The 71,790-nt window shown below is 41.2% G+C and overlaps 2 protein-coding genes across 3 annotated transcripts; both read left to right on the top strand.

Moving 5' to 3' along the window:
* The first annotated feature begins 24,043 nt into the window (after positions 1 to 24,043).
* LOC131252875 (oxysterol-binding protein-related protein 3A-like) lies at positions 24,044 to 38,735 on the top strand. 2 transcript variants are annotated; one of them, XM_058253634.1, is made up of 10 exons: positions 24,045 to 24,241; positions 27,618 to 27,711; positions 29,316 to 29,432; positions 29,541 to 29,613; positions 29,706 to 29,824; positions 30,355 to 30,476; positions 31,325 to 31,501; positions 32,187 to 32,331; positions 36,596 to 36,774; positions 38,355 to 38,735. In XM_058253634.1, the coding sequence occupies exons 1-10, from the start codon at positions 24,126 to 24,128 to the stop codon at positions 38,599 to 38,601; spliced, it is 1,389 nt and encodes a 462-aa protein (XP_058109617.1). In that variant the 5' UTR covers positions 24,045 to 24,125; the 3' UTR covers positions 38,602 to 38,735. The 2 variants fall into 2 exon arrangements, with proteins under 2 accessions (XP_058109618.1, XP_058109617.1); XM_058253635.1 differs by lacking the exon at positions 29,316 to 29,432 and having other exon boundaries at positions 24,044 to 24,241.
* A 3,995-nt stretch (positions 38,736 to 42,730) lies between these two features.
* On the top strand, positions 42,731 to 53,965 carry LOC131254130 (uncharacterized). Its single transcript, XM_058255136.1, has 15 exons — positions 42,731 to 42,848; positions 43,407 to 43,953; positions 44,110 to 44,173; positions 44,261 to 44,410; positions 44,585 to 44,998; positions 45,816 to 45,946; positions 46,037 to 46,145; positions 46,783 to 46,928; positions 47,033 to 47,106; positions 47,215 to 47,332; positions 47,438 to 47,618; positions 47,758 to 47,824; positions 49,570 to 50,678; positions 51,664 to 51,993; positions 53,411 to 53,965. The coding sequence occupies exons 2-15, from the start codon at positions 43,439 to 43,441 to the stop codon at positions 53,681 to 53,683; spliced, it is 3,681 nt and encodes a 1,226-aa protein (XP_058111119.1). The 5' UTR covers positions 42,731 to 42,848; positions 43,407 to 43,438; the 3' UTR covers positions 53,684 to 53,965.
* The last annotated feature ends 17,825 nt before the right edge of the window (positions 53,966 to 71,790 follow it).

The raw sequence follows: 71,790 nt of genomic DNA, 5'->3' as shown, positions 1-71,790 counted from the left end.
CTACTCCCCTTCCCACCAGTCACGAGGTTGGTGCTCTGTGGGCCCACATGATGTATGTATTTCATCTATTCTGTTCATCCATTTTTACCTATCATTTTAAGGCTTTATCCCAAAAATGAGAGGGATATAAATCTCAGGTGGACCACACCACAGGAAAACAATAGTGATTGGATATCCACCATTAAAATCCTCCTAAGGCCCAGTGTATTGTTTATTTGACATCCAATCTTTTGATTAGGTCATACCGACCCAGATGAAGATGAAGGGAAAAAAACAAAGATCAACTTGATCCAAAACTTTAATGGTCCAAATTTTTTTTAATGATCAACGTTTATTGAACACTGTTTCCTCTAATGTAGTCCACGTTAGATTGGGACATAACTCATTTTTGATCTCGTACCATGAAATTTTCATGATCTAGAAAAATAGATAACTGGCATGGACGAAACACATACATCATAGTGGAGCCCACAGGGCACTGACCACCAGCCACCAAGTGGAGGGGGAGTAGCAAATCCATTTATCACACAAGGAGGTTTGAGGGGAGGTATTTGCCTACTTACTTTTTCCCACCATATAAGTCTTCCGATTCTCGGGGCTCATATATTAACATGAGATGGTAAAACATTTGGAGTGAGTGAATTTTTCATAGATATCGTGGTAACCACCATTTAGCTTTTGTGGTAGGAACTCCCGAATAGTAAGTTAGCTAAGCTGGGAGTATGGACCACCTTAATTATGTATGTGTTTTATATTATGCCGTTAATTAGTTTTAACAGCTCATTTTACGGCATACTCCCAACAATGGAGTATATCCAACTTTAAAGGAATGAGGGTGATTAAATGCTCACGGTAAAAAACCTTATAGCCCTTTGCAATGTATTTGCCATCTAACTTATTGATAAATCTCAATGAAGGGAAAACACAAATATTAACTTAGTCCAGAATCTCTCTAGTTGTTGAGAGTTAAGTATTACATATTTTCTCCCATTTATATCTTAGTTTTATGAACATGATAATGCTCAATGTTATATTTTATACGTGTTTGTGTTGCAAGGTGAATATAAGAGCTTAGATTGAAAAGAATGCTAAAAGCGTGGATTTAATGCTCAAGAATCACCATGGCAATGGATGGATATTAAGAGACCAGGATTGAAGAATTCACATGCCAAAGATCCAAGAAAACCAACTGATGAGGGAAGAGAATCGAATATTTGAAATGAAGCAAAGGAATCCTGAAAATTGTCCTGAAAACAAATTCTGGGATCAGAAAAGTATAGTTATGAAAAACTGTCAAAATCACTTTCGATCATATCGAGGTACTTAGATGCATCGAAGATCATATCAAAGGTACTTGGATATATCGAAAGTGAAATGAAAATTTGCAGGATTTTTAAGCCAAACTCATTGGACAGTTTTGGACCAGTTCCGATGATATCGAAAGACTTTCGATGCATCGAAGCTTATATCGAAAGACCTTCGATGCATCAAAGCTGTTACGCGGAGACTAAGCGGAGTGAGAAAATTTGAAGTGGTTTTCGGATTTTTCAAGCTGGTTTGAAGGAAGGAGTTTTCCACTTATAAATAAGGCTTTTCAGGGCATTCATAAGCATTCAAGAGCAAGATATAGGGTTTTTAGATCTTTATAAGTTCTTTTTTCTTTATTAATTTATTTTCTTACTTTCTTCTTGCTTTTCTATTTTGTGATTTAATTATATTTTTCTAGTTCCCTTTAGCCCAAGTTATAAGGGAAGCACATTGGTTTAATGATTTTATAAATTATGATGATTAACTATTTTTAATAATAAGATAAATGGTGTATGTATGTTATCAATTATATAGGTTTAGGTTTTTTTATCCTCATGTGAGATTTATATTGATGGATAGACTTAACCTAGATCAATTAGATTTCTTATATGGGAGATATTCTCAAACTGCTACATTTCTTTGATTCATTATCTCATGGATATTGAATGCTTAAAATCACATACGCTTGAGAATATATGCTAATGATGATAATCCATGATTCTCTAATTTTTCATATCATTTATTTAAAATATTTAAACTGTTTTATTTTCCGATTAGGTCGACTATAGTGTTCGGATCTTAATCGTGTAATCAAAGTCATCATAATTTATTTATCATTAACATATGTGCGGAACTTTGAAGCTTGGGTGTTGTTTTAATTCAATTGAATTTCATACCTTCAAAACTTTGAAAATCATTTCATCTGTTTAGTTTTCATTACTTAGTTAGTTTTGCATTTGATTTTCTCATTCTCATAAATCATCTTCCCGTGGGATCGATCCTATATTCATAGGATATTGCTTACGAACTTCTGCACTTGGAGGCAAGCAAGCACTAGCTCACAGGAAGTTTTTAATAATCAATCATCATTTCTCCTCTGTGTGTAGTCCACTTGAGATTTGGATCTGTTTCACTATTTAGTTAGCAGAGTAATGGATTGCATGGATATACAACACATACATCAAGGTGGAACCAAACATCATGGCTTAACTGGACTCGGTATTAGCCTCACTTGTTCGTGTTGAAATCGGTCTCCAATCTATGTTGGAATAGGGGATTTCGATTAATCGACAGCTGGTTTGATTAATCGATAATATCTGGAATATATTAGCTTACCCGCTGGACAGTTTTTTTGTGGTTTCGATCGATCGACCATCTGGGTTAAATCAATCAGGAAAATTCAAAATTTTCAAATTAACTTTCTTGACACTTTTGAGCATGTTCAGTTGATTGAACATGGAAGCTTAATTGATTGAGGGTTGCTCAATCGATATCGATCGATGCTTAGATCAACGGTGCGTGGTTTTGAGTAATTGTGTGATATGTTTCCTGTTCCGGGTGTAACACTATATATATGGGTGTAATGTGGGATTAGGGTAATCTTAAGTGATCGAGAAATTGTTCTGAGGGAGTGTTAGGGTTTTGAGAAGGGTTTTCGCATCTGTAAGTCAATTATATCTCTTGTAATTCGTTTCCATAGTGGATTGCTTGTCACTTTGTGCAGTGATTTTTTTCCCCGTGAGGGTTTTTTCCACGTAAATTCGTGTGTTTTATATGATTACTTTATTTGTGTTTATCTTTCGTTTGTTTAATTTTACTTAGGGTTTACTTATGTGGCTCCCAACAAGTGGTGTTAGAGATATGCGTTGGGATTCAAATTTGAGTCTGAAACATGACGATGAAGGGATTGAACATAAAGTATGAGAGAGAAAAGTTGACCAGAAAAAATAACTTTGAATTATGGAAGGTGAAGATGAGAGGCCTTCTAGTTCAACAAAGATTACAACATACACTCCTTAGTAAAATGAAGCGTCCTGCGACTATGAACAATGAAGAGTGTAACAACCCGTCTGTTTTTTTAACAGTGGGAACTATATTCCATTTTTTTTTCTTTTGGTGTGGTCCACTCGAGCATTGGATTACCCTCATTTTTGGGCCCTCGCCCTAACTTGACCCGACAAGACTGATGAACGGTGTGGATTTGTCACATCATTCTTGTGAGGGCCATTCTTAAAAAAAAAAAAAGAGGAAAAGCTTTTTTTGCAGTGACGTGCAAAAGCACGTCACCTCTCCCCACTCCCTGTTGGACTCTCTCTCTTCCTTCTCCTTCGGCAAAAGTGGTAGGTCCTACACCCACCTTGATCAAATTGTCCGCTTCTTTCTCTATCATTCTCACATTACAACATCCAGGCTATTCAAAATTCATTAGGATTATCCTCAACACCATAAAATACTCCAAGAAGATCATGACGACAGCTTGTGACATGTGAAATGTAAGACCCGTATCCCAACCCGTACCGTTCCGTAGACTTCTGTGATTTTTCCGGTCGAATTTCAGCAACCTTCGACCCTTAACCGGTCTTTGCACGCGACTCTGCGTCACATGCCGTCAACCCGAGTCGACTCAACCCAAGACTTGTACCCCTGCGACCGCGTCGTCGCCGCGGTTCTGATGCAGCATCTCTCGCGCCGAGACGATACCCGAGCCAGGAGATGTGGACCCGTGTTCATTTCGAGAGAAACGCCGCGTGTTGTAATCCCAAGAGAATGTCCCATCAATCGCATCAAGTGTCAAGTACTCCATCCCATCATGTCAAGTACATACACCCATCCCCAAGCAACCTCTAAAGTCAACACACACTCTCTCTCCACTCATCAAGTACACCTATCCATCACTCACATCTCTCACCTATCACCTCTCTCTCTCTTCCTCATTTCTCTCTCATTCTCCCAAGCTCCATGAGAGCAACTCACGTCTAAGCTTTCTTCCATTTTTTCACCCACCATGAAGCTTTATACTCCATCATCTAACCTCTAAAATCCAATCTCAACCATTGATTCTTTCCCCTTGGAGCTAGATTGCCCTAGTGCAGAAGGAGTAGTAATTTTGAAGGTGGGTACTTCTTTCTCCCACTCTCTCTTTCCTTATTTCTTTGTGATGGTGTGGTCATGTGGCCCACTCGGATGGACCCCACATTGATGTATGTCTTATCCACATTATCCAACCTTGTGGTGGCCCACCTAGGCAACACATTTGTAGGTGGGACCCACCTTAAATAATGTGCTATATTCAAACGTCCAGCGTCCAGAGACGTTGGACGTGGTTTGTGAAGTGTGAGCAGCCGGTGAGTGTATCAAAAAAAAAAGATATATATGTATTTTATTTTTTTTAAAAGCTTTTAGGTGGACCGACCATACAGGCCCCACCTTGATGCATTGAGCCCATCCAAGCCGTCCATTCCATTCCTTAGATCATTTTAGGCGTTGAGCCAAAAAATGGGGCCAATCCAACCTTCTGGTAGGCCATCCCTTGGAAAACTGTGGTTTTCACCGTTGAAAACCCACCCTGATGGTTCTATACACTGAAGTATGTCCAATATGGGACTCGTTCGGTCCATCTTGATCAGTAGAAACCAATGGATGGAGTGGATTCATCAGATGCGGGCCCCACATGTGAAGTACTGCAAAAAAATAAAATAAAAATTAAAAAAATGCAACGGCAACTGGCGCTGCCGCTGTCAGAAGGTGGCAGCGCTGCCTGCACTCTAGCGGACGGACTAATAGCAGCAGCACCCACGGCTCTAGCCGTGGGCCCCACCATGATGTGTGTATGACATCTAAACCGTTCATGAGGTAGGTCCCTGCTTGACGTTGGCCCCCTCCAAAACTCAGGCCCATCCAAAACTCAGATGGCCCACATCACAGGAAACAATGTGAATTGAACCCTCTGCCATTGAAACCTTTGTTGGGTCCACAGGAGTTTTGGATCAAAATGAAATTTGTTTTTCCCTTTCCTCCAGGTACGGGTGACCTTATGAATGGGTTGGATGGAAGATAAACATTATGGTGGGCCCCACGTGGGACCCACAGTGATGTATGTGTTTCTTTTGCACCGTCCATTGACGGTGGACGGTGGCAACCCACCATGATTTATGTGTTCTATTCGCACCGTCCATTGCATTGGACGGTGGGACCCACCCTAGGTGTGTGGCTGCACCATTATGTGTGTACGTGCAATATATATATATATATATATATATATATATATATATATATATATACATATATCATATATTAAATATATATATTATATTGTATATTATATAGATGTATATTATATATTATATTATATAATATATATCTGATGGTGGGCCTTTTGTTGAACCCACTTGTTTCACCCTTACTATCTATCTATGAGGTCCACCTTGATATATCTATTTTATTTCTGCACCGTCCATTTGGACGATGCCGTGTGGAACGCCACCATGATATATGTGTTTTTCTCCACGTCGCCTGTCCCTTTTTGGGTGTGGGACCCACCCCACATGTGCTGCACGTGTGGGGGTGGGGCCCACCTTGAGATATGCCTTGTATATCCAGCTGTCCATCTGAATGGGAGATAGAAGCAGATGGGCTGATGTACCTCACAACCAGCTAATAGCTTTTGTATTGACGTTAGTAGTGGTTTGACCATGAGGTATTTGTTGTATTCAAAATGTCCATCCACTTGGCAGGTGGGGCCCACCATGATCTAGTGTTGTAACCACACCGTCCGTGCATTGGAACAGTGGGCCCTGCTCGTGTGGCTTTCACACCGTCCATCAGGTTGGACGTGTGGCCCACCTTGATGTTTTGTACATTCACACTGTCCATGCATTGGGACGACGCTGGCTGCATCATGACGCCAGTGTTATATCTGAACAGCCCATTCATTTAACGAGCTCGTCTTAGGCTTGTAGCCACGTGCGTGGACCCCACCACCACCATTGATGTATTTATTCTATATCCATGCTTTCCATCAGGTGGACCACGCTGCAAACAATAGAAGGTTGAACGCCTATCATTGAAACCCTTTTAGGAATGCAGAAGTGTTGGATTTATATGAAATTTGTTTTTTTTCTTAGTTCAGACCCTTGTGACCTTATGAACAGATTGGATAGAAAATAATCTCCATGGTGGGCCCTGAAAGTTTTAAGCCGCGGAAAACATTATCACCACTGCTATTTGTGGTATGGTCCAGATGATTTTTCAATCATCATCTCCACCCCTATTTAGGGTGTGGTTTAGATGATCTTTCGATATGATTCATTTTTGGAAAGTATTAGGCCCATTGATGCGGCCACTTGGCGTATATGAGGCCCATATGATGAGGCCCGACTTGAAGTACACGAGGCCCATTATGTGTGTATTAGGCCCTTATCGTGCGACCCATTGTGACGTGCATTAGGTTCATGACGCGTGGCCTACGTGATATATTTGAGGCCCAGGTGTAGGGCCCACCTGTTGTATATTTGAGGGCTAAGTGATGCAGCCCATTGATGCGGCCCACTTGATGTGTTTGGGGCCCATGAAATATGGCCCAATGTGATGTACATATGGACCCAATATGATGTACATGTTTTATCTGCACCGTCCATGGGACGTGGGCCCGACATGATGTATGTGTAATATCTATTTCGTCCGGCCACGAGAGACGTGGGGCTACCGCTATGAATGTGTTGTATAATTCTGCACCATCTAGCTTGTTGAACGATGGGCCCTTCTGCTGTGCAATCGTAGGACCCACCATGTTGTATGTGTTTCATCTATGCTGTCCACTCATGCGGCCCACCTTAATGTGTGAACAACAACTACACTGTCCATCCGTTGGGGCCCATTTGATATGTGCAGGGTCCGCCTCGATGTGATGTATGTAAGGCCCATTATGATGTATTTGAGGCCCAGATATGAGGTCCATTGTGATATATGAGACCCTTGTGTAAGGCCCATCTTGATGTATTTGTGGCCCGTCCATTGAGGCCCACCTGTTGTATATATTTGAAGCCCATGTGTAGGGCCCACCTATTGTGTATTTAAAGCCCATGAGTCGTGGCCCATGAATGATGCCCAATGTGATGTATGTGTGGCCATTACGTTATTTATGAATTCCTTATGTAGGCCACTCCTTGGAAGCAATGTTGGTTAGATGGCCACATTGATGGGTAATGACGGTTAGATGTCCTCATTGTGACATTCCCTTAGGCCTTGTTAAGCCCATTCGTGTCGAACTCGATTGTCGTGACCGATTTACCGATTCTGATTATCGATCGATCCCGATTGTCATGACCGATTTGTCGATTGACGTGACCGATTTACCGACTCTAATTATCGATCGATCCCGATTGTCGTGACCGATTTACCGATTCTGATTATCGATCGATCCCGATTGTCATGGCTGATTTTTCGATTAACGTGACCGATTTGCCGACTCTGATTATCGATCGACCCGATTGTCGTGACCAATTTATCGATTCTGATTATTGATCGATCCCGATTGTCGTGGCCGATTTGTCGATTGACGTGACCGATTTGCTGACTTTGATTATCGATTGATCCCGATTGTCGAGACCTATATGGTGTATATGCGACTTGTAGTTAAGGGCCATTGCGATGTATATTCGACTGTGTTTTAAGCCTAATATAATGTATATGAGGTCTATGTGATAGGGCTCATTGTGATGCATTTGAGGGTCAGGCGATGGAGCCCATTATGATGTATGATAGGCCCATGCGAAAGGCTCATCGTGATGTGTATTAAGCTCTTGAGTGAGGCCCATGGTGTTGTATATTTGGCCCTCGTGTGAGGTCATGAGTCCACTATATGTTAGGATCTATAAGCATCATTCATCGGGGGCAATGTTGGTTAAATGTCCACATTGTCGAGGTCGATTGTTGATGTCGGTTATTGATACCAATTATGAATATGTAACAGCATAACATCATGATATGTACTCATACGCATCATCTGCATGTTTGTTATGAGGTGTGGTTGATCTTTGTATATGTCATTGAGCATGTTGTTATGAGAGTCCCTGATAGGCGGAGGGTATCTCACATGAGCGCACGGTATGCGCAAGATTGATGCATAACTGGATTGTATGATTCATGCATCTTGCATTATGATTACTATACGCCCTATCGACATCAGGGTCATAGCCTCCACAGGCATATCATGGATGGTCAGATGGAATACCGAAAATTTGTTCTACATGGGGTGCTATAGATATCTCTGGGTGAAAGTCCCTAAACCCTCTTGGTTCCAGAGGTTGCTCCAACATCTAGACCGAGTGGATGCATGAGCACATGAGGGCCGTATACCATTAGGCCGCGTCTCCCACTGTATCGTGGTCGGTTGGAAGGGGGTGCGGCCTTACCTGCCCGAGAGGAGGGGGCAATGTTAGGCTGAGTCTGACTAGCTCGAGGAATGGGTCCGCTATCGACGAGCGGGGCCCGATATTGGTAGGCAGATAGTGAGGTCTCTTCCACTCACCTTATTGCGCGCGATGGGGCGACAATCTGGTTTGGAGTGTAATAGACCCCGGTGATGATCCCAGAGAGTAACCGTACTGATATGTAGACTTATTGAGCAAGAATTGCATATTCATTCATTCATTCCTTCACTATCCACTCGGGCTGGTGGTGCGTAACTATTTGTTACGTGTACCTTCGCATGATCAAGATTTCGGTTGGGCGCGCGACTAACCTGAGATTAGGAGTTTACCACATTGAGTCTGACTATCCAAATTTAGGTATGGGACTGGTTTGGATAGAAGTCCTTTGTAGTGGACCCCGTAGTCTGCGATACTACGTACTATCATCCCGACTTCACACTCCAGCATGGTCATTACATCGCACTGTATATTACATTGCATCCGCAGTACTTAGCATTTTGTGTTACTATGTTTTTGCATTTATATGGCCTAGACGGACTTAGCAGGATTTACATCTTGCTTTGTACCCTTGGTATCTGATATTTGGCTCTCTTTGACTCCTCATTTATATGGTTAATCTAAATTGCGTACTCTGATATCGTATGACTCATGGGCATACCAGTATAATTCTGTTTACTTTGATTTCGTATGATTTATGATCTTACTAGTGTTTCTGATATTGTATCATTATGAGTTTATCAGTATTTCCGCTTACTCTAATTACTCTGATATTGCTTACTTGACATTTACCTTATGCACACACTTTCACCATCCTCTAAGCTTTTTATAAGCTTATGCACGATAGATGCGTGCAGGTGTTATTAAGTTACAGCAACGTTGAGCTTGGAGCGTGCAGTTGTCTTCTGGAGCTTTGATATCGATTTATGTATTTCCCTTTCAGCATTGTACTCAAATGATTATATTAGTGGATATATGATGATGATGTTGCCTTTGTGAATTGGGTAATCTTATAGTTATGTTTATTATGAGTTAAATGTTAAAAAAAAAATCCTCCTTGTAGGATCCCAAGATCGAAATCTGGCGTATGGACGTTAGGAGCCGAGAATGGGGTACTATGGAGGCTGTCGGCACCGGACTCGGCGATCGTGATTCCTGTGAATCCGATTTCCGGGTTTGGGGCGTGACATGGAACTTTTAAACCAAGAACTCACTGGCAAAAATCCACTGGACCTCCATTGTCATGTACTTACAAGATTTCATACACCAATCTACATCATCCATCAACCTTGGAACGAAAGAAAACTCACTGGTTGCAAATCTGCTATTGATGACCCTTGTCTTCTTTACGGTGCCAAAAATCAATCATTCCATCAATAAGAGAAAGAGGATTGAGATAGTAACATTGAGAGAGATCAGAGAAGAGAAGAAAAGAGTTATAAAAGGAAGAAAAGAGAAAGATAAAAGGAAGAAAGAGAAACATGCAGTTTCATCAAGTTAACTGAGCAAGTCAACCCGATGACCCGCTGGTCCGATCATCCGAACTGATTCGAGATTCTGACTTAGAGCCATTTATGAGTTAAGTTTCTATTCTTCATCCTTTACGTTAGAGTAGCCTTGATTTGAGTCGACTCACTGAGTAAACTCAATGATTTAACGTGTTATTTTCTTATATTTTAATATTAAAGAATTAGAAACTTTAGTGTAGGTCTTAATAAATCAGCATGTATGATTTGTGTAGGGATGACATCGTTTACATTAAAAATATTTACCGAGTGCTACTAGTCCAAGTGGCGTTATGTTGAATTGAGTTGAACTTGATCTAACTGGGCCGAATGGACCGCATTTGTATCGATCTTAGATCTTCTCGCCTAATTTAGCCATATATGGGATATGTCATACAAAATTAGGTAGGTGATCTTCCCTGTTGAAAATTTTAGGTTAACATATAGATTGATTTGATTATTTGTTAGTTATTAAATTTATCTGATCATTGTCATTAATTGAATAGTATAAAGGTAATTTATTTAAGTTATTACTTGATTTCAATTAATTATTGTTATGTGCTCAAATTGCAATTAATTCCTTAGTATTACATGATGAATAATGTATTTGAATTTATGGGTGCTCTATCCTAAAAGGATCATTATATTTTCATGGGTGCTCTGCCCAGGATTATTCCCGAAAGGATCGGCACGATACGGTGCTCTGCCCAGGGTCATTTCCGAAAGGATTGGCACGAGTGCTTTGCCTGGGTGATTCCCTAAAAGGATCAACACACACGGGTGTTCTGCCCTGGATATTTATCCTAAAAGTCTATTCACCGGGTGCTTTGCCGAGGGTCATTCCCAAAAAGGATCAACGCCAGTGCTCTGCTGAGGGTCATTTCCTAAAAGGATCAACATACACAGGTGCTCTACCCTGGATTAAACCAAAAAGGATTTTAGATGACTGTATTATCTTATTTTGTTATTATGAAATAAAAATTATTATTATTACATGTAAAATGCCGATTTAATACTCATAATTGATCATATTTATTTTATTGAGTTGCATTGGTGTTAACATAGAGTTTTCAATTTTGGGAAGGATGTGACCCTACGAGCCGTCGTGCTCACACCCGTATAGATTATTTTGTAGGATTTGTATATGAAGAATTAATCGGGCAACATTGAAGACTTTTATCCTTATTAATTAATAAAATTCAATGTATGTTGTTATTATTTTTTTATTTTTTTTGTTAATATAATTAAAGATTCAAGAATTAATTAGTGGACAATATTTAATGACAATGATTAGTACCATTTTAGTTGCTCTGATTGCCTTGAAAATGCATGAATAATGTGAGTTGTGATGTATATTTCTTTAGATACAACTCACAGTCCTGAAATTCAGTTTCAAGCCTGGCCAACTCGGGTTCCGATTTTCGGGGGTGACAAAGAGTGGGAAGAACTTGATCAGAGGGCAACTATCTCGATTCAATTATAAGTGTCCGACGATGTCCTCTATAATATCCTTGACGACCATCGCTGGGCTTTAGATGAAGTTATAGAGTTTGTACATGACAATATTTCTCTTAAACTGTCTATATCTGAAGTGCTTAATTTCTTATTTATCATTACTTGTACTGATTGTGTAACTTATAAATAATGAAACCACTTAGCTAATTACTCCTACTTTAGATGATGTTTTAAAAATACTAGCTTGACGATATTATCGATGCAGATACTATCGACATATCAGATGGGTAAGCTTATATCAGTTTGCACCGCAACCGTTATGTTTTGAATGATTGGGCAGAAATTAAAAACTTATACTTTAATCATTTTGGGTATGTATATTGTGCTTTATATAATCTCTATTTGGGCAGATACCACTTTTGGAATTATACATTTTAAATATTAGACATATTTCTGAGTTTAGTTACCTCTGCTTAATTTTTAATATTACTGATTTAAAGCTACTATGATTTCGATCATACGCGGGCACATGAGAACTCGTACACGTGCATTTTCGCTAGGTTCATACCCAAGAACTCATGATCGAAGTGTCTGTACTCAAGTATCGATTTTCAAGGCATAACAATACAACAATCTCTTCTATTTGTATATATTCAAGATAATTGTTTCTTAATAGTATCCAAGTGGCTACCTTTGAAACAATTAATGATGATGCATAATCCTGTCAACATGGTTCAAATTATCATGCATAGTATCTGTATCGATGACTACTGATATAATAAATATCACCAATCAATGTAAAATTTGTAGCGGTAAACAAAAAAAATAAATTGTAATCTTGTATATATATTCATTTTTTATTGTAAAAATCCTTTTGTGATAAATAATATTAATATTTTATTTAAGGATTAAGTACATGACAAAATATGTAAATTTTTTCTTTGATCCACAATAAGTATATCATATGGGTCATGACATAATATGTATTGGCCGATATTTAAAACCATGCTTGTGAAGGCTATATTTGAGAACATACTAGGATGATTATCGGTTAACACCATCCATACAAAATCCACAATGTGAAAAATATTCTCAGAAGGCAAAAATTTAAAAAAAGGGTTCAAAACACGACCACTGTCTTCAAGCATGTTGGAAGAATTTGGCAAGGGAAGAAAAAAAACTTACAAAATTTTTTTAAAATATGAAAAATAAAAACAAAAACTCCTAACACTTCTAAAAAAGAAGAAAAAAGGTTTTAGGATCTGAACATGAAAAAGTCCTGAAAAAACAAAGAGAATTTGAAAATTTTTAAATATCTAAGGGATTCTATTTTTATTTTTTTGAAAAATAGGTTTTCTAAATCCACGTTTAAAGAATAACATTATGTATCTACTACCTAAATTGCCAATCCATACCGCTAAGCTTAGATTTATGAGATTTCGATTCAAGATCCCCATGCAAAGGATTTGGATGCCCAACAAAATTTGATTCTTTAAGACTGGCGTTGATGTAATTTGGATTCAAAATCTGAATTCTAGTGGATTCCACATATTTTGATCCCATAAACTAGGATTTCATAGAAATTATATTCAAAATCCTTATTTCAATAGAATCCAGATATTTTAGAACTTCAAGCTTGGATTTTAGTGGATTTGGACTCAAATTCCCCAACCTAGTGCTAACCTTGGTCTATTCCTTCAACGACCCATATATACCAACCGAAATATTATCCATTTGTAGATGGAACTTCAACGGTAGCTATGTTCAGAGGGAAGTTGTGAACATTAATACATTTATGCACAACTTCCATACCAAGGTTAGCACACCTGATGATATTAGCCCAAGCGTTAATAACACGACCTTGATTGTCAACTACGAATGGGTTGAAATGGGAACTATTTAGGTTGAAATTCATGGTGTTGATACCTGCGACAGGCAGTATTATCACATGCGATGGCATATGCCACATATGCCATAGCTCCATATGCAGTTTTATGACCACTGGGAACTATGCGATGGCTTATGTGATTATACGATTACATAAGCCATCACATATGCGATTATGCCATCTATGCCATCGCTTATGATATTAAAAATATATATATTTTTATGGGGATTGTGAAATCCTCAGTCCCCTTGTATCGCATATGATCGATTTTGTTATTTGACAACAATGACCAGAGGCCAAGCAACTAATAAAAAATGCAAAGGAATGAGGATTATTGGAACTAGTATTTTGGAAGATCAATCAGCTAAAGTAACCATGAGCAACTACGATATTATAAGTTTCTTTGACTTGACCGAATCTATAACTCTCATTAGGAGACTCATTTTCAGTGGTTTCCTTAATCAAGCTAGTGGTTACCAAGGAATATATAGATAATCTATATACTAGATTTCAAAGGAATCTGGATTGAAATCTAGTGGGAGCAAAAGACCTGGAGTTAGGAAATTTAATCCAAACCACTACAAATACAATATGCCAGGGCTGTTTGATTTTTTGTATAGGTAATAATTACTTACCTAAGTAATAATCACTTCATTCTCAATGCTCACGTTGACCCCTTCTTTTTGAATGCTAAAATCTAGGGTAGGTGCAAAATAAATGTGGGGTCCACTGTGATATATGTGACTTATCCATACCATCCATCCACAGGAAACTGATTTTAGGGCATGAGACCAAAAATGAAGTACATCTAAAGCTCACGTGAATTACAACATAGGAAATAGTGGAAACTTAATGCTTATTATTAAAAATTCTCGGGGCTAGAAGTTTTGGATCAACCTGATATTTGTGTTTTCCTGTCATCAGTGTTTGTGTAACCTTACGAACAGGTTAGATGACAAATAAACATCAATGTCGACTAGGAAAGGAAATAAATTTCAGCGGTGGTGGATGATTTAGGGCATTGTTTCCTTTGATGCGAGCCACTTGAGCTTTGGATCTGCCTTGTTTTTTAGCTCACACTGGGATGTGCCACATATATCATGGTAGGGCCCATAAATTTAAATTAGTCCTTTTGAATGAGGCGGAAATGCCCAAGCAAGCTCAAAAATAATAATTACGTATTTACCCCATATTTACGATGAATGTGTCCAATGAGACATGACGAATTAAGACCTATGTGATTAGTGAAATATGGATCAATGTTGCCTAACAAGCTCTAAAAAGGTTTTCCAAAGAAAAGTAGAAGGAAAGATCTCTTCTTCCAACGAAAAGTTTTTACGGCTACTCTGCCAGTAGCCCCGTGGCTGATGGTTGGTGCTCTGTGGGCCCCACTATTATGTATGTGTTTCATCCATTCCGTTCATTCATTTTTAAAGATCATTTTAGTATCTAATTTTAAAAATGAGAGGATATAAATCTCAGGTGGACCACACCACAGGAAAACAATAGTGATTGGATATCCACCATTAAAATCCTCCTAAGGCCCAATGTACTGTTTATTTGACATCCAATCCGTTGATTAGGTCATATAGACCCAGATGAAGGGAAAAAACAAAAATCAGCTTGATCCAACACTTTTATGGCCCCCAAAAAGTTTTTAATGGTCTACGTTCATTCAACACTGTTTCCTGTAATGGTCTACTTGATACTGGGATATACCTCATTTTTGGTCTTATACCATAAAATGATATAGAAAAATAGATGGACGTCATGGATGAAACACATATATCATGGTGGGGCCCACAGAGCACCGACCATCAGCCATTTGCCAGTGGCAGCGAGAGTAGCCAATCCGTTCCCCATATAATAAACATCCTGGTATGGCCCACTTGACTTTTGAATCTCACTTACCTTTGGGGAAAGGTACATCCAATTCAGCTGTGTCCCATGGAGCATGGGGTTGCAAGTATCCAACTTTGAATTCATAAAATAAAAAAGCTCAGAGATCCGACAAGTCACTCACTACCTAAACTCATTTATACATTTGTTTTTTTGGCATATACCCACATCATTAATAGGGTATTTGCATATACACACGTTAAAAAGTTAAGTTTATAGATAATTACTTTTTTAATATCTTGTGGTTGTAAATACCTATATTATATTAACAACCATTAATTTTTGGGGCATTATTTTTTAAAATGACGAAAATACCCCTTTTCGATGGGTAGCATTCTCTCACTTCCCAATTGAACTCATTCCCCCTCTTCATCATCCTTCTTCCATTTTTTACCCCTCTTTTCCACCTCAAAGGTTAGGGGAGTTATCTGTGGGGCCCGCCCATGTGATTCACACTGTCCATTTGTTGGCCTTACGGCCCTTACCCATGTGATCCGCACCATCCATTTATTCAGCCTAGCAACGACCAATGTGTGTGTGTGTGGGACCACCTGCTTAAAATCAAGTCAATCCATGACTTGGGCGGGTCACACCACATACAGTAGTTGAGAGGGATTACCCTCCCATCAAAACATTCATAATCATTTATTGGGCCTACTGAGATGTGGTTCACAAATTCAGCCCATCCATTGTGTGTGTCCCACTTGGATGAGGGGTCAGACCAAGTTTCAGCCGCATCCAAAACTCAAGTGGGCCCCACCAAGTGCTTTATATATTTTAGGCATGTCTTCGCATGATTTTAGGTGGTATGGCTCACCTTAGTTCCGCATATGTATGATTTTTGAGATATACAATAACCTAAAGGAGACCCATCAAATGCATGGTGTTGATGTTCGACACACATTACGGTGGGCCACACAACTCGACTTCACGGGAAGTTCCCATGAGGACCTTGTAGTAACATTTCCACATAAACACACACACACACACACACACACACACACACACACACACACACACACATATATATATGGGAAAAGGTACTATGCGCTCGACCTCACGAGTTCATCCCATGAGGTTGAGCTGTGTGGGCCCCACCATGATGCGTTTCGAACATCTACCCCATTAGTCAGATGCACCATTCCATCGTGGGCCTAGGTCTCAAAAATCAAGTCAATCTGTGACTTGTGTGGGCCACACCACATACAGAAGTGGGGAGGGGTCGTGCACCATTAAAACATTCATAGTCATTTTTTGGGCCCACCGAGATGTGGTTTGCAAATCCAGCTCATCCATTATGTGTGTCCCACTTGGATGAGGGTTCAGACCAAGTTTCAGCAGCATTCAAAACTCAGGTGGGCCCCACCAAGTGCTTTTATATGTTTTAACGGTGTCTTCACATGATTTTAGATGATATGGCCCACCTGAGTTCCGTATACGGCTAATTTTTGGGATATCCCATAATTTAGAGAGGACCCATCAAATGCACGGTGTTGATGATCGACACGCATCACGGTGGGGCCCACACAGCTCAACCTCACGGGAGCTTATCGTGAGGTCGAGCGCATGGTACCTTTTCCATATATATATATATATATATATATACTTTTAGTACCGAGGTTTGTCATTCTTTGTAAATCGGGAGGGATATTGCATCATTTATAAATAAGGAGCTTCTACATTTCCAGTTGTGGGAAACACAAGTGATGAGAAATTAATAGAAATGCGAGTATTTTTAATAACAATGAATTGATGATATGTTTATTTGCAAAGCAAATTTTTATAAGTGCATTTGCAAATATGCTATTTTGATGCAAGAATATACAAAATCCCAAATAGTACTGCTAGATTGATGAGGGTAAAAGAATAAAAGAAAATGGGTTGAAACTTCTCCTTTTAACAGTGGCATTAGAGTAGGAAACAAACACCTAGATCCACAGCTCGAGTGGTAGACCGAGTGAAAGATACCTCAGTTCAATACTAAGGTCATGGCATTCCTAGTGGGGGTGGCTAATAGTGAAGTGTGTGAACTAACAGTGGGGTGTATTGTAGGGAAGCGCGGAAGGTAAGCCCTCAAGATCTGACAGTCTACACGAAGTTCACAAGTGGGCCCCACTGGCCTACGTCCAACATGTACTAACAAACTAACAAAAAAGAAGAAGAAGAGAGTAGGAAACATGCAAAACTTGGATAGAGAAAAACGTTTTCAAATTTAGTTGACTTGCTACTGGTATTGTGGGGACAAGTTATATGTAGAAAACAAATAAGCTGATGATTCTTATGAATAGTTTGTTTTTTGCATGTAAAATCTGAATCTTATGACTACATTTCAATTATCAATAAGAGCCTGTTTGATTTTTTATATATGCCGTAAATTCTTTATAAATAGGTAATAAATACTTTGTAAAATCTGAATCACATAACCACAACTCAATATGCTATGAGGGCCTGCCTGTTTGATCCCCTGGACTAGCGTTGACACATACCGTGATGTATGTGACTTATCCACACCATCCATTTGTTATATCATCTAATTTTAATATTTGAATTTCTTGGGAGGTAAAAAACATCGACAAGCTCGTTGCATTACTTGCACACACCTTATAGCTGGAAATATTGAGTCAGGTGCACACATGTACAAGATCGTTCCTAATTAGACATGTAATAGCCCATTAATGAGGCCAATCCACCAACCAGGTTGGCCACACTCATTTGAAGAAGATAGGTGTAGTGGATATGTTGCCTATCTCCATGGAGGTGATTCAAAACTCTCTTTAGTTGGAGTTGGGACAACCAGTCCCAAGTTGAACTATAATTGGTTGAAAAGCCAGGTTTGGTTAGCCTGACCCATATTGCCATCCTACCTATGGGATTCAAATACATGACCTTCTACTTTAGTATCATGTCAAAAAGCTTTACTGTCACGCCCCAAACTCGGAAAATGGGCTCACAAAATTTTCGATCGCTGAATCCGGCGGCGACAGCTTCCGTAGTGCTCCATTTTCGAATCCCGGCACTCACATGCCAGATTCCGATCCTGGGATCCTATAAGGAGGATTTTCAGTATGATTTTTTTTTTTGTAGTGGAGCATAACCACAAGCATAACTAAGTCACAAAACAACATCACCACATATCCACTATATCAAAAACGTTAAGTACAATGCGGAAAGGGAAATACAGGGTGATCAAAAAGCTCCAAAATGATTAGATGCGTGCTCCTGCCTCAGTGATGCTGCTGTCCAACGACACCTGCACGCAACGGTCGTGCATAAGCTTACAAAATCTTAGAGGGTGGTGTAAGTGTGTGCGCAAAGCAAGCGCCAAGTATGCAATATCAGAGTAATGCAGAAATATGCGGTAAGTCCATGAATACAACTAGCCGTACCAAGGCTATGTGATGCAAGGCATGAATGCTATCGGCTATACCGAGGCCATGCGATGCGGGACATGAATGTTATCGACCATATCGATGCAATGTGAGGCCTACGTAGCCGAATGTCATATGCGAGATGCAATCCAAGCAAGCCGGTATTCATCAAGTACACATATCAGCACAGTTCATCTCTAGATATTATCGGGGTCTAGTACAATCACACTGACTGCCTCCTCCCTAGCTGCACAGCCAAGCAAGTGGAAGAGACTACATTATCCGCCTGACCAGTAGTCTGCTAATACCTACCCGGCTCGTTGATAGTGGACTTATTTGCAAGCTAGTCAAACTTAGCCTACCTTATAGCCCCCTCACTCGGGCGGATAAGGCCACACTCCCTTCCAACTAACCACGACACAGTGGGAGATGCAGCCTACTGGTATTCGGCACTCGGGCGCTTGTGTATCCACTCGGTCTAGACGTTGGAGCATCTCCTGGTACCAAAAAGGTTCTGTGACTTTCACCCAAGGACATCCTAAGTGCCCACAATGCTAGAGCCAATATTTTTGGTATCCGATACGACCATCCACGATGTGCCTGTAGAGGCCATAGCCCTGATGTCGCTAGGGCGTGCAGTGATCAAGTCACAGATATTGCAAGATGCATGAATCACACCGTCAAATCATGCAGCAATCCAGTGCGTGCCGCATGATCATGTGGGGCACTCCGTCCCATAAGGAGTCCCGTAAATGTCTCAATCCAATGGCTTATGCTATGATCAAACATTCCTCATATCAAGCATACATATGATGCGTATGACATAAGGTATGAAATTATACTAAGCATGTTATGGAGAAATGAACTATCCTTTCAACATAGATGGGCCTAAATGACCTACACACAACAAGTACAAGCCTATCAATGGGCTCTAGGGAGAGTCATAATACACATATTTAACCAACATTATTCTTACAATGTGGACGTTAAACCAGCATTGTTCCCAAAGCACAGCCTGCCATAAACATCATTACCTAAACCATTTTGGGATCACACATTGCAATGGACCTTAGGTACATCCCATTGGACCAGAAATACATCACATGGGCCTTATATTCATTAAGTAGGCCACATCAATGGGCTGTACCAATGGGCCTTATGTACATTACAATGAGCCATAGCCCATGGGCCTTGAATACATCACAATGGGCCTCATAACATGGGCCTTACATTCACATCAAGGTGGGCCTCAACAATGGCCACAAATACATCAAGGTGGGCCTCAACAACGGGCCATAAATATGACAAGTGGGCCACATCACAAGGGCCATATGTGTATACCAAGGTGGGGTCCACTTGAACTATAGATCCGTCTTATTTTTAGCCTCAAGCCCTAAGACAAGCTTTCAAAATGGTTGGACAGATTGGATGCAACACATGCATCATGGGGGGGGGGGGGGGTCCGCACGTGGAGATCCGACTCATTCTTTAGCTCATACCCAAAAATGAGCTTGCAAAATGGATTGACGGTTTGGAGGCAACACATGCATCATGGTGGGTCCCACCGTCCAGGTGCGGACTGTGTGGACAGAACACATACATCATGGGGTCCACGACCGTCCAGCAGCCCAGCAAAACGGCTGGACGACATGGTAAAACACATACATTCAAGTGGGTTCCACCGTCCACCTGGACGGTGTGAATAAGACACATACATCACTGTGGGTCCCACGTGGGGCCCACCATAATGCTTATTCGCAATCCAACCTGTTGGCAAGGTCACACGGACTTGGATGAAAAGATAAAACGAATTTCCTCTTAATCCAAAACTTTTGTGGCCCATAAAAGGGTTTCAATGGCAGACATTTAATCACCGCTGTTTCCTATGATGTGGGCCACCTGAGCTTTGGATATGGCTGATTTTTGGAGGGGACCCACTGCTGGAAGTGGCCCACCATATGAACGGGTTAGATGACAAATATACATCATGGTGGGGCCCACAGCTGGAGCCGTGGGTCCCTGTCTATCGTCCGCCCGCCAGCGTAGCGCTGGCGTTGCCTGCGTCTCTGACAACAGCAGCGTCAGCTGCATCATGGTTTATTTATTTTTTTTAAATCGCATATTCTCGTGGTTTTTCATGCGTGGGGCCTGCATTGGAGGAATCCACACCATCCATTGCTCTTCATATCTCAAGACAAGCCAAACAAGCCCAATATTCAAGGGGTTTTGGCGTATAGAATCATCAGGTGATTTTTCAACAGTAAAAATCACAGTTTGCTATACTATGGCCCACCAGAAATTCGGATCAGCATCATTTTTCGGCTTAACGCCTAAAATGATCTGAAGAATGGAATGGACGGCGTGGATTGAATGTATACATCAAGGTGAAGCCTATACAAATGGCCCTTCCCAAAGCTTTATGAAACAAGCTAATATTTGTGTTTTTCCTAGTGCACGTCTAGACGCTGGACAGTTACTGGTAAGACAAATACATTTAAGGTGGGCCCTGCTTAGGTGGGCCACCACATGGCTGGGTGGTGTGAAATAACACACATATAAAGTGGGCCCCACTTACAAAAGGATTGGATCCAATACATGCTTCATGGTGGGGTCTATCCAAGTGGGCCACATGGCCACTTCATCACACATAAAAACATAAATAAATAAAAAGAGAGGGAGAAAGAAAGAAAGATAGAGGGACATGTGTGATGGAGGGACCTCGGCACTATGGGCCCTCCGTTTCAAGCATCCAATCATACATCAAGTGGGTCCCATTGCATGTGGGCCCATCAAATCAAAGATTAATGGTGAAGATCCCTTCTCCACCAAGATGTAAGGTCTAGATGACCCCTTTTTAGACTAGAAAGTAAATATCATGATGGGGTCCATGGAAAATAGCCCCATCATGGAATGATAATAAAATCAAGGTGGGCCATCGGCCACATCTAGGGTCCCAAGTGAGATCCACACTATTAATCAGTAGCCCTCACCGTTCGATCTTCTCGGTCTGTTGGAACGTCGGTCTCCTTGAGCTTCACTTTGATGGAGAGGATGAGAAATGAAGGGCTAAGATGATGGATTTTGGGATGGAAAGTGGGCCACACAACTCACTTTTCTCTCATGGAAGAGCTTGGACATGTGATGCTCTTGCTAGCTTGGGAGTTGTGCTGAGAAATGAGAGAGAAAGAAAGAGTTGTAAGAGAAGTGAGGGATGGGTGTGATGGATGAAAGGGTGAGTGATGTGTGATGTGTACTTGACATGTATGGTTGTGTAAGAGAAATGGTGAGAAAGAGTTGACTTAGTGGTTGCTTGGGGATGGGGTGGAAGGTGATGTGCACTTGACATGAAGTGATTGATTGATTGATGGGACATGTTTTAGAGATTCTCTTGGGATTGCAAACGCGCGGCGTTTTCTTCAAAATAAATGCCGGCCCACATCTTCCGGCTTGGGTATCGGATCGTGCGCGAGTCGCGGCGTTAGAATCGCGGTGACGGCGCGGTTGCTAAGGTATAAGTTTCGAATCGAGCCGACGTTGGTATGTGGGACCTGGCTTAGGATCGAACGCAAACGTCGGATATGGGTCGAGGATTGCCGGAATTCGACTGGAAGGACCGCGGAAGCCTACGGAACGGTACGGACTAGGATACGAGTCTTACATTTATACTCTGATAGCATGAGCCATTAGAGGATAGCATATTAATGTATATTAAGGGACTTTCTACCTAACCATTTGATTCAAATATCCCCCTAGAGGTGATCCAGAGCTCTCTTTAGTTGGAGTTAGGACCAGTCCTAAGCTGAACTAAAATTGGTTGAAAAGCCATGTTTGGTTAGCCTAATCCATATTGCCATCCTATCTATTGGATTCAAATACATGACCTTCCTCTCTAATATCACATCAAACAACTTTCTGCTTTGATAGCATAAGCTGTTAGAGGATAGCATATCAATGCATATTAACGGACTTTTTGCCTAACCATTGGATTCAAAGATTCCCAAAGAGGTGATCCAAAACTCTCTTTAGTTGGAGTTGGGACAATCAGTCCTAAGCTAAACTAAAATTGGTTGAAAAGCCAAGTTTGGTTAGCCTGACCCATATTGCCATCCTACGTACTGGATTCGAATACATGACCTTCTGCTCTAATATTATATCAAACAACTTTATACTCTGGAAGCATGAGCTGTTAGAGGGTATCATATCAATGCATATTAAAGGACCTTAACACTTCCATGGGTGACTAGGCAAACACCAATCAAATTAGTTTTCGTTAATGTGTTTGTTTTGTTGAGCAGGAGTTAAGATGGGTGGTGCTTGCAAAGAGAACGTCAAGTAGATGAGTCTAATCCAATACAACATGACCTCTATTTTAATCGGATGTGCCCAACACGAACCTAACTTGAAGTCCTCTATGCTCAACTCAACTTGACTTGACCCAAGTCCTAACTCCGGGTGCCAAACCCAAACCCAAACCCAAACTATGCATAACTACTCTTGAATTATAAGAGATTCTGAATATGGGGGAACAAAGAAAACCAAAAGATTCTAAATTCAGGCTATTTCAAATTCAGAAGATTTCTAATCCAAGTATTCCAAATCCATGGAACCAAACAAGGCCTAATCCCAAACCTGAGGACCTTGACCCAAACTCAAGTTGGAACTTCCAGGTGCAACTTGAACCGTCCATGTTATCCTCATTAACATAAGGGCCTGTTTGGATGCGTGTTAGTTATTTTAAGCTGTAAGTTACTTACCTGTAAGGTGAACGTCACTCACAGGGAAGTGACTTCTCACACCCATCAGGGCCGCCCCCCTTCCCGAGCACCAACTGCAAGTGATTTACAGGTGAATTTTTTACCCCAGACACAACTGTAAATGACTTTCACTTCCCACTTACCCAACTTACAGGCATCCGTACAGGCCCTAAGTAACAAAAGATGCCCTAACCACCCTTCAGATATGATCAAGACCTTTGATTTCTCGTGTTGAATGTGAGCCGTCGAAAACTTTCTTTTCCGTTTCTAAATTCATGAGATGGTCAGAATCATCCGTCACGTGTAAATCTCTTAAGGTGGCTGTGAAGTGTAAAATTTAGAATATGGACGGTTCCGATTATCTGATTGTCTCAGCATGTGGGCCTTAATCGGGTTACACATGCGGGGAATCAGGGTTTGGTGAAATCCCTCCTTTTCATTTCAACTCTCCCGATCGGGAGTATTTTTCGGCAAGAATCTCAAGAACTTCCAAGTTCTCCTGAGAGAGAGAGAGAGAGATAATGGCTGCTAGAGATCATGACAAGCAAGAAGGCGGCAGCAGCGGCGGTGGATTTTTCTCATCGATCGCATCGAGCATCTCGAATTTCGGCACTGCAATGCACAAATCCGTTAATGGGTACTGTTAAATCTTCTCAACTTCTCATTTCCATGGACAGGATCGTAAATTTTCGGTCTTTATTGAGGATAATCCGCAGTATCTGATTGATTTTTTTCTCTTTTCTTTGGAAAATTCAATTACTTAAGATCTTAATTCTGTTTTTTCTTGTCCTGATTTTTTTTCGTATATCGATTCTTCTTATTTGAATCACTTCTCTTCCATTACAAACGACGCTAAACTGTGGATGTGTGGTAGATCTATACCCTAAAATGAGTTGAATCTACTGTCGGTCCTACTTCGAGAGGGAACCTCTCTCCTAGTGTAAGCAATGGATCGAGAAATTAGGGAAAAGATCTCATACCTCTTATAATTCATTGGTAGAACTATACACAGAGCGTGGTACTAAATAGGAAAAAAATAAAATAAAATAAAAAACGTCTAAGCAAATAAAATCAAACGGTTCAAACTAATCTATACCGACGCGCCCTTCCATACAAGGGATTTATTCAAATGCAAATTCTATGTTCCACCCACTTTAAGAACAACCTTGTCCTTGAGGGTGAACATGAGGGAAACACTTCTTAAGCTTTTGGTATTCCTCCCATGTGGGATCCTTCTCAGGCAAGTTAGTCATTGAACCAAGACTTCTGTCATGGTGCGATTCCCACGTTTCGCCATCTTCTTTCTAGAATAGCTGAGGGATGTGGCCGAATTGCTCCCTCATCAGTCACTTGAGGTAGTGAAGGCAGCACACCAACATTTGAACCCAACTTCTTTATAAGCAGTGAAACATGCAAAATTGGATGCAGCTTCGAACCCAGTGGTAAACCAGCTTGTAAGCAATGGAAACCAATTTGCTAGAGAACCTGAAATGGGCCAAAATGTTGTGGGGTTAACTTTTAGGTGGAGTGCACTAAGGAGCTTTGATGTTGAGGTTGTGACCTAAAGAACAAATCTCCTGCACCAAATTCCTGCTCCGTCCTGTGTTTGCCATCTGCACCTTCATCCTGTTCTGAGCCAAAGAAGATTCTCTTTGAGTTCTCGCAGCACACAATCTCTGCTTCTTAACTCCTTGTCCACCTGATCCACATTGGCAGCGCCTGGCAAATAGAAGCTAATAGTTGGGGGTTGATGACCATACACTCCCTCGAGACATTTTAGTGGTCGATTGACAAGCGGTGTTGTATCACCACTTTGCCCATGGGAGCCATCATGTCCACTGTTTAGGGTCATCCCCAGTGAAACAACGCAAATATGTTTCCGAGCAATGATTGAGAACCCCCAATTGACCATCAGTCTGGGGATGGTATGCTGTACTCATCTGCAAATGTATGCCTTGGAGTAAAAAAATGTTCCTGCCAAGATTTGATAATAGAACTGAATCATGATCACCCACAACGAAATGGGACAGCCCATGGAGTTTTCCAATGTCATGAACAAAGGCCTGTGCCACTGATGCCACAGTGCAGGGATGTGAAAGTGCACAGAACTGAGCATACTTGGTGCTGCAATTTGATTAGCGGACTATCCGAATGTTTGACATTTACTGGTTGGTTAAAAATGAACCAATGATGGAATGAGTGAGGCGGCGTCGGACTATGAGGACACTCAGAAATAATAGTAAAAAGGGAGCGAACAAAATCTTCCCGATTGGTGCCCCCTCCAAACCATCACATCTTCTTCTGAAGGGTAAGGGACAATGTTCTTAAGATGATCCAAAAGGCCGAGAAACTCACCAACTCGTTTGCCAAGTTTCTGCGACAGGGAGGGCTTCACATGACCGAAGGACCGCAGATAGAGAAACACTGCTCAACAGATACGAATCAATCCAGGGCCAAAGATGCTAATTTAGGGAAGGGATCTTGAAGTGCACTGTCGCCACTCCAAACATCAACCCAAAAGCGAATGCGCTTGCCATTCCCAAAGAGCAAATGTAATACCTCTATGAAGTAAGTGTTTAGTCACCACAACCGTCTTCCAAATACTTGACATGGGATATAGAGAAGATGACTAGACCATCCACCCTCTCTCCCGCACTCCATGCTTGCCACAATCTCCCTCCAAAGTCTTCCCTCTTCCGACCCAAATCTCCAAATCCGCTTCCCAAGGAATGCCAGATTCATGAGACCCAAATTTTTTTATTCCTGTCCCCCCTCTGATGTCAGTTTGCAAGCCTCTCCTCACTTTAACAGATGGAATTTTCGACCATCCAAAGACCCTTTTCAGAAGAAATCCCTTTCAGCTTCTCAAGTTGCTCCAATACTGACTTGGGGCACCTGAAAAGGGATAAAAAGTACACGGTAATATTTGAGAAGGCTGCTTTGATGAGGGTCAGTCGCTCCCCCAAAGATAAATAATGACACCTCCAGCTTGCCAATTTCCTCTCTGTTTTTTCCCCTACGCTGTCCCATAAATGCTTGGTAGGCTTTCCGATACAAAGTGCCAGCTCAAGATAAGTGGAGTGAAACGAGCTTTTCTTGCAACCGAATACATTCACAAGCCGCAATAATTCTTTGTCGGAGACATGGATACCCAACATTTTACTTTTAGCCACATTAATCTTGAACCCCAACCTCACTTCGAAGCAAACAATATTTTTTCATTAGTTATCCACTGAAACTGCATTGGCATCACAAAATAGCAGAGTATCACAATTAAAGAACATAATAATGATTCCAAGATAGCATGGCCCAGATAGTCTATCCAGGACAGCATAACCCAGACACATCCTTTCTAGAACGCAACTTTCATTGCAAATTGCAACCTAACAGGCCCTAAGCTTCTGCCTTCTGGACTAAAGATTAACATTTAGATCCTTTCTGGAATGGCAACCAAACTAGCTTCTTATGGACAATTGGGCTGCTTTTTGATGCAAAAGTGAAATGAATTGTGAAACATTCGCTTTAATCAAGTGGAAATGACAAACATAACAGTGATCTTACCAGTATTCAGGATGATTTGTCTTTAAATTGCAGTTATGTTTCTTTCAAGTCCAGCCCAGAAGTAATTGATCTGGAGCCCAATCTAGTACCACTGCCATATAAGGAAAATCACAATTTATTTCCACTATATTCTGTTAAATATTGCAATTCAATTCAATAGTGCATCCAAATGCGCCCCTAATGGTTCTGCAGTACCGCACCTCCCTTCGTGTTTCAATTGTGTGTCTTTTCACTGATGAACTTTTCCAAGTTTGGACCTTGGAAGTTATTATCCTCTGACAGTTCTTTGTTTTGTCTTGCACCCTGTATATCGTAGACTCATAGTTAGCGACTTTGAAGTGTTTGGCAACTGTATTTCCTTTGTTAAACTTCTTCCTACTTCGTGTAATGGTCTGACCTAATTAATTCCTTAGCCACCGACCACTGCATGGTGTTTCTTTTTGGCTGTTTAGGTTGCTTGGTTATGAAGGGTTAGAAGTCATAAACCCAGAAGGAGGCACGGAAGACGCGGAGGAGGAAGCTCACAGAGGAAGATGGAAGCAGGAGGTTCTCTATATTTTCCTTGTCCTTTTTTTTTTCTTCCCTCTCTCTCTCTCTCTCTCTCTCTCTCTCTCTCTTCTTACCATTCCCTAGAAGTCATGGTTTCTCATGTATCTTAGAAAATATTTATCCTCTTTTGTTTCTCCCTTTCTTTAAGATGCTACAGGAAATTATGAATGTTTGTACATACTAGAGGTCCATTAGCTCCACAGGCACTCTACACGCGGCCACATGTGCCAATTTGGCATGAACGTAGGACATCCAAAGCGTGTATCAGGTGGGGCACACAGTGCTGATGATCTCGCCCAAAATAGATGGGTCAAGTCATCAGATCAGCTGGATCTACAAAAACAATGGTCAGTTGAAGAAAAGCCATCAGCCCATACTGTGGGTCCTGCCTGATCCATGGTCCAGTGATCCACTCCCACATGCATGCTGCGTTTGCACATGTGGCTGTTTGTAGAGTGTGTGGGGCTAGCAAACCTCTATTATTATTATTATTATTTTTGAAAGATGACAACTTTTATTATGAAGGAAAAAATTAAATAAAATAAAAAACAAAACAAAACTAAAAAACAAAAACAAAAGCAACAACAAGAAAGGGGCGCTGAGAAGGTGACCCAATCACAGCCCAAGAACATCCAAATTAAAATCCTTTATTTAGAGATACAAGAAGCCCATTCTATTACCAGTTATCTAGCCCTTTGGGAAGTGCCTCTATTATTTTTTTGTTGGTTTGTTTTTCCATCTCTCTCTGTATGTCCATCTTCCATTTGATACTTCCAAGCTTCTGTCATCAGATTTGGCTTCTGACAACCATTCTCCCCTATGAAATAGGTCATAAGCATGCAATAATCTGGAAAGTCACTTCCCTCCTTTTGTGCATAAACCCTCAGGATCTTACTGATCAAAGAGCTCTGTCATAGAGAGCATACAACTGCAGATCCATGAGATGGTGTCCTGCTTCAAGTTAAGATTCAGTTCAGTCTCATGATTTTCGATGCTACCAAAAAGCAACTTAAGGTCCATATTGCCATTTCAGTATTGGGCAGGGGACCCAGCATACCCTTATCCACCAAATTCTGTTGCAAATATTTCTGCCATCATATCCCGACAACTGCAAAATTCACCCTGTTATTTTTTTCTTTTAAGTGAAGAACCCTATTTAACCTTCTTATTCCATCCATGGTTGAAAGACTCGGCGACTTGACCGGGAGTCGTTTGGCCTTGAGTTGAGTCATGACTCGCCCGAGTTGGGGCTGAATCAGCCCCACTCCCCCGAGTTGGGGTTTACTCCTGGCAACAAAGTGGATCAGGTCTGACTGAGTCCAAGTTGACTTGGAAGAGTCGCATCAGACTCGTCCTAGTCTTTAAACCATGACTCCTTCCTGGCTCCATAGATGCAAAATCATTTACCTCTAGCATGATTAATCTAGCTCTGTTTCAGTGTTTTGTATTGGGCTGTCAGTGTAGTACAAGTTGGCGGAAAAGCATCCCCAATTGTCCCACTTCCCCATGCACTTCAAAACCTACCTTTATATTTCATGTTATATTTAACATGCGAAGGTCGCTTTGGTTTTGCTTCTTCACCTTCGCATGTTTCGTTGCAGGATCGGGATAGTTACTGGAAGATGATGCAAAAGTATATAGGGTCAGATGTTACATCAATGGTGACACTTCCAGTCCTCATTTTTGAGCCAATGACAATGATTCAGAGAATGGCAGAGGTCTGATTTGTTTGTACATTAGAACTGTTTGCCTGCCATGTTTGTGCAATATTTTGGTGCTGATTACCAAACATTGAATATTTGCTCATTGTATGCTCTTTGTGGCAGTTAATGGAGTACTCCCACCTGTTAGATCTGGCGGATGAATGTGAGGATCCCTACATGCGATTGGTCTATGCTAGTAAGTATTCTCCTCTAATCGGTTGGTTATGAGCCATATACATGTTTAATGTGGCATGATGAGTTTCTTTGTTATTGGCTTATTGCTTGCAGCATCATGGGCAATATCTGTCTACTATGCCTATCAAAGAACCTGGAAGCCTTTCAATCCTATCCTGGGCGAGACGTATGAAATGGTCAATCATGGGGGAATTACATTCATTGCAGAGCAGGCGAGCAATCATTTTCCTTGAACTTTTTTTTTTTATATTTTATTTTTTAATATAAATAAATATTTTGCTCTCTTCCTCTGCTCATATTTTCATGTTCATTCCCTAAAGCTGGTATGTCACTATGAGCCATCTCTAAATAATAAAGTTGTTATGTTTATTAGAAAAAAAACTAGTGCTTAAAGCCACCCATCATTATTCATTTTGAGTGCTCTGCTAAGCTTGATAAACCACTCCATGCCCCGCGCATGCTGACTTGGCACATGTATGGGGCATTGAAGCTGCACAGTCAGGTGGGCCGCAGCAAGTAGCCTTGATGAGTGGATAGCCTGATTTTTGTGCAGGGTTGTCTACTCATTGGGGCCCACTTGATGCAAGGGGTGCAATGTCACATATCAGCGCCCCATGCATAGAGGTGCTTGTGGCTTATTAATCTCTTTGTTGTGGCTGATATTTTAATAATTAGGCAATGTGGTGCCATACTGCTACTTTGCAGTACTCAGCTCCCATTTGACCATACTTAACTGTTCCAGGTGTGTCATCATCCTCCTATGAGTGCGGGGCATGCCGAAAATGATCATTTTACTTATGATGTGACATCCAAGTTGAAGAGCAAATTTTTAGGAAATTCGCTTGATATCTATCCTGTTGGAAGGTAAGCCATGCTGCATATGCCCACTTCTCATTATCATGACTAATGGTTTGTTTCACACCATCTTTTTGGTTTGTTGAGTGCAATCTTACCTAATACCTTTATATGTTATCTTGGTTTAAGAAAGAATGTAAATGATCATTTTCTTTTCAAAAAAACAAAAAAAGAATGTATATGATGGATATATCGTTGTGTTAAGAGATTTTACAACTACTTGGTTTTATTTCAGTTTAAGAGACATTCTAGTTGGTTTGTCCCTGAAAATCCTCATTCAGATCTCCATCTTCTTTTCTTGATATATTTTGATCAGTGTTTCCTTTAGGTCTGGTTTGGATAGTGGGAAAAGAAAAGAAAAGAAAAGAAAATGGGTGACTTCTTATGTGGTTTAGATAGCAAAAGATTATTGGAATTCAAAAGGCAATCATTGCCCAAACGCCATGGTCAAATTCTCATGCACAAGATACACCTGTTGTAAGAGTTTATAAGATTTCCAATTGCTATCCAAACAAGACTCCAAAATAGGGAATCCATCCGTGTTTCAATAGTGCTCATGGAAATCTTGGGAAATCATTATTGGATAATCTTTACAATTTTCTTTTCCTTTTCTTTTTCTCTTCCCCCTATCCAAAAAGGCCTTTAGTTTGACATATTCAGTTCTCAATCACATGCTTTATACTCTGCTAAGATTCCTAAGCTGGCCTTTTAAAAAAAAAAATTTGTTACTCTGGTCAATATATTTCTATTGAATCTATTCTATATAAATTTATATCTTGAAACTCTCAAGTTTTATTCCCTGTCATTGCTCTAGAAATGAAAGCTGTTTCTTATTGAGATTTTTATCTGGTGTGCAGGACAAGGGTAACCCTTAAAAGAGATGGTGTAGTGTTGGATTTGGTGCCCCCTCCCACAAAAGCTAACAACCTTATATTTGGAAGGACGTGGGTTGATTCGCCTGGGGAGATGATCATGACAAACTTGACTACAGGGGACAAAGCTGTGCTATACTTTCAGCCTTGTGGCTGGTTTGGGTATGTCTATATTCCTTCCTTGCTTGAGTATGAGTGGGACACGTGTGTATGAGATTGAGGTTTAAAAAAAAGAAGAAGAGAAAGATTTGAGGTTTTTCTCCATGGCTCCCGTGCCAAGATGGCACACTTGTGTGAGATTGGGTCCATTCATCAGGTCTAGCCAACCATGTAATCATGTGGCCATGTGTTGAGAAGGAATTTGGACTCCCTCCCTCCCTCCCTCTGTTCATTTTCTAATTCGTGTGCCAATCTGATGGGACATGTGTTGGCCAAGCTATGTTTAAGGTGGTGTTCCCACCCAAGGAATGGCCCATACATGTTGGCTTCCTCAATCTCACATGTGTAGGTCCTGTACTGGGATGGTATTCTTTCTAACAGTTTTTCTACGAATATAAAAATTTGAAGCTTCTCCACGGTTTTGCCACTGTTTCCAAGATTGACAATAATATAGCAGTGAATGCAATGATTGTTAACACAGTGTAGACAAGAATTGAATCATCTATGTGATACAATAGGCCGCATTCAGATATTACTTTGCTGGATAAATATTCATGAGTGAAGTTTTTGAATTGCAACTTGATTGCATTGCCTGCCCAATGACAGTGGCAACTCTCTGATTTTCTTCATTATTGCAATTCAAATGATGCATGTGCTATTTCTTATTACAAGTTGTGATTGGTTACAGGAATGGTCGGTATGAAGTAGATGGATATGTATATAATGCAGCAGAGGAACCTAAGATTTTGATAACTGGGAAATGGAATGAGTCAATGAGCTATCAGCCATGTGACATGGAAGGGGAGCCCCTTTCAGGCACCGAATTGAAAGAGGTCAGTTCCATGAAACTGGTACCATCACCATCATTATCAGTATCATTTCATTGCTATTATTAGTTGATGCGAAACCTTTTACTTCATAAATAAATGGTCAAATATTGTCTTGTCTCTGCTCCTAGATGTCCAGTCAACTGCTGTGCCTCAACGAATTTCAGGGTAATGCGGGTGCATACATTCGATTCCCGCAATTTGAGCCTATCACATGCAAGCGGCATTTTTATCGTTTTATTATGAGCATTTTCCGTGGCTGGTTCCAAGGGCCCAGATAAAAGGGATGCGGATTAGGTGGTGTTGTCAACACCAACCCCAGCGGTGGTGTGTGATGTGGTGGGTGCTGTGGGATCCACCCTGTTGTATGTGTTTTATATCCATGCTGTCCATCTGTTTTTCCAGCTCATTTTAAGGCATGAACCTAAAAATGAAGCAGATCCAAAGCTCAAGTGGACCACACTACTCTACACATTGGTGATTGAATGCCCTCCGTTAAGAACTTCTTGGGGGCCACAAAAGTTTCGGATCAAGCTGATATTTTTATATTTCCCTTCATCCAGGTCTCGATGACCGTATCAACAGATTGGATGGCAGATAAGTATTACGGTGGGCCCCAGGAAGGTTTCAACGGTGGGTGTCACTGTCCGCGCTGTTTCCAATGGTGTGTTCCACTTGAGCTTTTGATCTGCTTCATTTTTGGTTTCATGCCTTAAAATGGGCTGACAAAATGGATGGACAATGTAGATATAAAACACATACATCAGGGTGGCCCCCACAGTGCTCAACACATCACACTGGGGGTGTTGTTGGCAACACCACCTAGTCTGCGTGCAGATAAAAGAGGAAGGCAGATCTTTTGAGGGCTGCCAAGCATTCAACTCTTTCTAATCTACCATGTAAAAGCTGGCTCCAAATTGCTTTGAGAAGGATGATGACGGCAACCAGCTATTCGAGGTCGACTTTATTAGTCCTATCTCCATAAATCGTATCAATGTCCCCATCCTCAGTAAGTGAACAAGCCTTCATGTCTTCTTACCAAGGTTGTCTTGTCTTCTTGGCACACAACCATCTCAATTCGCCTTCTGTCATCTGACATCATATTGGGTCTGCTCATGGTTGCTTCAAATGACCTCATTCTTAATTATATCTTTCCTAGTTTTCTCACATTTCCATCTTAACTAGTGTCCTCATCTTTGCAACACTCAATCGCTGCTCATGCTATTTCATGCCCAACACTCACATAGCATATCCAGTTAAATATCCCTCTTATAAAATCTATAATCTATCCTTAAGTTTCATAGGCATGTGGCAATCACAAAACACTTCAGAGGCATATCAGCCCCCACCTAGCTCTTGGTCCATCAATCTCCCCATCCTTCTGAATGATCGAACCAGGTAATTTAACATATTGCTTTGAGGAATCTCTCGACTATCGATAGTAACCAAGCCTCATATTTTTGCATATGTTCTTACTAAAGTTGCATTCTAACTATGTTCTGCTAAATTTTAAGCTTCTAGACTTTAAAACCTCAATCTAAACCTCCAATTTAGCATTTGCAATCTCTCTACTATCGATAGTAACCAAGCCTCATATTTTTGCATATGTTCTTACTAAAGTTGCATTCTAACTATGTTCTGCTAAATTTTAAGCTTCTAGACTTTAAAACCTCAATCTAAACCTCCAATTTAGCATTTGCACCATTTCTAGCCTCATCAACCCATACCACATCATCAACAAAGAACATTTCACCAAGGGGCCTCATCATGGAAATCAGTGGTTAATTCATCTATAGGAAGTAAATAAATAAGGACTTAATGCTGACCTTTAATGAAGACCCACTGCAACTGGAAACTCCTCAGTCTCACTAGAGGCCACTCTCACTCTTGTGATGGCACCCTCTTACATTTCTTTGATGATGTCAATATATCCTCTTGGGAGATGGGACTCCTTTCTTCCTTGCCCACTATATAACCTCCATAGGTGCTTTATTATATGCTTTCTCTAGATTTGTAAAAACAATGTGTAGATTATTTCTTTTATCTCTTTTCTATCTAGGTAGACAAGTACCTTCAAATTGTTGATCTCCCTGACATGAAGCTAAACTGTATATATACGCGAAACTGGTCTCTTGCAAACCAGCCTGCAGGAGACCTTACATGCGAGCAAACATAGGTACAGCTCAGGTGGGCCCCACCTTAATGGGTTTCTGAAATCCACTCATACCATTAGGTGTGTGACGAAAATGTAGCTGCAGGGCTCAAAAACCAGGCAGATTCATGATTCAGGTGGACCATGCTAAGAGAAACAGTTGGGAGGGGGATGATTACCCTTGATTTTTTACGTGGCCACCAAGATGTTTATGTATGATCCACTCCAACCATCAGTTGCATCACCCATCATTATGTCCAGGGCCCAAAAATCAGGCTGACTCATGATTCAGGTGGGCCACCCAAAAGGAAGCAATTGGGAGAGGGACGTTTATTGTTGATTTTTACAAGGGTCCACCATGATGATTATGTGAAATCCACTCCAACCATCAGTTGCCTCATGAGGCCCAAAAATTAGGCGCATCCATGATTTATGTGGGCCACACCAAGTGAAATAGTTCGGATAGTGGGCATCCCCTACACACCATTGCCACTCATGTGACCCACCCGAATCATTGATGTGGCTGATTTTTGAGCCTTGGGCTTAATGTGAGCTGATGCATCCAATGGTTGGAGTGGATTTCACAAACACATCATGAAGGAGCCCACCCGCACCTGGCCCAATTTTGCTCGCTTGTTAAGACCGGGACTCTTTGCACGCCATGCCACATAATAGTTCAAATGAGTTGTGGGCAGGCCCATCATGATGTGTTGATAACGTCCACTTTGACCATCTTGCACACCATGCCTCATTTGGCTATGGGCCCAAAAATCAGGCCTAATCCATGACTCGGGTGGGCTACATGAGCAGGGACAGCTGGAGGGGACACCCATCCATTCTCATAGAGGGCTGATGTGTTGTGTATTATGCCATCCAGTCCGTTGATACGAAACATCTGCCTAAAAAATCAGCCATTCTGGGCGGGCAAGGTCACAAGTCTCCCTCCCAACTGTTCCTACTCACATGGCCCACCTGAGCCATTCATTGGACTGATTTTTGGGCCCATGGCCAAACAAGCCATGGCTTGCAAGATGGTTAGAGTGGATGCTATCAACGCATCATGTTGGACCCCACACAGAAACCCTTGTTTCTTCTCTAATCTTTGTTTCACCACCCTCTTCAAAAACTTCAGTGTGACTCATGAGTTTTATCCCCTGAAAGTGTAACTTTGTGCACCTCTTTGTTTTTAAACAGGCATTCCAATGCTTATCCTCCACTCACCTGGGATTCTCTTTATCTGATATTATTATTATTATTATTATTGGAAAGACTAATTAACTAAATTGAGTTTGCACATTATCTTCCACACTTCTAGAGGTATATCATCCTCGAGAAAGAGCAGTGGATGGATATGTTCATCTGTGCCCATTAGATGAAGCTCTACTCAAATAGCCATGGCACCTATATGATACTGTACAAACAGGCCTTGAGATTATTAGTAAGAGAATCTAGAGAGGCTCACTTTAGGGCCCTTGGAGTTAGAGCATGCTCTCTCTAGCATCTCCACTGCATGCATGCACACGTGGACTTTTTGAATTGGTGGGCCACGAAATTTACAGATTATGAAAATCATAGCCATCCCAATCAGTTTAAGTTTTGCCCATTGAATGTGGACCATTGGTCCTTTTGTTTTGATTTGCTCAAGTCCATTTTTTGATTATCAAGTGACAACAAAGATAGCCCGATCACCGTAATTTTTTTAAAAAAAAAATCTATAGCCCCTTCACATGATGGCTCACTAGAGCTGCAGTTACAATTGTGCTAGAAGCATGCCACATGTCAACCAAGATTAGACCTGTCAATGGGCTGGCCAGAGGTTCGTTAAGGCCTGGATTTTGAACTGGTCGGGTCAGGTCAACCAGGACTGGCCTATTCAAAATGTTGATTTTGCCTGGCACAAGACCGGTCTATTGCCAGCCTTAATCGAGTTGCTGTTGACTAATGAGCTTTGAGCAAACTGTCAGTAGTAATCATGATCTGCTTTTTATCATGGAAATTGGAAAGTTTTATATCATATCCTTCATGCATGACTAGTCACGTTTTCTAAGTTGTATGGGCTGTTCTAGTCACAACCATCCATGGATTATTCTCATTGCCTATTCTTGTATGGTTTGATAGGTATGGAGAGTCGCTGCTCCTCCAGAAAATGACAAATTTCAGTATACATATTTTGCACGCAAAATAAACAGCTTCGATACGGCACCCAAGAAGTTATTAGCATCAGATTCCCGTCTGCGGCCTGACCGATACGCACTGGAGAAGGGTGATCTTTCTAAAGCTGGTGCTGAGAAGAGCAGGTACATCATTCTCTTCATGTAACTGATTTCAAAGCAGTTCGTGCATATGCATGTTTCTGGAGCTTTTCTGAGTGCACATGCTGTGTACCGGCCACCACATATGCCAGTGTGGTACACGTGAAACACCCAAGCCATCCATCATGTGGACCTCACTCCATAGATGCTACTGCCAAAACATAAAGGTGGTCCACTTAGGTGTAAGTGAACGGATTAGAAAACTTGGGATGATATTTTAACAACTGTACATTTGTTCAGCTCATTGTGGCCCACCTGACTAGTGGATCAAACCGATTCTTGATATGGGGAATCTATAGTGGTACCCTCCTTGTGGATGGCTTGGATATTGCAGGTCTGTCACGCTGGCGTATTTGGTGGCGTGTGCATTAGCTGACTACTACATGTGGGCTTAGCAAAGCTCCGTGCTTTAGAATGGGCCTTATATCATCCACAAGGGAATTGAAATACGAACGTTTGGAGGTGTCAATAGTAATGTTTCCTAGCATTTATTATGTACTAGTCCTTAAAGTGCAGTTGCCTTCTTCTTCTTTTTTTATTTCTTGGTAGTAATAAGGTTTACGTAGTAAACAACCAGAGACGGAACCCCGGATCACTCACACACACTACACTCTACCAGCGTTACCAACGGACCTTAGACAGTTGCCTTCCTTTCAAATCCAAGCGAAACTACCAAAATTGCAGTTTGGAGCCTAGTTCCTCAATATGAATGCTCATGAAGGAAATTCAACTTTCCATTTTATTTATTTAATTATTACAATTCAGCCAATTAATGCATCCAAACACACCCAAGTACTATTTGATTGTGATTAGCCATACCTTTTGAAGTTGAAGTCGTGGAACCACCAAAAGCATGAAAAAGCTCTGGTATTTTGGTTTTGTGAACATCATGAAAAGAGAACGGTGTAGATGACAGGGACATGCTGGCTCAATTGTCTTAAGTTCTTGTTGCAGCCTTGAGCATGTGGATTCAACCCAAAGCTTAATCAAGACACGAGAAAGATACGATGTCTTTCAGTAGAGCTTCGCCAGGATATTTTTCCCACCACTGCACACACAAGCGTTGCCTATAAACGGAGACCTGCTCTGTGCATCATATGGGTCCCACCGTGGACATGACACGGCCCAAAGACCCTCCTGATCTGCATATCAGGTGTACTGTGTGTAGATGAAAATGGATTGTCACACATTTTCTTCTTCTTCTTTTTTCACTAATTGGTAAGCTAAACTAGAACCCATGACCTCAACGTTGAAATGCCATCTACCTTCCAGATATGGGCTCAAACTCGGGTGTACCACATGTATAGATAAAAATGGATGGTTCCAGTACCACATGCATAGATAAAAATGGATGGTTCCCCCCCCCCCCCCCTTCCCAATAGTTAAGCTGGCCTTCGTACCCAAGACCTCAATGTTGAAACGCCCTATCTATCAGTGAGATACAGGGTTGAAACAGTGGTTCAACGGTCAATGTCCAATGCAAAGTATCACCTTTAATTCCTATTTCAGATAACTCATGTCAGTTTCTCTGTGACCATGTCTTATTCAACATGCATGATTTTCAGTCTGGAGGAGAGACAGAGAGCTGAAAAGCGAGATAGAGAGGCGAAGGGCCATCAATTCACACCCAGATGGTTCGATCTATCCGGCGAAGTTACCCTGACACCTTGGGGTGAATTGGAAGTATACCAGTACAACGGTAAATACACCGAGCATCGGGCCACAATCGATGCCTTAGATACGGTCGATGAAGTTGACATCAAATCCATTGAGTTTAACCCATGGCAGTATGGTAATATATCTGCAGAATAAGGTATTTTGTTTGTATGCTTGTTTACTTCTGTTTTCCATCTGAAACATGCTGGTTGTATTTTCAGTTACAAAACGTAGATATGATGTGTAAAAAATATTAATTCAAGAGAATCTGTAGATGGTATATGATTTCCCATATTTATTTGATATTGGGAGATTGCATTATACTTGGGTTTGCAATTTGTACCAGTAGGTCCCATGATTATCAGTCCGGATTCTGGATCACTGATCTGTTAGGCCAAACGGCTGATGGAGCATGCCCCCAGAAAACAACCAGATTGAAAGATCCTCCCCGCCATTCTTTGGCCATTTAGCAATTGATGTGGACCACCATTGCATGTCTTCTTTGTTTATTTACAGGCCTGAAATTGAATGGTTAGGGTTGCCCCTGTCAAGGAGATCATTTGGGGCATGGTCCATCAGGGCGGGACGCACCTTCGATACATGGGCCTTTCATCAAGAGTACAGAGTGTGAATCTCCCATCATCTACCCAGTGATCAGGCCATATTTCTAAAACTCAGTTCAGACTCAGAATGACTCGTCGAGTCAGCTTGCTACTTGGTTGACTCAACACGACTATAACCGAGTCACTAGGTGAGTTGATTCACTTCAAAATAAAAAGGTAAAGAGTTGTTGAAGGGATTTACTCCCCAACCTCAAGCAGTCAGCAAAGGGGTCTACGAACAGGCCATGCATCAATTCTGTGATTTTCTTTATCCATTTATATATTCACACTCGTATCTATTAAGATTTTGAACTATGTATCAAGCCAGTGCGCTTAAAGGAAAATGATCTACGGGTTGAAATGTTCCAGGGTTAGATTTTTTTAAAATTTTTAAATTTTTTTATTTTTGTTATTAGCCACCCCCCGTGAGGCCCATCATATAAGCGGCTTGGATCACTGAATGAGAAAGAAAGAAAAAAAGCATTGAATGTTATGTATTGCTACAATACACAGTGCCATACATGTTCTATAATTCTAATCCAGAGTAGTTGGACCCACAGTAGATGGATCATAATCCAGAAGCGCTCTGGCATCTAGACAGGTGACGCCCGTCCATGATCTGTCCTATAAGCTAACGATTTGGACAATCATAGTCATGCCAAAAATGCTGTACGATCCAAGGCAATGAGGCCCAGAACGTGAGCGGCTTGGATCGTTAGCTTATGACCCGTGGGCAAGAGCTGTGAATTTCCTGGAAAGTGCAGTCGCAAAAAGTACAATTTTGAGGGTGGCGATGAGCGAGGTTGCCCATATTAGGTGGGGCCCACGATTGGACAGTCTTGATTAACTTCATGCCATGTGTGCCTTTGCTGTATGCAAGCTTATGGACAGTCCTCACAATGGTGATTAGTTTAGGGACGCTGGAGAAACTGGATTCGGATTCGGTAGTGACCCCTCTAGTACCGAGGTCTCGGTACTGGTCAGTGCTGTGGGTCCCATCATGATGGATGTGTTTTATCCATGCGGTCCATCCATTTTCCGGCTCATTTTAAGGCACGAGGCTAAAAACGAGGCAGATCCAAATCTCAGGTGGACCACACCACAGGAAACAGTGATGATTGACAGCCCACTGTTAAAAATTCCTAGGGCATGCTGTAATGTTTATTTGCCATCCAACCTGTTGATTAGGTCACACAGACTTGGATGAAGGGAAAATACAAATATCAGATTCATCCGGAACTTTTGTAGCCCTCAGGAAGTTTTTAATGGTGGACGTTCAATCCACACCATTTCCTGTGGTGTGACCTGTATTTAGATTTACCTCATTTTTGAGCTTATTCACTAAAATTAGATGAAAAAATGGATGGACGGAAGGGATAAAACATATACATCATTTTGGGGCCTACAGCATCTTGCCATTCCTGGCCGGCCCGGATTATCTCGGGTCTGTCCAAACCCGGCTCACACCTTAAAACCGGCGCCCAACGAACGCCCAGGCCCATGATGAGCCGAAACAAAGAGGTCCGAACCCGAGCCCAGCAAGATCAAAGGTGAAACAACATGGTAGCGCGTCCTGAAAAAATTCTACCTGTAAAATCTCAGAGAGGCATCACATGAATGCAATGGAAAGATTGAACGGTTAACATGCATCCATTTTTTCCATAGTTTTTAACCCTATCTCATGGTTCATCGGCCTTAGATCTGTCCATATAATCTAAACATAGGTCCCACCGGACATCCGTCTTTGATTTCCCACACGACTTCAAAATTCGCACCTGTACCGCCTACAGAGGTGCGTGATAATGACACCCACCGTTGAAACCTTTTTAAGGGCCACCGTGATGTTTTTTTTTTTAAACCATCCAACCTATTCATAAGGTCATGTAGACGTGGATGAAGTGTAAAAACAAATATCTGCTTGGTCCGAAAGTTCTCCAGCTCCTAAGAAGTTTTTAATGGTGGAAGTTCAATCCCCACTTTGTGGTCCACTTAGTCTCTGTACATGCCTCTTTTTTGAATCATGCCTTAAAATGATTTGATAAAAACAATGAACAGAGTGGATAAAAATATTACATCACGGTGGGCCTCACAGATCCCTGCCCGGACGGATTACCGTTCTGGCGGGGGTAGGATGCAATCCTTGTCCTATTAAGGGTGTGTTTGGATTCACGATTTCGAGTGTATAGTATCGTATTAGTGGGATTGATGGGACATGTCCCTTATTTGGAAACGAACGGCGGGCGACGCATTCAAAGCGTGCGAATACGCCCGAGAATCACTTTGCATCATCGATGGGATTGTACTGCACAACCGGCCGGACGTTCTGTTAGACGTAAACAGGAAGAAAGCATTTTCTTCTTTTACCGTGTTGTTGGTAATGCTCAGTATGACCGTCTTTTGACAAATCCACACTGTCCATCATCTTCCTCTCGAGATTTAAACCATGAATGGTGAGTTTGATCATCCGATGATGTGGCCCACTGAGACAATCAAGCTGAAACAACAGCCGAACGGTCTTCTTTTGATCATTGTAGCGATCATGAGGAAGTATATGACCATGAAAGGTCAACATGATTTTGATGGGGTTTTCTCTCTCTACTTAATGAATGGTTTAGATCCACCTTTTACTATATGATGGTGGCCCACAACGAAAAGATGAAACTTCTGTTTCGCAACAAAGTCGACGTACGTCGACTCTGTGAAGTTTGATAGCCCACTTATTGAAGCTTTTTGGAAAATCCACTCTGTTCATTGGATTTAGGACGAAAAACCATCCGGAAGAGAGTGCTTTTGGAGTGAAATTAGCGTGGCCTATGAGGGTATTTACTCCGCCGTCTATTTCATGTTTAACGGTTGAGATTTTGCAATAGTTTGCATAGAAACGAAAGGACACCTACGCAAGGGTAATGCCCACCCTCTGAAGTGAATGAACGGCTCGGATCATTTAATGGAACAGTGAGTGGGCCCCACTACACGCACGTATATACATCATGTGACCCTTATCCGATCGTTTCCAAATATTGATCTGACATGAAATTGTATACGTACTAGAGTAATACGTCCTATCCAAACATTGGTTAGTGACACGTCTCCGCTGGATGTATTCTGAATATCGCCCAATGTATACATAAACAGTACCGGATACAATACAATACAACCAAAATGTAGATTCAAACAAGCCCTAAGTTTGCTCGTAAGAACTTGTTTTGTGGAATCGCCGCTCAGACACTTGGCAGGGCAGCTTGGCATGTATAACTTAAGAAATCAAATCCGAAAATCATGATTGTCCCACAGATTATATATGCCAGTATTAAAATCTAGTCCGACAATGGGTGGACCATTAGCATACAAAAAATATGATCAACAGAGATCAATGGTCCAGATTCAACATATATGCTGTACAACCTTATAACGAAATCAGCCTACTATTTTTATTTATTTAAAAAAGAATAGATATCCGAATTGGGAGAACCAACTTAAAAACGAACTGGATCTTTTACACGTACCCCAGGTTTCCACGTGTGAGAGGTGAGTGCCGAATAAGTGCACTGCTCGAATGCATTTTGTATTCTGGCGGGAATTCGAAGGCGGACGTGAAGCAGCTATTCAATGAGGTTTGCTGGTGGAAAGAATCCGCAGCTATAAATAGACGGGCCGACCTTAACTTCGGCATTTCTCACAGTTTTTTCAGTTTCTTCTTCATTTAAAGCAACCTACCTCCAGATCTTCTATTTCCTTCAATAAGAAAAGAGCTGGTAGAGAAGAAGTGATGCTATAGACGGAGATTCCTTCATAGCTAAGGTATTGCAGATGGATCTGATGATAAATCCGGCCCTGTTTCTGTGATTTTTGCGGTTCTGTTCTAGTTTATTCATGATTTTAGATTTCTTCTTATATTTTCAGTGAAATTAGGGCACTTTCTGTAATTTGTTGCAAGATCCATGCTTCTAGTTTTCTTTTCATGTTTTCTGTTGAATTTTTGTGGAAACTTTCAGTGAAATTAGGGTTCTTTCTGTAATTTGTTGCAAGATCCATGCTTCTAGTTTGATTTTCATGTTTTCTGTTGAATTTATGTGGAAATTTTCAGTGAAATTAGGGTTCTTTCTGTAATTTGTTGTAAGATCCATGCTTCTAGTCGATTTTCATGTTTTCTGTTGAATTTATGTGGAAACTTTGAATTTATGTGGAAACTTTCAGTGAATACGGTTCTCCCGATGGTGTTCTTTCACTGATTTCATCTGATTTGTTCCGTTTTGTAATTTGTTCTGATTTCTTGATGGAATTTCAAAAATTTCGTCATCTTTCCTATTTTCTAATCTGTAGTTGATTCGATGCTTAGTCCTGCTGAATCTGTTTCAGGAAATACCATAATTCAATCTGAACAGCTCGAGATGGTGTTATCTTTCGAGAAATCGGATCTGATCCCCTGCTCCTCTGTCAAAGATGAAGATCTTCTGTTTTGCGATGATGATCGTCTTCCAGATCTGCAAATAAAGGAAATTGATGAGATCGACTGTGAGAAAAGGCTCACTGAGTTTGTTTGGCGAGACGACAAGGTTCGGCTCGTTTCACTTTTCAAAAAGATCGCGGAAAAGGCACTAGAGAAAGCAGATCTAGAAGAAACCGATGGAGAGAACCTTGTAGAACCTCTAGGTTCAAGGCTCCTGCATCTTGCCTGCAAGCTCGACTCGGTCGAGTGCGCCGCAGCACTTATCGATGGAGAGGCAGGGATACCGGCGCATATTAACAAGATGGACGGGTCCGGACGGACGCCACTGCAAAACGCTGCGGAAATGAATTCGGTAAGATGCATAGACCTTCTGCTGCGGAAACAGGCAAGAACAGATCTTAGATCGAAGGACGAGAATTCTCTGCTCGCTATCGAGATCGCGCTCGCGAGCAAAAGGTATATCGAAGTTCGGGTTTTTTTTTTTCCTTTTTTACTTTCCTTACGTAAATTTTCATTTGAAGGAAAATATTCTTGAAGTTTTTGGAAAGGCAGATTTTCGGTATCTTTATTTAACCGAATTTCCGGTATTATTTCGGATATATGAAATTTTAGGCTGCAGGTGGTTTGGACACCGAACGATTCTGTGGAAGAGCTGGTGGTTCTTCTCGGCCAAAGGGTTTGTTTTATGAAGTAGATGAGAAATTCGCATGATCTAATTTCGCTGACATTTCTCTCCTCTACCTTTTAATTTCTATGTGAACAGATTGGTAACCGGCGGGACCATAGAAAATGTAGTCCGCGGACAGCAGCCATGCGTGGCCCCACCTTCCTCGTGGCTGGAACTGTCAATCTGATGGGCCGCACCGTGGGTGGCACTGTGGGAAAATATTTCCTTGTTTATCCAATTCTACTTGTAGATTGTAAACCAATGGATCTTTTTAGCTGTCCAGATTGTATGTTTTGAGCCATCCATGGTTAGTCACATCTGATCAACGGTTCTGATGATGGTGAAGGTACCAGCGGACTACAATTTCGAATGATCTGCTGGATCGTTTCTTTTAGAGGTTCTTTTTGTTAGGAGTGAAAGGTTTTTTTGCAGGATTTGAGGGGTGTTGAGATGTTGGCGGAGGGTACGAAGGATGTGGCAGAGGTAGCACGCGTTATCGCAATGGACGGTAAGGTGGCAGGGTTGGCTGCTCTGCTCATTGTCAGTGAAGAGAAGGTTAACGCGGTTCTGCCCTTGGAAGTGGGTTCGGCCGCAAGGACGGAAGCGTCGTTGTACGAGCAAGTGATTAGGGAGGCGATATCGCTCGGTCGGATGGGAGATGCACGGCTTGGCTCCAGCAGCTACAAAGCCTCCTCTGATTCGACTCGGAGTAGTGATTGTGAGATGAGGAAGCTATTGCTCTGCGAGATGGAGCTGCTGCAGCTATTCGGGGCTGTGGCTCGAGGGAGCTGTCAGAACAGTAGGATGACGTCACCCCTGATCAGCGCTTGCCAGGTGAAATACTTTTCCAGTTCGGTTTCCGAGATTTGCTAGCAAGGATCTCTCATTCGGCCTCACAATTTATGATCCAGACCGTTCATCTATAATTTGCTACCATAAATGATCGGTACGGAGGTGTACCAGTCCAGTCGATGAGGTTTCATCGTCCATACAAAATAATCTTAAAATGATGGCTCACTGTGTCAGCTCCTAAATATGGACGAAGTTCTCCAATCAACGAGCTTCATCTCCGTGAAGGCCATGTACTAAGGGACTTTCTAGATAAACGGTGTGGATAATGAGTTCGAAAGTTGGGCGAGCCTGCTTTACCGATGGTTTGATGGCAAGACTCTCTGTATCGTTGCTTTGGCACCTCGCCTCGAGGCGTGGCCTCTTTTATTGTTTACGTAGTACCGCTTGCTTATCAAATATCAGCAATATAAAGAAAAGTGAATGAGCCTTTAGAATTCGGAACATTTCCCTTACCTGATCTGCCCGGTGTTACAGTTCTAGAGATGCAACAGTAATGCGTATACTCCGCGTGAAGGTTATGCTTTCATCGCGTTTGAAGCCCATTGCCTTTAGCCCATCGATGTTGAGCCGTGTCCATGTGGTCAGATGATCTAACCGTCCATCTGGTGTGCTGCACCCCTGACTCTTGCACAGATTTGACAATTTTCCAGCACCTGATTTAATGTTTACAGGCAGGAGTATACTGGCTATTGGGCAGTCCTTGTAGTGGGCGCATCTCATTTGCACATAACGTTGTCCCCCTTCGTAAATTTGCTATAAACGCTGAATTTTAGTATCTCCATGTGTCGTATGTTTACAGGCAGGAGATGAAGCAGTTGTGAAACTGCTGCTTAAGACGAACCTAGACGTGAACGATACTGACTGGGACGGCAACTCGGCACTTCATTGGTGCCTCAAGATGAGCTCCTGTTCACAGGAGTCAAGGCTCAGGTAAGTTTCCGTTCTCAGTGATCGTACACCCTTCTCCTTTACCTTACTACTACGTCAGAGCATCATTGCATGGTATTTTACTGGGTCCAGGATTGTGTGGCTCCTTGTGAGTCATGGGGCTCGGGTCTACCACAAAAATATGTTGGGGCTGACTCCCCTCCATGTGGCTGCAGCCAATGGCAATTCTCAAGCCTTACAGGTATGCTGCTAAGCGGTCCAATCCATCCACCGAAGTTAATTATCAGAGATTTGTTAAATACACACGTGTGCAAGAGCTGTACATATCCACACTTGGGTACATGTGTCACAAAATAAGATGTGTGTTGAGCTTTCCCTCAGGTGACATACACTATTTAGATCTCCTAGCATAAAAATCAAGCAATTTCACATCTCAGGTGAGTCACGACGTATCAAAAAGAAATGGATGGTTAGAAAAATTTCTAACTGTCAGCTTAGGCTCACCCCAGGAATGAAATTGTTTTTTTTTTTTTAGTAACGTTGTTCATCTATTTGTTACCATCGGAGAGTAGAGACCCATGCATGAAAAAATCACTGAAGTCGTATGATCCCATTGATTGAAGATGTTTGACCTTCCGATGTTGACATTTGGCTGGACTTTTCTAACCGTCTTGTTTTAATCCCCAAAAAGTCCTAGTCGCCTGAGACCATCCAACTTATGTGGTATGTCCATGCATATGACAGTATGGCTCTCACGTGTATAGTGCGGGATAACCATCTTGAATAATTGACTGCATCGTGGGCTTTTTGTAAAGCCTCCCTTGGATCTCCCATAAATCTGAACTTGTTTTCCTGTTCCTTGTATGGGTTTCTTTAAGATTTTCCTGCTTCGAGATCCAGCCTCGGTCGATATGGTTTCAGAAACAAAAGAAACTCCTCTCTTTTTGGCTGTGAAAAACGAGTCCATGGAGTGCGCTCGGTTGCTCCTGAGTTTTGGAGCAAATACCCAAGCCCTCAATCTAAGGTTAGAACAACATAACCCGTTCTTCCCTTGAATCTCTCTCTTTTGTGTTTTAACTACATTTCCTACCTTTAAACAACTTCCGTCATGCTCTGTAACTTCTTCAGGAGAGAAAGGCCTGTAGACTTGGCAAAGTCACAGGATATGCGATTTATCCTTTCCTCAACGAACAACGGCTTTTGTATGTTAACTACATCTTATATATAGCCCCTATGAAATGTGAAAACAGAAAAAGAACTGTTTTTTTTTTTTTTTTTTTGAATTCTTATTCTGGATTTTTAATACTTAGGGAACCGTGCAAGCCAAATGGAAGAGAACGCTGGCTGGAGTCTGATTACCGATGAGTCAAACGCAGATATGTTCAGAGGATATCTCGAGGCGAAAGAAAAAGCTACCTCGCTTGAAAGGTGATCACCTCATCCATGTCCTAAGTATGAAAAATAAGCAATCTTTCCCGTCCGTAATGACAGGAACTTGGCCGTTCTATTTGTCCGACAAATTCACTACTGTAGATTTTGTGCAAATGAGAAGACGGAGCTCTGCCGATACTTCGAATCTCCGAGTGGGTGCGTAAGGGGCGCCAAGTGCTACTTTGCGCATGGGGAGGCGGAGCTGAGACGGGCCAAGGTTCTCGGACCGCCCGAACTCAAGCAAGGATCCCTGCCACAAGCAACAGCAAGGAACGTTAGAAAGGTCAGCGTTGACAACCGATTCAGCGGGCCTAGTTCTTACTTGTAAAAGCACCTTGTACAAAATTCCAAATTACTCTTTTTATTTCTCCAAAAATGATTAATTAGTCTTTTTATTTTGTACATTTCCTTGGGATTACCAGGCACGCGGGCCCGAGGACCTCGTACGGAAAATCTTTGTTGGCGGCCTCCCACCTTCGGTTGACTCAGGTGAGAAAAAGACGTAGTACTGCCGAATAACGGCAATTGAGGGCATCGTGGTCCTATCTCCAAGAAAAATAGAAAGAAAGAAAGAGTACAAAGATGGTTCTGGATGCCTCTTTAAGAGGACAGTTTAATCAGGAAACGGATTGGCTACTCCCCCTGCCACCAGCCCGGTGGCTGGTGGTCGGTGCTCTGTGGCCCCACCACGAAGTATATGCTTTATTCAATCCGTTCTTTCATTTTTAAAGATCATTTTTGTGCTTGACCCTAAAAATGAGAGGGATATAAATCTCAGGTGGACCCCACCACAGGAAAACAATAGTGATTGGATATCCACCATTAAAATCCACCTAAAGACCACTGTACTGTTTATTTGACATCCAATCTGTTTATTAGGTCATAAAGACCCAGATCAAGGTAAAAACAAAGATTAACTTGATCCAAAACTTTTACAGTCTCCAAAAAGTTTTTAATGATCAACTTTCATTCAACAATGTTTCCTCTAACGTGGTTCACTTGAGATTAGGATACACTTCATTATTATTATTATTTTTTGTGTTTCATAACACAAGATGATCTTTAAAAAAAATACATGAATGGCTTGGATGAAACACATACGTCATAATGGGGCTCGCAGAGCATCGACCCCACCATTGGCTGGTGGCGGGGGCAGTAGCCAATCCATTTCCGTTTGACCACTAGACCATCTCAGCATGGGAAGCGGACTGGTCAGTGTACCTCACACTAGCTATACAGCTGCTGTACTACCATCAGTAAGTTCCGTGGGTATGATGATGAGGTATGTGTTATATCCAAACCATCCATCCATTTGGCGAGTTCATCTTAAGGCTTGAGACGAAAAATAAGACAGATCTAGCTATAAAGTAGACCACACTGCAAAAATTAGCAGACGATTAAACATCTACCATTGAAACCCTTTTCGGGTCACAAAAGTTGTGGATCAATATGAAATTTGTTTTCCCTCTTCATTCAGGTCTTTGTGGCCTTATAGACAGATTGAATGGAAAATAAACATTATGGTGGGCCCTACGATTTTAACGGTGAAAATCAGTATCTCCGCTGCTAGTTGTGGTGTGGTCTAGATGATATTTGGATATGATTCATTTTTTGGACAGTACTTTAAAATGATCTCTAAAAATAGATGAACAGTGTAGATATAATAAATACATCACTGTTGGGCCCATGTAACTTTGATCTCCTTTGAACCGTTCGCACAACTCGGAGCTCGAGGAGCGTCAGTGTTGGTCCTCGCACGGCACGTACCTACAGCAGCTATAAGCTATATAGCTGATGTGTTGTACACCAGCCAATCCGCTTCCGCATGGGGCACACGTTCACGGACGCGGACTGCGTGCTGACAGCCTCAATAGCGAGGTGGCTACTGAGATTGATCTGTGAAATAATGTGTTTTATCCGAGCCTTCCGTCTATATTACATATCATTTCAGAAAATTATCCGAAAAATGAGGGATATCCAAATCTTGAGTGGACCACACCACAAGAAAACGGTGGCGATTGAATGGCCACCATTAAAAACTTCCCAGGGCTCACTCTAATGTTTATTTGTCATACAACCTGTTGATTAGGTCGATCACACCTTGATTCAGACAAAATAAAAATATCAGCTTAATCCAAAACCTAAAGGATTGGGGCATGTGTTGCGTCGTTTCCTTGTACTGAATAAAAAGCTATAGGCTCATCTAACGTTTTGTTTTTACTCTTGTATGCCAGCTTACCTGAGGCAATTCTTCGAGAGGGAGTTCGGACCCGTAGAAGACTCAACAGTGATCGCAAGCCAATCCGGCGAGCACCTACAATCTCGTGGCTTCGGCTTCATCACATTCAAACACGAAGACTCCGCCGCCGCTGCTGTTCAAGCCCACTACGTCGCCATTTTGGGGAAGAAGGTAGAGATCAAAGGCGCCGTTCCTAAAGTCGTATTCCCATTCGACCTCTCAAAGCCACCACCTCGCCAGCAACAGCTAGCCCAAGAGCAGCAGCACCAGCAGCCATTTGACCCCAGAGAAAAGCAACCGGCAGACGATGGAAGGATTGATTCCATGTCCTGGGTCGAGAAGCTCATCTTTGGCAGTACCCACGATCAACCGAACAAAAACCCAACCCCTGCAACCGGCCCCACAGGCGAGGCCTCCGCCCTTCCGCCTTGGGTTGCGACTTTCAGGAGATGGCTCCCGGCCTTCCTTGTAGAGGTGTCAAAACGGCTGAAGGAAGGCGAGTGCTACCCTCTCTCCTCTCTCAAGGGTGACTTCAGGGCCACGTGCGGCATGGAACTCGACCACGCCTCCCTTGGCCACCTGAAGCTCAGCGACTTCATGCGCTCCTTCTCTGGGATCTGCAAGATGAGGATTGTTCCTGTTGGGAGGGGGCCCGCCACCCACGTTGTCCTCCTTCCCTCCCTTCACAACACCCTCCCGCAACTGCAGAAGCTCCCACCACCGCTGTTATGCGACTCCGAGGTTCCTCTCAAGCCCGATCGTTCCTATGCAGAACATGCGCCCAAGACCAATAACCCAAATATCCTGCAGCTCATAGATCACGATGAAGTCGAGTTTGGGATGCTTGCAAGCCCGTCGTATTCGGCTGACTGTGGCGGAGACTGCAGTGGATTTGGAGGGAAGGGCTCAGCCGAGTTGAGCATGGACCGGTTCCTTAGCTTCCTGCAGACAGACCGTTCCTTTTTCACACCGTGGTGCACTCCGAGTGGGAGGGCGGAAGGCCGGGAAGAGGACAAGCAGCCGCGGCAGCAGCTGTCGTTCGCGGACGACAAAAGAGAAGACCATCCATTCTCATTCTTTTCTCGCCAATGGGACTACTACGAGGTGAGTATGGAAGAAGAGGAAACGCGTTGGTCGTTCCGTGTGAATTCAGGGGGAGTGTTTCACTGGCTATTTTCGCAGCCCATCCCATCTTTGATCCGGGAGAATAGCAGGAATTGAGGGCGACAACTGCGGACAGCTGCGACCCTCGGAACCAGTGGTGTGAGTGGAACCCTGACCGTGGGACCCACCTCGATGTATGCATTGTATATCTACGCCGTCCATCAGCTTTGCCGGACCATTTTATGGAGTGGGCTCAAAAGTGAAGCTTTGGATCTGCTTCACTTTTCTACTTTTTCATGTGGTGTGGTCCATCTGAGATTTGGATCTGCTTCACTTTTGGGCCCGTACTAGAAAATGATCTGGCAAAATAGATGGAAGGCCTAGATATAAAATGCATACATCAAGGTGGGCCCAACGGTCGCATCCACATCGCTGATTCTGGGGTTGCAGCTAAGCAGCGCCGTCAACTGCCGGGCTGGCCCGAGCTGTCTCGGGCTAGTAACAGAGGCCTTGGTTAGGGCCTATCCTTGGTAGAAAGTTTTGAGAAGCCTATGCGTGGGCCCAATCCGTTTATTGATCAGGTTCTGAAATTTCGCCTATGCTGACAGGCCCGTTAGTCTTGGGCGTGTAACGAAGGCCTAAAATTTGTATGGGCCTGACTGTTTAAAGCATAATTAATAATTGTTTTGGGCCTGCACCTGCGTCTTTCAAAATTTCGATTAGGGCCTCACCCGAACCCGATTAGGAGAATTACGTCGGGCAAGGGTCCTAGGGATGGTCCTGACGACAAGGCCGTTGCCTTGTACAGTGATTTTGGTCACCCGCTTTCGCAGTGAGGCCCACAATATTAGGATTGAGCTCATGCATTCCACGTCCACAATAGATTTATGCATGCGTGTCATCTACTATTTTCCGTCAGACTGCCTAAATCTTATGGTTAATTTCCTTCAAATTCTAAGGAACTAAATCTACCCTGTATTCACAGAACTTGCGGAAGAATAAATTGTCCGAGCATGCTGGCAAGGAAGGCTCAATCAACCGCCAAAGCCAGGACAGGAGCAGCAGCAACTGCCTGCTGTGCAAGGAGAAGAAGGCCCTATGGGTCAACATGCCCTGCGGGCACAAGGTGCTGTGCGGCTCCTGCAAGAGCAAACACATCTCATCAGGCACGTGCATGCAGTGCCACACCATTGTGCAGTGTGTCCTCTTTGCGCCATGGGACACCCCACGAGTGAGGGGGCAAGCCCCCGCCGAGCAAAACTGCTCCAACAAACCTTGTCCGAGCTTCTCGCCGTCGGATCAGGATTGCCTCCAGGTACGGTCCACGTAAGGCCCCTTTCGTGAATGTGACGAATTTACTCCAAATGTACTGGGGCACATGTGCAAGATGGCTCTCACTCGAGTAGGCCCCGCCATGTATATGCCTACGCGGATTGCCTCGTGTGGCACACTCCACCGCTGTGGCAAAGTTCTGTGGGCCCCTCCTTGATGTACGTGTTATATCGACACTCTACATCCATTTTTTCATATCATATTAGGGTACGACCCCAAAACGGCAAATCCGAAGTTCAAATAGACCACACCACGGAAAGACCCCACCTTTGAAACCTCCTTTCTACGGTGTGGTCCACTTGAGCTTTGGATTTATCTCATATTTGGGCTCATGCCCTAAAATTTTTCAAAAATGATCTCACAAGATTGACGGACGGTATAGATATAACAAATACATCATGATGGGCACACGTAACTTTGTCATGTCAACACACCATGCATATCCTCCGCAGCCAAAAGATTCATCAAGTTCGCCCCATGTATATCAAGAAATGGACGCTTAAAAGCAAAACCAAATGACTGTCTACATATACACGTGGCCTACTCGATAACTGGATTAGACTAGTCGATCTACCTAAATTCCCTGAAACTCAAGGCATATCTGAATTAAAAAGCACCCTGGACAACTTGACGCAGGTCTTTAATTAAAAGTGAAGATTTCATTGCATGAAGCCCGCATTTGAGCATGAAGCCCGCATTTGACATACAAGGCTTTTGCGTTGGGCCACATCAGGGTTACATTGGCCTCTACTAACCTATTTACTTGCGATTTACGTAAAGAGGACAGCAAAACTTGACCTAACCCACCAACCCAAATCAAACTCAACTCGTAAAGTTAGGGGCCAGGTCAACTGATTTTCTGTGTAGGTTGGTTTGGATTGTGTTTTGCCAACTTGAAATTAAACAAGTTACATTTAGATTTAATAGGCCTGACCTAGGGGGGTTGTGATAAAGGGTTTGGTTGCTGTAATTTGGTTATAATATGGGGTTTGATTTGATATTAGTTAAAAGTTCTAAATATTTGGTTAATATTTTTTCATTTTTTATTTTTTTAATTAAATAGTTAGAGGTGGGTTGGAGTTAGGCTTGGGATTGGGTTTGGGTTAACCCATTATAGATTATAGGTATATAACTGGATTGGATTGGGTATAGGTTAACCCATTATAGGTATATAACTGGATTGGGTATGGACTAACCCATTATAGGTAGGTCGAGCCCGTTTGATGAATCTATCCTTGTTTTGAGCTGACCTTAACTACTGCCAACCCTACAGACAACAGAACGTGGGGCACACGTGCCACATTGGCAAGGGAAACAGGACTTACTTTGGCAAGAATTTTGTGAGTTTCCATAACAAGGGCGCGCGATAAATTGACCTCTCCTTTTAAATCCGTGTGCAGAGATCGCCATTAAACACGGTGCCAGCATTCGGATGCCTAAAGGCAACTTCCGGCGCCCCAACCAGCGATGAAGAAGGAAGCTCTCTAAAAGGAAGCAGCGGAGGGTCCGGTTTCACGTGCGTGGTTTGCAAGGAGAGGAAAGCCGTGTGGGCTAACGTCCCTTGCGGCCATAAGGTGCTATGCAGCGCATGCAAGAGCGGACAGCTGATGAGGAGCGCCACGTGCATGATTTGCCATTCTCACGTGCATAACCTCATCTCTCTCTACGAATAATATCGCATGGGATGGGTCTGATGGTTGCAAGGTGAGTGTGGCGCCCTTGGGTAATTTCCCCATTCTTTTAACTGAACTCGTGGGTTTTTCTTCTTCCCCTCCCCGTGAATGACCGAGGGAAGAAATGGAGGAGAATCGAGCTCCTCCGATTTTGGTGTGTGTTCTAGTGTTTTCGCTTCTCCTACTGTAAATCCTTCTTTTTGGATATATGATGACGTGACCGACGGATACAGAATCCGGCCTTTTTAAGTAACTAACAGAAAAAGTGTGTTCGTTTTGCTCATGTCGCGTCTCACAATGACCAGCATGTGTCACCACATTTGGGCCCGCATGTAAAATGGAATGATTGGTGGTCCATGTTTATAGGCCCTAGCCTAGATGGGCCACAAGTGATATGGCTGAACAGGTAAAAACATCGGAAAGAAATTCGCCACAAATCAACCAGGATCGTCCTTCCAGCATGAATACCGAACGGTAGGTTGTTCGTAACAGCAACCAGAGGATGGTTGGCTCCGATCATCAGATGGCATCTGCATGTGTGTCCCATGAGGCAACGCATAAAAAGGTGGCGAGCTTCGGTACTTTGTCATTGCGAAGGGTCACACGGATACGGATGTAGTGTAACTAGTAACTGGCGAGAAATTGTCCACGTGCCTAAGACCTCTTATCTGTTACGGATCATGGGCCCTATTTTATATGCTCTTTCGTCAATCATTACGTTAAAACAATGCTTATTTGTGGCCCACTAAACTCGATGTTTCCCAACTAGACCGGAGGGACCTCGTTAGTGGGTTCCTGTGGACACCTGTTAGTAGAGCTAATGGGTGGGAGACCATCAGTTTGAAGGGCCAGGGCCGGCCCATGAATGCTCTTTTGAAGCCTGCATTTCTTGGCCCGATAATAAATGGGCTGGGACAGTGTTTGTTTATGAAACCATGCGTGTTGGGTCTGGCCTTCAATTAGAACGTTTGAATAATAAACAGGGTCGGCGTACGCCTGACAAAACAAGCCTTCACAGCACGTCCCGACCTTGCCCGGCCTTCATAAGCATAAGTCCAGCCCATTTGCCCTGCCATCGCCCCTTTCTACATTTTAGACACATGGTCCGTGCATTTTAAGGCCGGTTCCTCAGCAACTGTTGTAGGAGGATCCAATCATCATGTGAGCCCACACCATATAATAAAAGAATGAAAAACCACACAAATCATATGATAAACTTTAAACGTTTTACATGCTTATTGATAATTTTTGTAGGTTAAGCTTAATGATTCCCCTCTATTTATTTTAGAGAGAGAGAGAGAGAGAGAGAGAGTCGAGGAATATATATGTATATTTTGTTGGCTTTTGATGGAAGAAGTCTACTGTTGCTTGGTTGATATTGAAGATAAAGCCACGTGAAATGATGTAAAAGCCGTTGAAATTTAGGGGTGTGGAATCAGTGCTGTCAACGGCTTGGGGTCAGGTCGGTCCCATAGTACCCGCACCGGACTAACTGAGTTGGGTACACGTGAAAAAACTCACAATCGGTTACCAGGCCAAAAATGCTTCTCTTGAAAGAACTGCTCGATATTGGATAAAGAACAAATCTAACATATGAGTGTAGACTTGGATTATAACTAAATATTATGGCTAAGAATTACCGCTACTCTTAGGATAAGTTGAGATAAAAGATAAATAGATAGATTTGATTGATTGTTTGTTGTGTTAAATTGGTTGGGGTTTCCTCTAATAGATTCTTCTTTTATTTATAGAGTTCTATTATAGCTTATTCTTCCAGATCATTCATCCATTACTGCAATAGTTACAATAGTTGAAAAGCTTTTTTTTTTTTTATAAGATTCTTCTTTCTACTACATTTCTTCTTCTTGATGGTTCCTCAATTCTCTTGACCAAGCTCTGCTTTGGTCACTAATCGTTCATTTGCCACACATCGCCCTCATTGCTTTCATTGGTCGTTTGATGACATGTAGTATTAATATGCAACTGAACTATTGCCACGTAGTCTTCCAGATACTTGTCTTTCTTGATATGTTTCCCTCTTCTTTTTCGCTTCTGAACGCCTCTCGGTCGCTCGTTTCACTTTTGGACGCCTCTCGACCGCTCGTTCCACTTCTGAACATCTCTCAGTTGTTCGATCTACTTTTGGACACCTCGCGGCCGCTTAGTCGGCTTTTGGATACCTCGGCAGCACCTCCTGGATGCCTCTCAACCACCTTGTTTACTTTTGAATACTTCTTAGTTATTCCCTATCTTATCATTCTGCCAATTGTGATTCCATAAAAAGCACTCGAAGTATCTTTGAAAATCTTTAGTATGCTATATCTTTCCCTTGTTATAACTCATATCCTTTCCTATTGAGTTTCCTAAAAATGGATATAAATAGGGTACAATAGTTCCTGCTCTTGAATACCCAATCCCCATTTGATTGAATTGAGGTAAGCTATAGGTACCCATTGGATCTTTGGATTTAAATTTCAATTTGGATTCAAGAAAAACTAAGACCATTTTTACATGGTTGGGCCAACCCAATGGATGGATTAGATCGCACACATTTGCGCCACTTTGACATTTGTATGGTGTGTGGGTTAGGAAACTTCACTTTATTGCTAAAATCATTAATGCATATAAGATGTACATAATTATACTATTAAAATTGACTGGACCCAATCTGAGAAGAATTTAAAATAAGTTCATCAAATGGACTTGAACCGAACCATTCACCAGATCTAAAAGGTGGGAATTGAACATGACCAATTCATTTATGGGTGGAAAAGGTGGGACCCAGACCCATTAAAATCGGGTCAAGAAGTTGGGTACCCATTGACAGCCCTATATGGTATTTAGTTGAAGGCTTCCATGAAGCATGATATCCATGTTGTCTAATGTCTTAAATATGTCTGTAATAGAGTTTGTCAATGCCATCGATAAATGCTTAATCTCATCGAAAAAATTCAGAAAAAATCCTTATTGATTGTTAGGTAGTTTTGGGGGTTGCTACTTGATATCATCAAAGGTTCTTAATTTGATGTCATCGACTGGTCCTCGATGCTTGTCGATGCCATCGAATGTCCAATCGAAGCCGTGCGCAGAACTGCGTAAGTGCATGATTTGTTTCCTATTCCGGTTGCGGTAGTATATATATCGAGTGTAATCAGGATTAGGATAAGGATTATAGTTCTCTAAGACGTGCATAAGGGTTTGAGAGGGTTTTGAAGGGCAAATGCTATGACTTTTCCTCTTGGTGCTTTGATTAGTAAGGTTTCATCTCTTGTAACTTCGTTTCTCATAGTGCATTATCGTTTTGTACCGTGGTTTTTTTCCCGTAAGGGTTTTTCCACGTAAAGTTGGATTGTTCTCTGGTTGGATTTGGTTATGCTATTGTGATTACTTTATTTAATTCCTCTTTGTGTGCTTTCGTGAGTCCCAACAAGTGGTATTAGAGATAACGTTGGGAAGCAAATTGAATCTGAAGATAAGGTATATATGGCATTTAACATGAAGTTCGATGTAGAGAAGTATTTTGGGAAAAATAACTTTGAACTATGGAAGGTGAAGATGAAAGGCCTTCTAGTTCAATAAGGATTAGAAGATGCACTCATTCGAAAACGATCGGAAACTATGAAAGAAGAAGAGTGAAACAAGTTAAATAAAAAAGCCAATATCTTAATCCAATTTTGTTTATTAGATGAAGTCCTCTACAATGTTATGAGTGAGAAGACTGTGGCTGATACATAGGCGAAGTTAGAGAACATCTATGTGAAGAAGTTTTTGAGAATCGTTTGTATCTGAAGCTACAATTGTTCAATCCGAAGATGGTTGAGGGTCTGATGTTGGGACCCATCTTAGTAACTTCAATAGGCTTATTTGCAAATTATTGAATGTGGATGAGGCGATGAAGGATGAAGATCAAGTATGTATTCTATTGAATTCTCTTTCAGAATCATATGAGTCGTTCAGAGACTCTCTGTGTAATGGTAGGATGACCAATAGTATTGAGACCATTATCTCAGCCATTCATTTGAAGGCGGTGAGAAAGAAGAGTGGTGATGTGGGTGCTTCTATAGATGCATTGGTTACGATGGGGAGAAATTCTTAGCGAGACAATGGATTTTCACGGTTGAGATCTAAATTCAAGGACAATGGCAAAGGCAACCTAAAGTGCTGGAATTGTGACATGATAGGACACATGAAGAAGGATTGTCAAAATTCTATGAAGAAGGATTATCAGAATCCTAAGTCTAGGAAGGAGAAATCAGAGAGTTCTTCCAGAGAAGCCAACACTGTGGAATCTAGTATGAGGCGAGTGGTAGTGATGTGTTAACCTCATCAAAATCTAGGTATTTAAGCGATGAATGGATTGTGGATACATAGGCTTCGATCACATGACCCCTTATAGTAGTTGGTTCACTAGTTACAGTGAGTGCGATGGTGGTCAGGTGTTTATGGGCAATAACAATACTTGTAACGTGGTTAGTGTTAAATCGGTGCACATCAACATATTTGATGGCATGAAGCATATCTTGACCGATGTGAGACACGTTCCTGAGTTGAGAAAGTGATATCTCTGGGTGCATTCGAGGCACTTGGGGTGCAAATTCACCGATTTTGATAATGTCCTTAAGGTTTCAAAGGGGGTACTTGTAGTCATGAAAGCATAGAGGAATGTTAACCTTTACAGGTCAATCGAGAGCACTTCATTAGGTGGAGCTACAATGTTTGTAACGGATTTCACGTCTGCACGTATATGGCATGAGCGCGAGTAGGGCATGAAGGTACTTTTTGACCATTATTTGATTCTAGTTTTTAAAAGCATTGATTTTAGTATAAGTGAGCATTGCATATATGGTAAACAATCAATGTTGTCTTTTAAGTCTGTGAAACATATTTGTAAGGAAATTCTGGATTATGTGCATTTTAATGTACGAGGGTCGTTGCCCGTAGTTTTTGTTAGAGGATCGTCATGGTTCATTACATTCATTGACGACTATTACAGAATGACGTGAGTTTACTTTCTGAAAAGTAAATCTAAAGTTTTTACCAAGTTCAAATAGTAGAAGGCGATGGTGAAAAAATATTCTGAGTGAAAGGTGAGAGTGTTGAGGACAAATAACAGTGGGTAATTCACTTTTGAGGATTCCAATCATTTTTGTAAAGATAAAGGGATCGTGATGCACAACGTAATCCACCACACACCAGAATTGAATGATATAGTTGAGTGGATGAATCGGACTCTCTTGGAGAGGGCCCAATACATGATGAGTAATGCTGGGTTGGGAAAGGAAATGTGGGCTGAGGCTATTAACAGGCTTGCTACTTGGTGTATCGGTCCCCTTCTATAACTATTGATTGTAAAATTCTAGAAAAAGTGTAGAGTGGTCGACAAGTAGATTACTCGGGGCTGCGAGTATTTGGTTGCAATGCTTACTCTGACGTATCGTCAATTGAGAGAGATAAGTTAGACCAAATAGTTAAAAAGTATATTTTTGTTGGCTATGGTAGTAGCATGATGGAGTACATGTTATATGACCGGGTCACACGGAAAATCATCCTTAATTGTTACGTCAAATTCGACGAGGGATCCTTTGTTCCGTAAGGATGAGCACAAGGAAGTGAAAAAGTTAGTTGTGGATATTTAGATAGATAGAAATGATACACAATCTGATACTGAGATGCAGACAGAGGTACAGGAGTAGGTAGAGTAACGACTTATGAAAATGAATCTACCAAGGGATCGTAGGTTACTAGTGAGATACAAGGATGACTCGAATGTTGCATTTTTCTTCATTACGGATGATGGAGATTTGTCTACTTTTAAGGAGGCTCTTGATGATGTAGATACTGAAAATTGAAAAGCGGCGATGCATGACGAAATGAACTCCTTTTACAAGAATGAGATGTGGGAATTAGTAAACCTTCCTATCGGCCGTAAAACGATTAGGTGTAAGTGAATTTTTAGGAAGAAACATGATAAGAATAAGGCAAAGTTGGTAATGAAGGGATATATTATAACACCCCGGGTTTTCAGGGGCCGTGTAGGAACTAAGTCCATATTCCCAGATGTCACTTATATTTTAATTATGGTGATTTGTACATAAATCAGTTTAAATGAGCAATAAAGAAATTGGCTAGAATATAAACCACAACCACAACTAATCTACTGAAATAAATGCGACTAAGACATACAAGTCTATACGAATATCAAACGGATCGCACAAGGCGTCGCCCGACAAAATTTATCTAAGAAATGCCCAAAAGAAATGGTGTGCTAGATCTCTACTCAATAACCCATAAACAACCCGCACAGTCTACAGTGATCCATCCATAAGCTGAAAGTAGGAAAGCTCCTTTTCCCTTTCCATGCTCACCTCACTCGGCTCGTCGAGCTCCGCCTCACCTGCATTTAGTAAAGGGTCTGGTTGGTGTTTTAAAACACCTTCCAAGAGTGGGAGTGAGTAGCTAACTCAGTGGTTACTATTAGCCTTAAGTTACAACAAGCATCAATTATATGACAAATTTAATGAAAGACATACATTCATAGATCCCTAACTAGTCTTGTTAATGTATATGCATGTATTATGATATGATGCATGACCTCGCAACAACACCCCGTCAAGCGACTTCGTCTAACGATCACGCATGACCAACACTCCTTCATTGCGACTTCAACTGCCGAGTCGCTAACCTAACTAGGGCGATGTGATCGTGATCATATTAACCGAGTTTTTAATTAATTTCGTTCATCCAGGAGATTGGAAAAACTGGTACACGCCACGTATCATTGCCCTCAACTGGTTGCGAGGCTAAGGCCCATCAACGTGCGAGGCCAGGACCCCACAATCCTTGATCCTATCGGGTTCTCCATCCCTGATTTCAAGCACATGGGGAGTGCTGAGAATAGGGATCGCTTGCGGTCACTATGGAGAGACTCGTCACCCCAGCGTAGGCCGACAGCTCGGACACAGTGTCCCATTCCACCATGCCCGGCTCTCGAGTCAGTAGATCGGTTTCAAATGGTTATTAATAAGCTTTAGTGGTTGTAGAGTGTTTCAAGTTCCATACAGGCGTGAGCAGACATGGCTAACAAACATGGTTGGTTAGTAAGTGAACTAGACCGTGTGAGTTTAGGCGAGTACGTGACAGAGACACCGAGTATAAGCGACCCCTATAGTCAAACTACAGTCGCCCATTCGCATCCGCCCAAATCCGTTGGTTTAGCCGCAGGATGGTCCTACCAACAGGACTACCTTCTCCCACCTCAGTTTCCTGACCAACCTAGGGGTTTGATGACATTCAATAATATTCCAACAATTCCGGATTCATCTTCTAACACAAGTAAAGTCATGCACTCATATATCCAACATAAAAATTCAAATTTTTCTACAATGCAACTACTAACAAAATACGACATTAATGTGTGTGTGTTGAGTGGGGTTACCGAAGAGACCAAGAACTATACATCATTCATAGGACAAACATACAACAAAGATTAATGCAATCAATGAAGGTTATACTAAAATCATGTATGGGATGAACATGCCACACTAAAATTAAACCCAATCATATTAAAGAACAAATAAACAACACTTAACCATTTCAGGAAATTTAGGGGGACCTATCATGTAGGGTCTTGGATAGGTTCTCTCTAGATTACTCAATCACATCATCCTAACATTCATAATCATTAAAGTTATAGTAAAATTGGTGCTAGGCCACCTAAGGATAATAGTCCGCACCTTATGACGAACCGCTCGATTCACGGAGCCCGTAGGGTTAAGGTGTTAGGAAATCATCGTTGAAATGCCTAAATAAGCATACAAACTTATAAGAATTGGAAGGAATTAAACACAAGACTTAAACCTATAAACATAACTCAATACTTACCTTCAATCGTCGCCGAATCAACACCAATGAAAGACAATGTTGCTATAGAGGAGATGAGAGGGTGAAGGTACACAAACCCTCATGCTTCCAAGCTCTCCCTCTCTCTTTCTCCTCTTTCTCTTCTCCCTTTCTCCCTTTTTTTCTTGTTGAAATTCGTATGGGAGGAAGGGGTGCCCAAAAGAAGCCCTTATATAGTGCCAGATTTGGTGTAAATGGCCCCAAGGGATAGGCTTTTACTATACTAGCCCTATGAGAGGGTCTTTCTAACCTCTAGGGCCCACTATGGGGCTACATATTGATATACACCATAGGATAGTTAGTCCTAACGATGATCTACATATGAATATGATCGGCCCACCATTTGGATGCGCCGATCGACAAATGTGATTAGAAGTCTATTCAACGGTCACCAATGGTCGATCAAGGTCGTAGCTATACGGATATGAGAAGGAAAATATCCTTACTCCACATGTAAAGTTTGGTCTTAAACCAACGGTCCGAAATCCTCAACTTTGCATAAGAGTGGATGACCCAATCCACTTAAGTTTCAGCTTATTCCTTTAGGGTAATTGCACTACTCATGCACTCATCCTTTGGCTCAAGTTGAGCGGTTTTGGATAGTATCCAGGTCCGACTCCCGCGATGGATGTCGAGCCCAGTAAGACGGACATTATTCTATAGTTTTGGAACTAGTGGCCCACGAACGAGTAGTCTAGAACTTGTTCAGAAAATTGGGGCATTTGTGGAATAAATTAGGTATTGAGATTTCTCGTGGGCAATGATTAGAGTTTGGATTAATTATGTTCATAGTGTGACCTATTTATAGCTAGTGAAAGTGGAGATTTGGTCATGATTACTCTAAATCGTCAGTTCTAGGCTAAAAGAGTAACGGGGTTGATTTGATTTATTGGTCAAGATTCGGGCCTTATCCGACTCGACTTCGGTTAGATCTTTAATTTAGTTATGATTGTCTTTATTAGTTAGCGATGAGTCGGTTAGATTTGGGTCCTATGTGAGTAAATCATGGGGATAAACTTGATGTTCAAGTGATTGAGCGGATTCGTTGGTTTTCTACGGTTGATTAATCAGACTTGTGCGGTTCTTTAATAGTATCACCCGTGTATAAACTAACATTGAGTGCTAATGGTAAGTAAGTGATAATATAAGTTAATTATATTAAAAAAATTAAGAATTTTTGGAGATCCAAAACAGTGAAAATCCAGGACGTTACAATCTACCCCCTTTAAAATCAATTTCGTCTCCGAAATTACCTAAGGATAATAAGTAAAGATTTTTATTATTTCATTTGCCTAAGTTTTATTGATTTCAAGTTTATATGCGTGGTAGGGTGTATACTATTTATACTAGTCTGACTCATTTTAGTTTACCCTCCTTAAAACCTTTTCACCATGATAGTTTACTACAATTTATTTAATTATCTATTTATTTTTAAAGATTTGGATTCATGACGACGATTTCCCTTTATCTAGAGTAAAAGTATTTCTTTTCAATGTTTGACAACACGGAGAGACGATTGTAGTGGGCTTGAACCCGATACGTCGATCATCTACCTGACTAGGGTAAAAGGCTCATTGTATCTCTTCTTCATCTTGGTGGATCCTGGTCTTCTTCTTGGTCAAAGCAGTGAGTCCATTGGTAGTCGCCAAGGATTGAGAATTGGGTTAAGCCGATAATGCTTCGCAAGTGTATACTTCCGTATTTCCGTAATCCAATTATTCTAGACATTGGGAATATCAAATTTTATTAAGAAGTTCAAGTTTCACATTTATAAGATTTTCTATTGGGTATTTTCATTGTAAGTTCTTATTTAATTTATGTTTAACTTACTGGGTAATGAGTCCCCCATGGTGCTTATGATCAAACGATTATCCTACAAAGGTTTCTGATGGCCTAAAGTTTTATATGTATACTATCGTTGTGATCTCATAACCAATGGGTTATGAGAAAATCGTGCTTCGGTTTCAATAATTTCGAGAGGTAATGAAGAATTAGAGGTTCTAAAATATTTCAGAAGTTTGGAGGGATGACGACGGTAAGAAGGGCATGAAAAGGAAAGAGGAAGAACATCGTCTCCTTTACGTGCAATAAACCTTGAATCCATAAGAGAATAAGAACTCATAATATTTTAGTAAAGTCCATTTTGAATACGAACTTAAAGAGTCTTAAACAATCAAACTCAACTCTACTTAAGAGCTATAGTTCAACTATACCAGAAAATACTTGAAATAAAAAAATACACTAAAAATAATTTAATTTAATCATACAAGACAATTTCTGATATAGTTAGAAGTAATTTCTAAAAAGAATCCAAATACTAAAACTCTAATAAAAGATACATCTGGTTCATCGGCAGATCGAGGTTGCAAAATTTTTTGGTTTCATATGTATATTGTTCGTAACATCCTTGCCACTTTTAGCTGCTAAATTATTTTTTTTATAATTTTTTATAGTGATTTATTACTAATTTAAATTTTATTTTATTTCAAGCTTAATAAAAATTATGAAAATTTCAGAAGTACCAGCCATCCAATACCAATGATTTTTTGTTTGTTTCTAAAATACCTCTACTTCTTGTAACGTATTTCATAGTTACAATAACTAAATTAGTTTCTAAATTTTTATAGTAACTTATCAGTAAGTTTACTCATATATTATAAAATTTCATCTCATTTTGAGTTGTAGAAAATTTATTAAAATTCTAGAAGTGACATTTGTTTGAAACTAACGATTTTTTTTTTTTTTTTGTATAATTACAAAATATCTCTATTTCTTATAAGGTTTATTATAATTTTGGTAATTGAATTAATTTTAAAATTTTTATAATATTTTATGATTAAGTTTAAAGTCATCTTACAAAATTTCATATCATTTGAAGTTGTAAATAAATTATTAAAATTCTAGAAGCAACAACTATCTGAAATTAATAATTTTTGGATAGTTGGAAAAACATCTTAAGTTTAACTATATTATAATTTTTATTTTTATTTTTCTTATTTTTATATAAAATTAGACTCATCAAGCTTCAATCTAGTTTTTGAATCACCTAAATCGGAATTGTAACAAAGGAGATATGAATTTTTGAAGTCGACCCAAAATTGTAAGAAATTCTGGCAGGGGCAACGCCAAAACTGGCTCCTCGGGCGGGGGCCATGCGGTCCTCTGGACTGCTGGGCGGGGGCCCCGCCGGCTCCTGGTCTCCCGGTGTGAGAACTCAAAATGGGCATATCTCATAAACTAGAATGAGTTATTCGACGTGCCATATATGAATTTGGAGTAGGAAAAGTTATTCTATCCAAATAACCTAGTTATTTCTCAAGATTCCATCAGATTAATGGTCAAAAATCCATTTTACTTATATTTTTACTATTTATAGTAAGTTTTAGTTTTATTATAGCTCTTCATCCCCTGAGCTTCAAGATTTGCATTTAACATGAAAAGTACTGGAAAATTAAAGAACAAAGTGGTGGAAGGTGAGGATTTAAAGGACTTAAGTTGAAAGGAGGAGTTTAGACTTAGGGATTGGGTGGATTGGACTACCTAAATTTCCTAGTTGGTAGAATCGGGTCTTGCCGTTAAGTTCCCGAGTTCTTGCCCAAGGATGGGCTGAAACATGTCGTAAGGCTCCCAGATCAAATTCTAATATTGTCATACTCTCTCTCCTTACTCTAAGCCTTTCGTAAGTTAGATTCTCCATCTAAGACTCGTCGGTTCAGCACTTGAGGTGAGTCTTATCATTTCAGTATCGCTATTGCGTCCCCTCCTAAGTCAGCAGATGCATTAGTGAGTTAATGACCCATGACCCAATTGATTCCAAACTATTGCTTTGATGCCATCTGTAACAACTCAGGTTTTCAGGGGCCGTGTAGGAACTGGGCCTCTAAATTTTCAGGTGTCGCTTATATCTTAATTATGGCGATTTGTACATAAATCAGTTTAAATGATCAATAAAGGAATCAACTGGAATATAAATCACAACCACAACTAATCTACTGAAATAAATGTAACTAAGAAATACAAGTCTATAGGAATATCAAACGGGTCGCACAAGGTGTCGCCCGACAAAATTTATATAAGAAATGCCCAAAAGAAATGGTGCGCTAGATCTATACTCTATAACCCATAAACAACCCGCACAGTTTACGGTGATCCATCCATAAGCTGGAAGTAGGACAGCTCCTCTTCCCTATCCATGCTCACCTCGCTCGGCTCGTCGAGCTCCGCCTCACCTGCATATAGTAAAGGGTCTGGTTGGTGTTTTAAAACACCGTCCCAGATTGGGAGTGAGTAGCTAACGCAATGGTTACTATTAGCCTTAAGTTACAACAAACATCAATTATATGACGAATTTAATGAAAGGTATACATTCACAGATCCCTAACTAGTCTTGTTAATGCATATGCTTGTATTATGATATGATGCATGACCTCGCAATAACACTCCGTCAAGCGACTTCGTCTAACGATCACGCATGACCAACACTCCCTCATTACGACCTCAATTGTTGAGTCACCAACCTAACTAGTGCGATGCGATCATGATCGTGTTATCTGAGATTTTAATTAATTTCATTCATCTAGCAGATTGAGAAAACTGGTACACCCCACATATCATTGCCCTCAACTGGTTGCGAGGCCAAGGCCCCTCAATGTGTGAGGCTAGGACCCCCGATCCTTGATCCCATCGGGTTCCCCATCCCTGATTTCAAGCACATAGGGGGTACTGAGAAGAGGGATCGCTCGCGGTCACTATGGGGAGGCTCGTCACCCCAGCGTGGGCCGACGGCTCGGACACAGTATCTCATTCCACCATGTCTGGCTCTCGAGTCAGTGGATCGGTTTCAAATGGTTATCAATAGGCTTCAGTGGTTGTAGGGTGCTCCAAGTTCCATACAGGCGTGAGTAGACATGGTTAACAAACATGGTTGGTCAGTAAGTGAAGTAGACCGTGTGAGTTCAGGTGAGTACGTGATAGACGACATCGAGTACAAGTGACCCATGTAGTTCAACTACTGTCACCCATTCGCATCTGCCCAAATCCGCTGGTTTAGCCGCAGATGGTCCTACCAACGGGACCACCTTCTCTCACCTTAGTTCCTTGACCAACCTAGGGGTTTGATGACATTCAATAATATTCCAACAATTCCGGATTCGTCTTCTAACACAAGTAAAGTCATGCACTCATACATCTAATATAAAAAAATTTTCTACAATGCAACTACTAACAAAATACGACATTAACGTGTGTGTGTTGAGTGGGGTTACTGAAGAGACCAAGAACTATACATCATTCATAGGACAAACATATAACAAAGATTAACGCAATCACGCGTGCCACAATCAAGGTTATATTAAAATCATGTATGGGATGAACATGCCACACCAAAATTAAACCCAATCATGTTGAAGAACAAATAAACAACACTTAACCATTTCATGGAATTTAGGGGGACCTATCATGTAGGGTCTTGGTTAGGTTCTCTCTAGATTACTCAAGCACATCATCCTAACATTCATAATAATTAAACTCATAATAAAATTGGTGTTAGGCCACCTAAGGATAATAGTCCGCACCTTGTGACGAACAGCTCGATTCACGGCGCCCGTAGGGTTAAGGTGTTAGGAAATCATTGTTGAAATGCCTAAATAAGCATACAAGCATGTAAGAATTGGAAGGAATTAAATACAAGACTTAAACCTACAAACATAACTCAACACTTACCTTCCATCATCGCCGAATCGACACTAATGAAGGACAATGTTGCTATAGAGGAGATGAGAGGGTGAAGGTGCACAAACCCTCATGCTTCCAAGCTCTCCCTCTCTCTTTTTCCTCTTTTCTCCTCTCTTTCTTCTCCCTTTCTCCCTTTTTTCTTGTTGAAATTCGTATGGGAAGAGGGAGTGCCCAAAAGAAGCCTTTATATAGTGTCAGATTTAGTGTAAATGGCTCCAAGGGCTAGGCTTTTACTATACTAGTCCTATGGGAGGGTCTTTCTAATCTCTAAGGCCCACCATGGGGTGTACATATTGATATACACCGTAGGATAGTTAGCCCTAACGATGATTTACATATGGATATGATCGGCCTGCCATTTGGATGCGCCGATCGACAGATGTAATTAGAAGTCTATTCAACGGTCACCGATGGTCGATCGGGGCCGCGGCTATACGGATAGGAGCAGAAAAATATCCTTACTCCACCTGTGAAGTTTGGTCATAAACCGACGGTCCGAAATCCTCAACTTTGCATAAGAGTGGATGACCAAATTCACTTAAGTTTCAGCTTATTCCTTTAGGGTATTTGCACTTCTCATGCACTCGTCCTTTGGCTCTAGTTGAACAGTTCTAGATAGTACCCAGGTCTGACTCCCGCGATGGACGTCGAGCCAAGTAAGACGGATATTATTCTATAGTTTTGGAACTAGTGGCCCACGAACAAGCAGTCTAGAGCTTGTTCGGAAAATCGGGGCATTTTTGGAATGAATTAGGTATTGAGATTTTTCGTGGGCAATGATTAGGATTTGGATTAACTATGTTCATAGTGTGGCCTATTTATAGAGGTGGGTATGTCCTGGACTTGTGCGGTTCTTTACTGGTATCACCTGTGTATAAACTAACATTGAGTGCTAATGGTCAGTAAGTGATAATATAAGTTATTTACATTAAAAAAAATTAAGGATTTTTGAAAATTCAAAACAGTGAAAATCCAGGACGTTACATATATGCTCAAAGAGAAGGTATAGAATTCATTGAGATCTCCGTACCTGTGGTGAATCAAGTATCTATTAGATTCATATTGACGCCAGTTGCCTAATACAATCTCGAGTCGAAACATATGGATGTGAAGACTGCTTTGCTGTATGTGAAATTAGAAGAGAAGATTTATATGAAACAACCAGAAAGTTTAAAAATATAAGGGGTAGAGAACAAGTTTTGTAGGTTGAAGAAGTTGTTATTCAGCCTGAAACAATCGCCTTGGCAGTGATACAAGAAATTTGATTCTTTCATGATGAGTCAGAAGTTTATCAGGAGCGAGTATGATTATTGTGTCTATTTTAAGATGCTCGGTGATGAGAAGTTCATTATCTTAGTACTGTATGTTGATGACATACTTATTGCCGGTCGTAGTATGTCTAAGATCGATATACTTAAGGCTTAGTACCAGAAACATTTGATATGAAAGATTTGGGAGCTGCAAAGAGGGTAATTGACATCGACATACATAGAGATATGAAGAGGAGCATGCTATAGTTATCACAGGCTAAATACCTTGAGAATGTATTGGTGAAGTATGGGATGGACAAGGCAAAGCTGGTCAGGGTTCCCCATGTGGCTCATTTTTTATTTTCTTCTGAACAATATCCTGAAACGGATGAAGAAAAATATGTTATGTCTCGTGTGCCTTATTCAAGTATGGTTGATAGCTTGATGTATGCCATGTTCTGTATGAGACTGAATATTTCACATGCAGTGGGTGTTGTTAGCATATACATGGTTAACCTTGACAAGCAACACTAGGAGACAATTAAATGGCTACTTCAACATATTCGAGGTACTTAGGAGTACGTTTTGACATTTAGAAAATCAGGAAACAAGCTATTAGGTTATATGGATTCAGATTACGTGGGTAATCTGGATAATAGAATGTCGACTTCCGATTACTCATTTGTGTTAGTTGGTGGACTGATTAGTTAGATGTTAAAGTTTTGTCTATAATGACTCTTTACACAATCAAAGCTAAGTATACGGCGGTGACAAAAGCGTCCAAAGAAGGTGTTTAGTTGAAAGGGATGATAAATCAGTTGGGGCTTTGGTAAAGAGGCCGTGCTAGTTAATTGTAACAGTGAAAGCATGATTAATTTGCTGAAGAATTCTGTTAATCACTCACGTACTAAACATATTGATGTTCGTTATCATTTTATCTAACATGTGCTTAAGGAAGGAGACGTGACTCTTAAAAAGATTCACACAAGCGTGAATCCAGTTGACATGCTTACAGAGGTGGTTCCTGTAGAAAAGTTCAAGTTATGTGTGACTTCTCTGGGTTTGGTAAAGAAAGAGTGAAGATGGAGTGTGCATGAAAAGCAATGATTATGGAAATATGATAGAGACGAAGTAAAGATGAATGATTGAGTAGGACAACAGATAAAATGAAGTGTGAAGATTGAAGATATGTAGAGATTGTTGTCTAATGTCTTAAATCTCTCTATAATAGAGTTTATCAATGTCATTGACAGTCGACCATTCAATTCCATCGAGCATCTGTCGATGCCATCGAAAGATGCTCAATCCCATTGAAAAAATTTGAAAAAAAATCTTGTTGAAGGGCAAAGGATAGAGATTTTTCTCTTGTGGCATTGATCATATCTTGTAACTTCATTTTTTATAGTGCATTATCGTTTTGTGCTGAAATTTTTTCTCACAGAAAGTTTTATCACGTAAATTCATATTAACTTCTAAGCGTTGGATCTAGCTATGCGATTGTGATTACTTTGCTCGATTCTTCTAAGTGTGCTTCCGTGGTTCCAACAATGTGGATCAAAATATGTGGCACTTATTAAAAGTGGATAGGACTGATGATTTGTCGACAATCACATAGATAGGCCATATGAGAGGATGCACGGCAATTGAAGCATTGTCATAATCCAATCAATGACCTGCAGATGGACATAACTTTGCAATTGGACGACCATGATAAGGCAATCCTTTCAATTCTAATCACACGCAAGTACTTGGTCCCTGATAAACCCGAAAAAGCCCAATATCATAGCTTCTCAACAGACCATAAAACCTAGGGCCACTTACACGGTTTGAAAACCGAGCAACCTACGTACATCATCTGACAGTTTTCCTTCAACTCCTCGATGATGACTGGACTGGCAGTACGTGGAAATCGTGAATTACCATATATATTCAAGCTGCGTAGGGCCCACCATGATGTATGAGCTCCATCCACCCGTTTATTAGATGCATCCTTTAATGTTAAGCCAATATTCCAAAATCCTGGATGATCCATAACTTATGTGGGCCACACCAAAAGAAACAATAAGGTAGGCCTCGAGCATCCGGCATGATGAAAAGTCCAATGTGCAATGTAAATGTAACCAACAACAGAAAATTAACCAAAACGGAAAATGGAAGAGAGGATGCCTACCATGCAAACTCCTATATAGAATGTGGGACCCACCATTATGTGTGTTTATCATCCAATCCATTCATCAGGTGAAGCCCACAAGGAATAACCAACGCACGGCGAACTCCGAGTTGTACGAACGGTTCAAAAGATATCAAAGTTACATGGGCCCCACAATTACGTATTTATTATATCCACAACGTTCATCCATATTTCGAGATCATTTGGGAGCATTATCAAAAAAATAAAAAATCAACTGGACCACACCACAAAGAGCAACGGGAAAATAGATTTTCACCGTTAAAAATTTTGTAGGGCCCACCATAACATTTATTTTCCATCCAATCTATTCATAAGGTCACAAAAGGCTGGATGAAGAGGGAAAAAAAATTTCATAATGACCCAAAACTTCTGTGACCCCTAAAAGGTTTTCAATGGTAGACGTTCAATCCTCCACAGCCTTTTACAGTGTGGTCCACTTGATAGCTAGATCTGTCTTATTTTTCGTCTCAAGCCTTAATACGAGTTCGTCCAATATATGGACGGTTTGGATATAACACATACCTCATCATAGGACCCACAAAAAGCGATGCGGATTACAAAAGTAAAAAATAAAATAATAATAAATAAATAGGCCAGGAACTTATAGTTACGGTGTTTTCTATAGCTATGGATGATAACCGTAGCCATACCGTAGCCCTTGCCACTTCGATATGTCCTTTTATATGTATCGAAGGTCTTTCGATTAATCGAAAAAGGTCCAGAACTGTCCAGCGAGTTTGCCTCAAAAATCCTGCAATTTTCGACACATATCGAAGAGTATTCGAGGACCAATAGCTACGGATTATAACCGTAGCCATAACTGTAGTCTGTACCAGTTTATAATTTTTTTTTATTTTTTTATTTTTACTTGGATAAATTTATTCTACCTACAATTTTCTCTAATACATATTTATATAAATATGTATATATAAGCATATAAAAAAAAAATTTCTCTCTTTTTTTCATTTATTTCTTTATTCATTTAACAAGAATATCTCCTAAACCAAAATTAGTTACTTGACGTACCCTATATG

This window comes from Magnolia sinica, chromosome 8 (genome assembly GCF_029962835.1).
Source record: "Magnolia sinica isolate HGM2019 chromosome 8, MsV1, whole genome shotgun sequence".
Lineage (NCBI taxonomy): Eukaryota > Viridiplantae > Streptophyta > Magnoliopsida > Magnoliales > Magnoliaceae > Magnolia > Magnolia sinica.
This window is presented reverse-complemented; position numbering and strand designations above follow the sequence as displayed.

Coding starts and splice junctions, on each gene's coding strand:
- LOC131252875 (XM_058253634.1), top strand. CDS start 24,126: ATGGCTGCTAGAGATCATGACAAGCAAGAAGGCGGCAGCAGCGGCGGT. Junction 29,825..30,354: donor TTACATTCATTGCAGAGCAG/GCGAGCAATCAT, acceptor TAACTGTTCCAG/GTGTGTCATCATCCTCCTAT. Junction 32,332..36,595: donor CAGGCACCGAATTGAAAGAG/GTCAGTTCCATG, acceptor ATGGTTTGATAG/GTATGGAGAGTCGCTGCTCC.
- LOC131254130 (XM_058255136.1), top strand. CDS start 43,439: ATGGTGTTATCTTTCGAGAAATCGGATCTGATCCCCTGCTCCTCTGTC. Junction 47,619..47,757: donor CAGCAAGGAACGTTAGAAAG/GTCAGCGTTGAC, acceptor TGGGATTACCAG/GCACGCGGGCCCGAGGACCT. Junction 51,994..53,410: donor CGGATCAGGATTGCCTCCAG/GTACGGTCCACG, acceptor ATCCGTGTGCAG/AGATCGCCATTAAACACGGT.